At 29.7% G+C, this 72,089-nt stretch overlaps 1 protein-coding gene across 1 annotated transcript; it reads right to left on the bottom strand.

Annotated features, from left to right (window-relative positions):
- Window positions 1-10,251: 10,251 nt before the first annotated feature.
- On the bottom strand, window positions 10,252-35,091 carry LOC129987453 (adenylate kinase 8-like). Its single transcript, XM_056095435.1, has 10 exons — window positions 34,964-35,091; window positions 32,807-32,894; window positions 30,605-30,741; window positions 25,754-25,913; window positions 25,607-25,648; window positions 23,593-23,754; window positions 20,621-20,752; window positions 16,220-16,309; window positions 14,648-14,795; window positions 10,252-10,609 (listed from the first exon to the last, which is right to left on the bottom strand). Exons 1-10 carry the CDS (start codon window positions 35,045-35,047, stop codon window positions 10,252-10,254), a joined length of 1,401 nt encoding a protein of 466 aa, XP_055951410.1. The 5' UTR covers window positions 35,048-35,091.
- Between the last annotated feature and the right edge of the window lie 36,998 nt (window positions 35,092-72,089).

A 72,089-nucleotide genomic window follows, 5' to 3' on the forward strand; every position in this document is an offset into this window, starting at 1 on the left:
AACTCTTATTGTAGAACAATAAACAAAAAGTTTTAAAAACGAAAAAAATAAATTCAATGAATAGGTACTGCAGCTCTGTAACTTTAATACGTTGACTGTCGCGTGACTGTGTTCACACTTACAATCTAACTGAAACCGAACGAGCTTTCAAATTAGATTACTTCTTTTTTATTATAATTACGAAAAAGTACAGAAGGAGACATCTAATTAGATAGATGGTCCGATTATCAAGCGAGAATCGTGATACTGAGTGTGTTAATAGAGGAGACATCACTATGTAGTTAAAACAGAAAGCAAAAAAATCATCCTTTTTCTCAGTTTTCAAAAAACAATGGACACCAACAAACCTATGTCACATTTCTATTAATCGAACATATAATACAGAAATATAGAACACTTTTATTATTTCTAAAGAAAAACTCGCGTTACATTAGAGATCTTAAGTTACCATTGTAAGTATGATGTATTTGTAATAAAATTAAACTTAAAAAACGGCAAGCGAACAAATAACAAAACTTTCTCAGTAGTCAACCATCATTTTCATTTTCATATTAAAATCAACAAGAATGTACGAACATGAATTCAAAGACACTTAATTCTGAACGAATATTAAAAACATCACGAACTAGAATATAAACAAAAATGTATAAGATGCTTGGACAATACTCAAAATTGTTGTTGAAAACCATTATTCGCAATGCAGATTATTTTTATTATCATTACTTTTGCCTGCATATTAATATAAAAATCAAGCACAACTCACAATTGGATTTAAAAATCATAATAACATAAAACAAATCTAAGAAAACAAAGTAAAAAAAAACAATGATTTTATTCGATTTTTATAATGATTACTTTATTTATTTTGGGATAATGATATCGTGTGGTAAACTACAACCGACAAAAATCGAAATAACTTTCTGAAAATGACGTCTTTCAGAAAAAGAGAGAGAAACATTAAAATTAGAATGATGCTATTAAATATCAAATCATATAAAAGTAATCTACATGATACTTAATTTTCGGATTTGGCTTCTTACCAAATTAGTGAAGAAGTAAAACTTTTCCCATAGATCTGCCACTGATAGAAAAGAAAATTTTTAAATTCATCAGGAAAACAATTAATTAAAAATAGATTTAAAAAGAAATTTTGAATTTTTTTAAATTTTAAATTAGGGCAAAGTGCTTCAAAAAATTTTAAGAATATAATAAAAATGGAATTTTATAATATATAGGAATTTAATTTCAATTCTTTAAATCTTTTGTTTAAATATTTTTCGCATTAGGGATTTAATTTTTAAAAATTTCTCAAAATTCTTTAAGGTTGTGGCGCAAAACAAATCATTTTAAAATAATGGTTGTTTGATCTTTCTGATAGTGTACAGATTTTTTCCTACATTCATTTTGGCTATTAAAAATAATGGCAAAAAAACTCAAATATGAAATTTTAAACCTACAACAGAGTCTTTTTATAGGTATAAAGATTTTTCTTTCGATACGTTGGTGTACATCTTTAATAATCAAAGTATAGCAAATCGTAAATAAGTTAATAATAATTTGAGTAAAATATAGTATGAATTAGAAAATATTGACTCAGATTAATTTTAATAAAATGAATGAACAAGAACGATTCTAGATTAAAAGAAAACGATATTTAAAAAAATTCTTCACATAAAGCGGGAAGGCAAGGGTAGATTCCTTATTATCAAAGTTAATAGTTTCAAATTGCTTTCAATTTTAGTCAAAAACATTGAAATAATATATATTGAAGCAATCATAGGTAAAAATACTACATAATTCAGTATTTGCTGTAAAATGAGCATTTAACATGACACGTATTGCTATATTTAAATAAATAAGTAATTATAACCAACACATTCAAAAAAATTAAAGCAAGCGCAGCTTAAAAAAATAAAGTTTATCCATTTTAAATAAAGTTGCTATCAAATATATATATAATATTTGTATTTTTTTTATTTGCTTAATTTTCTTCAAACAATTAAATTTTATGTCGGGCTTCCACTCGGCTAGTTATAAGACGGCCAGTAGGCAGAGCATGCGTAGAAAGGGACTGATTTATGTTTGCCACAATTTCATAAGATAGATTCAGGCAATCCATGCTTGGCTATAAATTGCCGTTTTGGCGTCCCTGAATTTCTATTGTTCACTAGGTATCGTATTAAAATGATAGATATTTATACAAAGAAACATGGTAAAATAAAAAAAAAGGCCAACATACTTAACTTTGGGAAATTATAGAAAAGAAATGGCAAATAAAATGAAAAAAAAAAAAAAAAAACAGCATCGTATCAGAAAGAACAAAGTGCAAAAAATGTCGGAATTAATCTACGATAAGTAATAAGTTTTTCACGCCAAAAATCCTGCCAAATTCTACAAACTCATGCGCAGTAAGAAAAAAAAAAAAAAAAAAAATAACACAGCGGCATGCTATTCCCCTTCAGGAAAATTACTTGCCATCCACAGAACAGCGTTTTTCAGCTTTTCTACGCATGCGCTGCCTCTTGTAATATAATTATTTATGAAGTTAATCGATTTGACAAGCGCGCGACACGTAATAAGGAATCAATTTCAAAACTTCATTTTCACTCCAGAAGATTGCATTCAAAATATTGGGGATTAGTGTGAAATATTGAAGACGAATGTGTTTGATAAAATAATAATAATAATAATAATTTTTAAAAATTATATTCCTTTTATGTTTTATATTTCTTAATCTCAAGCAACTAGGAAGTCACTTACCTTTCTTAGAAGTCCTTATATATTCTATAATCTTTCTAAACTTTTTAAATTATACGTACTAAATACACTTGAATAATAATATTAAAATATAATCAAACATTTCTTAAAAATATTTTACATACATTTAAGTATTAATAGATTTATTTTCATAATAATTTAAAACTTTCTGATTGACGAAATATGAATAAATATATTTCTGAAACACAATAACTAAGAATTCAATTTCTTATGGTTTGATATAACAAAGCAAAGATGTCATTATAGTACTTTAAAATAACACAATGCAAACATCTTAGAATAAAAAACATTAAACAGCAAAAATTACATCTGATTAAATTTTGGCAACTTCTCAGTTCAAATCTAACTGGCAAAGGAATTAAAATTAAATGATTCAATGGGAACTTTGCAACACAATAAAAAATGAAGTGAATTTTAAAATAGCTGTCAGTTTTATTTTAAAAAGAGAGAAAAAGAAATTTAATTTCTGCTATAACGGGTAGATCTTCAGAAATAGAGATTTGTTTGGAAATGGGATATTAAAAATAATAATAACTCATTAAATAAATCATAAATAATAATAACTCATTAAATTAACTCATTAAATATTAATAATAACTCATTAAATATTAACTCGTGATCCGAAGGATAGTTAAGCCTGATAAAAAAAGATTTCAATTCAAAATACACAAACTGAAAATAAATTTCAAAAAAATAAATAATAAAGCATTAGACATTTTCAAACAGCAAATATTTACTGTTTTATATAAATAAAGATGAAAATTGCTCTTATCTTATATAGTGAGCATTCAAAATTTTTAGCATTCAATTAAACAAATCAATGAGTTGAACATTTTTTTCTAACTGCGAATTTAATCATTACCTATGATTATTATTATAGATTAAATAAATTTCAAAGCACTTAAAGTAAAATTATGATGTAGAAATATTTTTTATTTATTTATACAGCTACAAAAAAAATATTTAATTTCTGGTTTTCTGAAACAAAATGAAAAAAAAAAAAATTTACAATCTAAGAGATGGCAAGACTAAAAAAAAAAAATTCATTTAAGGATGATTCTTTATTCTTGACTCTGGAAAGTAGGAGACTGCCATTATGTTTTTAATATTTTTTTCCTGTTTGTTAATGGTTACTAATAAAAAGAATTATTTTTACCAAAAAAAAAAAAATGATGATGATGTTGACAAAGTCGTTAGTTACATTCAAAGTTACATTCTTTCTCGGAATGTTTTTTAAATAGATTCTTTCGTTTTTAAACATTTTTTGTCAGTTTTTGTAAGTTATATGTCCTTGCTTTTAGAAGAGCAAAAAGAAGTATTAATTCGTGTTATTAACACAAAAAAAAAGCATTTTTTTTAAACTTAAAAGAATTGTTGTTTCCTGTTGAAATTTCAACTCTGTATAAGTGGAAATGATCTGTATTGTTTTTTGTTTGCCTTTAAATCACGAAACCATTTTTTATGCTTAAAGAACATGGTGGTTCTTTAAGCATGAAAAAATATTCTAGAAATACAACATCCGGTTTTATAATCCTATAACAGTATTTTAACACTTCATTTTCGTCCGACTTAAGCATTTACTTGTTAAAATCTTCCAAAATGTAAAAGGAAGAAGTTCGTCAGCCTCTGTTTAATTTATTTAAATAAGCGTATTTATATATTTGCATTTATACAAAAATTAGTTCTTTTAAATAGACTATCCGCTGCCCCAGTCTGGCTAATTTAGTTTTTCCGCTACTCCGAATTTTATTTCACACTTTTTTTGTGAGATTTTTTAATTTTTTTTATCTTATTTGTTCCAGCTCCTCTGCTGAGCTGATTACACCACAATTGTGAGCTATAAAATTAAGAATGCTGATGAAAAAAAATTCACCGCAGGAAAAACTAAATTAGTTGCCACCGCATGGGGGTAAAATTGCGGAATAGAAATCGTTCTTTGAAATGTTAATCGACGTGAGGTTGCAGTTTAATTTGATTTACATACTAGGTAGGAGGGATAATTTTTTTCCTAATTTTTTCTAGCATGTGGGAAATATAAAAAAAAAAAAACAATGGATGGGTTTTCTCAACTCTGATTATAATTCCATCTCGTTCGAAGTAAATAAAGAATCTCGGATGAGAAGATGGGGAAAAATAATAATTCACCTTGTAACTTTTTCTACATTTAATCTCGCTCTAACATGAACTAAGAAATTAAAAACATTACCATTATGGCGTGGAAGACGCAAATCAGATTCTTTTGATGGGAAAAAAAGAGCAAAAGAAAGTTGATTATACAAGAATTTGCAGGTTTTAAAATATATTTCCACGCAACTTATTAAAGACAAATGAATTTTTTATAAAGTATGTTCTTTCGTTGAAAAGAAATTACATTTAATTCTTAAAAAGCCGACGGAATACGATAGAATATACTTTTTATTTGATTGGAAGTAGAAAAAGTGTTTTATAAAGGACTTTTTAATCAATTCGTTAGCGGAATTTCGCTTTCGGATTTTGGCAACATCAATGGATTAAACAATGGAAATGAACTGAACCTTAATTAATATGCACCGAATAAAAAACATTCTTCGTCGTAAAAACAAATAAGCTTTTCGTAGAATGTTTTTTTTTTATTATTTTTATTATTATTCTCCGCTTTTATTTATTTTATTTTTTAAGTCATCAATGAAATTTTTTTTATTTATTTAGACTTTTAGTTTTTTTTGCTTTCTCTCTTTTTGTTCCATCATGTTTGTTTTGAAAATTGGCGCTGGAAATGAAGGAAAAGGAAGAAATTGATTGAGGGTTAATTTCGGAGACTGCGTAATTATGAGATGTCTGTTGTTAAAGAAAGGGAATCTTGTGCTTTGTTCCTGGGAAAAGTTCGAAATGAATTCCTTTATAACAATATATAGAATCTCTTGGATTAATTGTATGCGATTGAGAATTCTCGGTAGAAAATTCCACTTATTAGCGGATTTGCTTTCATTAAAATTGGACTAGCGACGAAAGATATGTGTACACTTAATACGAGTTTCATTTATTTTAAGTTTTGATAGAAGTATACGAGGCGAAACTTACGTCCACGGTTCAGAATAGGATTAATTAAGTTTGTACAACTAAGGGTCTTTCAGAATGAGTCTGTAAATTCCTGGTGGAATATAAAATAATACTATTTTTATTAATAAGCCCAGTTGCGTTCTTCAAAAAATAATTAACAATTAAAATTTCTATTTTCTGGAATCTTACTTAATAAAATAATTCTATTATGTTTATAATGCACCAAATTTATTTTTTCTATTAATTAAGCAAGAAGCCTCGAAGAGTAAAATTCGTAAATAATCATTGCAAAACCAAATTTGTTCTTCTACGTTATTAAACAACAGAGTAAAGCGAAGAATTCAATTTTTCCAGGATTAAATTCTAATGACACTCAAAATTTGCTAATTAAATAAAAAAAATCTATACATTGAATCTTATGTTTTCGCAAAGGACTAAGTCATAGAACCAAAATGACAAAAAAAACCCCACCAAAATTACTTTTATCCTAAAATTGCAGACTCCATTTTCGGTTTCTGAATCACAAATAATTTATTTTACTAGATGAATTTATAATTAATTTTAAATAGATATATTCTAATTATAGAATATATCTATTGAAAAATCATGCATTACATTGTCAGTTAGATTAAAAAACCCTAAGTTTCAGGATATAGATGAAAAATGGAGGTTTATGCAGCGTCACAAACGGATACGTAGTGGTATTCTAAATTCAATAAAAACTCACCTTTTTTGAATATGTCGTTAATAAGAGTGATTTTATTTAGTCTATTTTACTAAGAGTTTTAGTTTGGCGAAGCATGATCATGTATTAGCCCTTGTGCAGAAAAAACAACCCTACATCAATTTAATTATTTAGCTATTTTAAATTCAGTTTATTTTATTCATATTTTAGCTATTTTAAATTCAGTTTACTAAACAAATCACAAGCACTGCTATTTTATTGACCAGAATTTTTTGCTCTATTTTCAGTTAATAATAAATTAACTATTTTATTATTTACCATGAAACTTTTATCAAGACCTTTTCACAGCTTCATATATGTACACTAAAATTTGACGGAACTACATACGGTAGTTTAGATTTCTACAAAAAATAAATCAGAAGAAATAGTCTCTTGAAAACTTTCTTGTATATTTTCAAATAAATTTGCCATGCCGGAGAATCCGTAACATGGTATTCGCGTACGATAGTTATGAAATATTAGCTTTTGGTGTGAATTTATCATTTTTGCAGAATCTATCGTGTCAGCCTTGGCGACTTATTTGGCGATTAACCCCTGGTGTAAATTAATAATAATCGAAAAAATCGAATTTGGTTTCAGACACGTTGTTCTCAAAAGATTAAAACAAACATTTGACATAAAACTGCATTTTTTAGTCACGATTCCATACCAAATTTGATACGTTTTAGTCATTGCGTTTTTTAGCAATCGCGTTCGCATGTTTCTTACAGTACAAATCGTCAGAAGGCCCACCCATCATTGGATTTAACTCAAAATTTAAAAGAAACTAGGCTATAGATATTTAATAAGTGTAGCCAATTTTACGCATCTAGGTTTTTTCCTTTTGTAGTTACTTGTGTGATCTTATGTTCAAACAGCCGGATGGACGGACTTTCTCTGAGCGGATATACAGTTTGGAGAGTGGGATGTACAACCCATAGCGCATTTTGTGAAATTTTAATTAAAAATTAAATTAATTAAAAAATAAGCAAGGTTGTGGTCTCTTTTCTCTTGGTAACTTCCGAATATCTTCTCACACAAAAATGATTTTTATATCATTTAAAATTAAAAGAAAAAAAAATCTTCTACGATGCTAATTTAGTTGCTGTAAAATTCTTTAATTTAGAATTAATTAACTTTTAAATATACTTTTGAGTATATTTCATAACAACATTTTCATTGTTTTGAATGAAACCGAAATCGTTTTCATTGTTTCACCAAATATTTGATCAAGTGATTTTCACCCACTATTGAAAACTAAAGAAATGTTCTGTTTAATATCTTCGTAGTCTACAGGACAAATAAAAAAGTTAAGGTACATTACTTATAAATTTAAAAAGTATATAAAATGGACATAATAGTGCTATGATATAATGAAACTGGTCTTCATTAGAAAAAATCATATGTACAATGAACAGAACATATTAAGACTATTAAAATAACAGGGCTTTAATAACCACCAATTTGATGGAATTATGGACATGAAGTTTTATCTAAATGATTTTCTTGAAATTAAATACAGCCAATATCTCCAGCGAACCAGCTGGTTGGTAAAGGCAACTAATGAATTATATACATAAAAGACAGAAAGGTAGAAAATAAATTTTAAAATTCCCTCCTTTCGATACCTTAATGGAAGAGTGTTTTTAAGAATTATTTTTGTTAATTGAATATCTTTTATTTATTCATGTTTACAAAGTAAAGATTTTGTTATAGATTCTTCATTCACTTCCTAACACTCTTGGACTTCAAAAAATTTTATATATTTGTGTATCATAGATAGCATTTTTTAAACCTAGTAATAAGTTAACTTATTAATTTAATTATATTTTGGTTCAAGCATAAGGTGCCTTCTAGCTATGCATTAAAAAAAATTTCTTAAATTTCATAATGTTTATGATAATATTATACAATAATGAATTATAAATCTATACTTATAATAAAGCTCAATGTGTGTGTGTGTGTTGGCGCTCTACAGGCCAGGTCATTTGACATACAACTACCAAATTTGGTACATGTATACCTTAGAGGTCGGGAATGTGCACCTGGGGTCCCTTTTTTTGAAATTTTAATTAGAATTTTAATTATTAATTAAAAACTAACTTTCCCGCCAAAAAAATCTTCCATTTTCCCCACCGCCAACTTTTCCGCCAAAAAAAATCTTCCATTTTCCCCACCGCCAAATGAATAAGGATTCCGTTTCTTTTTTCTCCCAACAGTAATGAGGCTAGGGTTAATATTTTTCGGCGGATTATTTTAAACGATTCTGTTTATTTTCTTAATGTTTTATGCATTTAAAATTAAACATTGTTAATGAATCCATGTTTCAGATTCATTCTGAAGTACTTTTGAATTAAAATAACGCAGAATAAAGGAAAAAGAAAATATATAATCTGCATAGCGTTACCCCAACTGGCGTAGAAAAATTCACGCATTTGCGTTACCTAACTGGCGAAGAAAATTCACGCATGCGCATTGTTCTGATTGTTGTCATGACAACCACTTTCGACGGATGATTTAAATTATTTTTAGGTTAGTTGCATGCTTTTGAAAGTAAATTGTATTTATGTTAGTTATATATTTTTTTGTATATGCTTATAGTTTTAAGTACATCGTTTTTTAAGTAGTTTTTTTAAACCTGTTTTAGACCGATTATTTTAAACGATTCATTTTATTTTCTTAGTGTTTGATGCATTTAAAATTAAATTTTGTTAATGAATCGATCTGTTCATGATGAATCTGAGAAATTTTGTTGACAAACTCTTGAGATATTACATAAATTAAGAAAGATATTCTTTAGTGACCATAAAGTTTAAACGCTCAGTGACTTTATTATCAGTAATCATATTATTAAAAAAAATGCTTTGTTTCAGTAAAAAATATTATTATATTAATTGCAGATTAATCATTTATACTTTAATTTAAAGCATAAATTCTACGAGGTGTAACAGAAAATTAGAGAGATACATATCACGTTATGACAGAAGGCCTTTATAATATTATGAATGAATTATATGACTATCAAAATTTGAAGTTTTAAAATATTTTGCTGAAGAATCTATTAAAGTTGGAATTGCATAAAATATTTAATTATTAAAATTTTAACAAACATTAAGATTGGCGAACCGGCTGGTCGCCAAAGGCGGCTAGTTAATGAATAAAACATAGAAAAAATAAAATAAAATAAATAAAAAATAAAATATATACTCTACTTAAATAAATATACTATATATAATAATAAATATACTATATATAAATAAATATACTATATATAATAATAAATATACTATATATAAATAAATATACTAAAATAAAAAATATACTCTTTAATATATTTTTTTATCCAAACGATTTACTCTTTAGTACACCAATAAAAATATATGTTTTTAAATTCAATTTCTATGGCCACACACTCACTCTATCGTGATAAAGATATTTCTAGTCTTACATGATAAATATGACGATCAAAGAATTAATTAAATTAAAAAATATTAGATCTTATCAAACCTTCATAAAATATCGGCTTTGTATTATATATAGTTCATTCCTTCAACTGAAGCACCTTTTTCAGTTCTTATTCATTCCGACAAATTTCCAATGAAATATTAATGCCAAAAAAAGCAGTTTTTACTATCAAATAAGTGAGAAACAAAGATGAACTAAAATTTAATAATATTTAACTAAATATGACTAGTAATAAACTGATAATATCATTCTTTATTCTCATCAGCAACCGGAATTTTCATCTTGGCCGACTTTAGAACAGCTGCTTGCACAGATTCGAATACTTCCTCCTCTGGCCAGTTTGAATCCACTTCGAACGCAATATCATCGACTAAATCGTTCTTAAAGATATCTTTCAAATCTTCAGCATTCGAGGAATACAATTCGTGCTCCGCCCTCACAGATTCTGCAGCGTCCTGGGGCAATTGAAGAAGACGGACCTGGGCCATGCGATCTGTGCAGGGGCGAAGCTTCAGATGGTAGATCTCTCCGGTGGCGGGATCCCATCGTCGTGGTTCCACTCTCTCCAAGCAAGTTTGCAAGGTGGCATTGAGAAAAACGGCCCTGGAAATGACGAACAAATATATAGTAAAGATATGGTGTATAATATGCAGAGCGTCGTGAAAGTCCTCTCTCCCATCTTTATCTGTTGAATACTGCGGTTATAGCCATGAAAGTGATGTTTGGGTGCGTTAAAAGAGGCCTGATTATCCAATTAAATCTTGCAGTACCTGTTGATGGTCGTTAGGAGTTTGATTTGGAAACCTATTTGAGATACTGGAAAGTTGCATAGAGAATATAGTATGCAAATAAACTTTATTCACATGACTGCTAGTTTGGTTGTTCGTGATTTCTACGTTCGTAATATGGTTACGTTGTGGAAGTTTTCAAAATGTGTAAACAACGTTCGATACTGTTACGAATTTATAATGTTGCTTCCTAACGCAGTTAAGTTCCATTGCGAGGAAGACAATTTTACAGAAAACTATGATTGATGCAGAACGGATGGCGGATCAATAACCCCCTAGCTTGGTGACAAATTTGACGACCACTTGACGACAGATTTGATTTCAAAATGGAAGATTCTACAATCAACAGATATTCTGGCGACTGGATCATTAGGGCGCGAATAATAAGGATCTTTCTAGAAGTTTCTGTACCTTGCTTAAGAAGCAATTAAAAACCCCCGAAAGATTGAGTTGGAGTCAGTCAGTAGAACTCAAACTGATTATTGAGTTGAGAAATGAGTCATGTGCAGAATTTTGGAATGAAGTATTGACGCAACATCGAGCCGCGTGTTGTGTAGGCAGTCGCAGTCAGTAGTGAGCCGGCAGTCAAATTCAGCTAAGCCGAGTAGAGAATGGAGAAGAGCAGACATTTTGTAGACATAAATAGTTGCGTGAAGTCTCTGTTCCCGCTGAGTTCTGCCTGAACGCTTTGCGCGATTACTGTTGTTCACTACCGATTTGCTGTTTGTGAGCCGATGCATACTGTAAGTTCGGTTCTTTTGGAAGTCTAGGCTGTGTTTTTGCTGTCTATTTGTTTGTGTCCTTGTGTTCAATAGGCGCCTTTATTTGTTATCGAGTCTATTGGACTACTTCACCAAACACTCACAATATCGGATCCATTAATTGTCGTTGATCTCAAGGATCTTAGGGAGAATTTTTAGTAACAATACTTCAATTGTCAGTGCTTAATCTGTTTTCCTTTAATCACAATACATGTCTCGATTCTCATACTGCATATTCTGTAGAAGATATGGGGAAATGCTGACGTAATTATCATGTATAATTCTTTGGAGGGCCTACAAACGTTATCGGAGGAGTCTTATGCACCTGCTATTTGGAGTAGCTTTATAAAGCAAAGTCTAGGAGGGGCTGGGGTCAGATTTATACATCTGTCATCATGGCCGAAGATTTGATGATTGAATAGCTTAACTAGCTTCACTGTTACACAGAGTGATTCATATTGAATAAGACAAGAAAGATTAGCGTAGTACTAATTCTGTAATTCATTTATTTAATCAAAACAAATTTTAATTCTGAAACTACAATTATAACATTTTTATCTGACAATAATGAAGATTCGTCCAGTAAAGAAATAGCTGCTAAGAGAAAGCGCTCGATGCAGTCATAATCAAAATAGCATCATTCATGCAGGAGAAAGCATTCTTTGTTTTTGAATGTACCGAAACATTTTCATTAATCATCGCTCAAGGACAGTTTCGCATGGCATTTTTAAAATACTATATCTTCATAGATTCGAACGGTAGATGAAAAAGTTTCAGGACACTGAGTCTTATGTAAGAAAACTAATGCAGGAAAACACCCCTCGCCCAAACCGAAGTTTTTGAAAAAATTCGTGAAACATTTTCATGAAATCCCGATTAATCAACGCATCATGGAAGTATAAAATCGCACATGCCTTAAACAACGATATGGTGTGTGTTATGGAGAAGTGGCGTGTGCTAATTGACGTGCTGAACTCATTCATAGGGGATATTCTATCACGCGTGTGTTAGGAATTGGAATACCGCATAGATATTTGCCATGTTACCATAGGCGCATATATTGGATAATTGTAGTTTCATAGTAATTTTGATTCATTAAAATAAATTAATTATGGCATTCATTGGAACGCTTTATTTTTGCCCCATTCAATATGAATCATCATATACTTGCATGATGGCTTGCATTAGGTAACATCATGATGAAACCATTTCCCTTATCACTATTGAAGCCAAATACCTCTATCGAAAACGAACAATATTATTTTCATATTGACACGCTGTTAGACATAACATTAATGCTGCTCTATAACTTTATAATTAATTATCCCTCCTCACTTCATTGCATTCTTCGATAGAAGCGAGATCTTTGTTGCTAGAGAACCCTGGAAGTAGTTTCACTGATTCGCTCATATGTTCTAAAATATACCAGGTTTATTAACACCATATCAAAAGTTATTATGTGGGAAATGATTCATGCATAAGTACGCAATGATAATTAATTGCTTAAGCTTTTAGAAAGTAACAGACCTTTTATTTAGAAAATTGAACAGCTGACAAAAACGCTTCGAGAACCAACATAATTTTAAAAGAATATATTTCATAGCATTTGACGGAACGAATAAATAAAATATGTTCTCTTTTAAACTAAACAAAAACATTGTAGGTATGGAGGCAAATTCTCACTAGCATTTCCCAAGCAGTCACAGAAGTCACTTTCATGGCTAAAGTTGCCGGTGTTCAAAAGTTGAATGAATGAAGAAAGAATTTTAATGGGGATTTTGTATTATTTAAGACTTTAATTTGATACTGAATAGCAGATGTGAAAGTTGTGAAGCAATCATTAAATTTATTAATCATTCTGAATATAATCAATTTTGCTAAATGTTCCCAATAGATATTTAAAAGTTCAACTTTTCATTCAGATGTTATTTTTATTTTTTTAGTTAAACTTTTTGTACAATTTTTTAAGATTTTTAGAATGTCTTTTTATTTTTAAGAAATCACCTTTGGTGACCAGCTGGTTCACCAGGGACATGGACTATTTTTAATTGAAGTTAAATTCTTTAGATATAACTTCATGTACATGCTTCTGTCAAATTATCAGGCATTAAAGTCGTCTTATTTTAATTGTCTCTTATATATGCTCTGTTAATTACGGACATGAACCTTTCTAAGGAAGATCATTTCAATGCCACTATTAAGAAGGTAAATGTAGGGTTCATTTCTCTTATAAATTTCGCGGTATTGTAATTTTACTTTTTATTCTTTTGTAAACTTTACAGATATTGAACAGAATATTTCTTCATTTAGTTTTAAACAGTGGAAGAAAATGAAGAAATTAGGCATTCGATGAAGTAATGCCGATTTTTTGAATCTCAGAGCAATAATGAAATCAATTTATTGTTAAAAATTAGATAAAAAACATACTTTTAAAAAAATTGCCAAAATGAAAAAAAAAAAAATATTGGTACTTATATGGAATTAGAATCATTAAAAAATAATTTTTTAAATTTTAAAATAACATAATAATATGTTTTTTCTGAAATTTTTGTTTTATAAATATAGCAAAATAAAAACAGCAAAATTTCGTAGAATTTTTAATTGATTAAAATTTTAACGTGTGGCAAGTTTGTATTCGGTTTAGGTCAAACGGTATGGTCTCTAGGATTTCAACATACAGATACAGATATATTCATCTTCATTATTAGTAGAAATTGTATCTTTTCATTTTTATCCCAGCAAAGAATTAAATAAAAAAATAAACAAAAGTTATATAATTTGTGATTTTAACCAATAGATTATAATTATTAAGAAGTTCTGAAGCTGTCTATATAGTTAGGAATTTTTAACTCATTTAATTTGAAAAAGTTAACTTTTAAAATTAAAATTCTTATTTTTTTATTGCATGATAAAATGTAAAAATAAATCGACAAAATCAGTATTTTACAAAACATGAAATATTCGCATAAAAATCTGGTGGTAAAATAAAAAAAATAAAAAAATTTAAAAAAATTTAGAAGCATTAATCATTAATCGAAAATTAACATTTAGAAAAGAGAGGTAGTGTTTAGCAAAGAGGTTTAAATAATCACCGGTTTACTTGAAATCCTTCGAGCGCCTTTACAAGTAATTGGGCTTGTTTCTTGGTATCCGGGAAGTGGTACATGATCCATCCGCTTTTCAAACAATCCTCTTTTAGAAGTCTCTCAGATGCCACCTCTACAAGAAGCTCGTCGGGCACTTAACCGAAAAATAAAAACAGATTATGTATCTTATTGCAACAGAAGAGAACTTATACAACTAAATATAACATTCAAAGAAAGTTAATTTTAAAGCAAAATCCTGATTGTGAATTCGATATTGCGTAGATTGTAATTTAATTATATATATTTATATATATGAAATTTTAATTTAATTTATTATAAAGATAATTTTTATATAATCAGAAAATTCAAAAAAAAATTTTTAATGCTACTGATTTTCTTACAATATAAATGTTTTTCTATATTTAAGGAATTAAAAAATATTTAAACATACTTTCAAACAAGAAGCGAAAGAATTCTAGACGAACATTAAACGTATCACAAACAACAACACAAAAAAAAATCAAATATTTCTGGGTGAAGGCCAAAGTTGTTGATAAAAATCACTATATTTAGTTTTTGTTTTACAATCCGAATTTATATCTTATTCTTAATGAAAATCATTATTGGTAAAGCAGTTTTCATGAAATTAAGCGATTATTTAAATCCTTCAAGAATCTGTAAAAGATTTATATTAATTTTTAAAATGTTATTAATATGATGAAAAACTGCCAAATTTTACATTGTTTTAGGTGAAAAATTAGATAACAGTGTTAAAATGTATCGAGGAGTAAATGAAAAATTAGGGAAATATAAAATAAACAAAGTGATGAAAGGTTTTTAAATATGTATTATATGTCTGACAGTTAAAAATATCTTGTTGGAGGAGCCATTAGGACCAAATTACATAAAATAGTATTAATTAATAAAAAATAAAAATTTTAGCGATCATCAATTCAGGCGAATTGGTTGTTCGTCAAAAGTAGCTAATAAAATAGATGTTTAAAAAGTTATAACTTAAAATTAGCATTAATAGTAATTACGGAGGCTATGAAATACTGAGAAAATGTATTATTTCAAAAACTAGATCCATTTATGCAACAAAAAGATCCGTTTTCAAATTTGGATACTCAAGATGCCCTATAAAACGTTACAATTTGCTAAGAAACAAAAAGAAATCGCTGTGATCGGCGACTTTTTCAGTGCTTACACATAAATTTGCTGTACAGATCAAATATATTCATGTCGACGATTGGAAAATTGGTTGAGGGCCTAGATAATGTCCACGTCCTCTGATAGTAGTTTACAGATACAAATACACTTTTTTATGGTTCTTAAATAATTTAAAAACTAAATGTTAATATATCAAATTAAAGCAATCGCTACTCAAGTCCGTTTCCCAAATTATTCCAATTTAAAATTATCAAACATTTTCAGTATTAAACAGAAAATCATTTTTAATCTAGTTCAAATAGCAAATATAATTTTTTTTATCTAGTTGAAACTTTGTCCATTATTCAAAATATTACAGCAGTCATCAAAATAAAATAATTGAAAATCTGGCTACTGAATGAATCTCACCTGGTTCGGTTGTTTCCATGATCTCGTAAAGTCGGTCCTTCAATGGAGAATCTTTCAAAGTTGCACTCCTCAGTTCCCGTCGAAAATCCACTAAAAACAAGGAATATCGTGAGCTTCATACTTAGTGAATAAAAGGGTTTGTCAAATACTTTTTAATTGTGTAGACTATTTCAAAACTTTCGGTATAAAATACAAGAAATGATAGAAATCATCTTACAGTACATGGTCGCAATTTAAGCGGTGAAGTACTAAGAGCGCTCGCTTAATTTATTTTAGTTTAACCATGTTACTGATGATGAAGTCGTGTCCGCGTTACCACGGAAAGGGGGTGCAGTAGCTTTTGAGAGTAAACACTCCTGAGCACCCGAGGGCAGAAGTCCGACTTCTAGCTCATATGAAGATGAAACTCGCACATTCGCTTGCACAACCCTTATTTACAGGGAGGCACATTCACACATCTCACAGATAGAACACAGACGAAGAACAACCATGCCCGAACCAGGATTCGAACAAGGGACGCCCAGATCACGGGGAAGATGCGCTACCCCTATGCAAGGACGCCAGCTAACCATGTTACTGTCCCTTATGAAAGCAACACCAGGGCTATTTTGGAACAGATTTCATAATTTAGAATTTCGGTTGAATGACAAGAATGACACCTGTGCCGTTCTTGTCATCAACAGGAGGTCGTTTGGTCCATGAACACTAGAGGGCGCTCATCCTATGACGGGATTAGCCATGGTCGTACGGGCATAAAAACTTGTAATTGCTAGAATCCACCTATACGGTGTTTCTAAAAGATTGGAACAAGCTTTAAGGGAACATTAGGCTAACAAAAACAAGTCATAACAGAAAATGTGTCCCAAATTCTGAGTAAGATAGTAAAAAAAGGGCTCTTTTCTTGTGAATTACAGGATGATTAAACAAGAATGTCGCCAATTTATAAATCTTCAGCGATCAAACCGTTCAAGGAAATGAAATAAATTTTAAATGCAGGCGTTTTATATGACAAAAAATGATATGAAAAACAACGATTCAGCTGTACAATTAACAGCGACAAAATGACGAAAATTTTAAATAAAAACACCTATTTACTGAAACGTAATAGTCACCATAAAAAAAATCATAGATGGGTGTTGGAACAGCAACTTTAGCATAATTAGCGCCTGCGCTATACAGATACTAATGAAAAAGGGCAAAAGTAACCCATCAAGATACAAGAGTAACCGAAAATCTTAAACTTTTTTTTCCCCAGAAATTATCGAGATTTCCCCGATTGTCGAAATGTTACCATGTATGAAGGCAAGTTTTTTCGTATAGTCTGTTTTTGATTTTCATATAATTGAATTCCTTAAAGCAACATCCTTTAGTATTATAATTCCATGTACTGTTGAGTACAATGACTTGTTTTTGTGCACATGATTTACTCTTAAAATGTGTTCTATAATTTTAGAACACCCCTACATGCATTCTAATAGAATAAACCCATTTCTGTCATCAACACATTCACTACTTTCAATGTTTTTATGTTCTCTTAACTTCTTAAAGCACGGTCGTCTCCATTTTTCTATTGTCTTTAACCTTTTTGATCTGAACTTTTTTAACGCACCCTGAAGTCTATTACTTACTGCGAAAACAAGCTTTCATAACAGTTTGTTTCAACAGTTCATTTCAGTTTGGTAACCCATTGTTGATAGGAATTCCGGTTCGAAATCTCAAAAGCAGTTTTTATCCTACACCATATCTTTGAAACAGCATCATGAAATATGGTTTTTATTCTTTTAAACGAAATTTAACCGTGTCCTTAGTGACAGTAAATGGTATTAATTGAAAAAATATATATACTGCTCTAAAATAGATCAATCAATTGATAATTTCTTTTTTCAAGAACAATCACCGATAGAGCTGTATTAATCATTTGGTTATTTGCTTTTAATCCTTTGTGGTCTCCTCTCAGGCACCATTCAAGACGGTGCATCAGTTTGACATTTTATTTTATTTTTTAAATTGTGATTGTCAAAAATATCTACAGAGCGGTGAGGAAATATAGATTAATTTTTCGGGGAATTCAACTTAAAACTGTTAGTATAGGTATAATATAAACATATATTTTATTTTATTTTTTAAATTGTGATTGTCAAAAATATCTACAGAGCGGTAAGGAAATATAGATTAATTTTTCGGGGAATTCAACTTAAAACTGTTAGTATAGGTATAATATAAACATATATTTTATTTTATTTTTTAAATTGTGATTGTCAAAAATATCTACAGAGCGGTAAGGAAATATAGATTAATTTTTCGGGGAATTCAACTTAAAACTGTTAGTATAGGTATAATATAAACATATATTTTATTTTATTTTTTAAATTGTGATTGTCAAAAATATCTACAGAGCGGTAAGGAAATATAGATTAATTTTTCGGGGAATTCAACTTAAAACTGTTAGTATAGGTATAATATAAACATATATTTTATTTTATTTTTTAAATTGTGATTGTCAAAAATATCTACAGAGCGGTAAGGAAATATAGATTAATTTTTCGGGGAATTCAACTTAAAACTGTTAGTATAGGTATAATATAAACATATATTTTATTTTATTTTTTAAATTGTGATTGTCAAAAATATCTACAGAGCGGTAAGGAAATATAGATTAATTTTTCGGGGAATTCAACTTAAAACTGTTAGTATAGGTATAATATAAACATATATTTTATTTTATTTTTTAAATTGTGATTGTCAAAAATATCTACAGAGCGGTAAGGAAATATAGATTAATTTTTCGGGGAATTCAACTTAAAACTGTTAGTATAGGTATAATATAAACATATATTTTATTTTATTTTTTAAATTGTGATTGTCAAAAATATCTACAGAGCGGTAAGGAAATATAGATTAATTTTTCGGGGAATTCAACTTAAAACTGTTAGTATAGGTATAATATAAACATATATTTTATTTTATTTTTTAAATTGTGATTGTCAAAAATATCTACAGAGCGGTAAGGAAATATAGATTAATTTTTCGGGGAATTCAACTTAAAACTGTTAGTATAGGTATAATATAAACATATATTTTATTTTATTTTTTAAATTGTGATTGTCAAAAATATCTACAGAGCGGTAAGGAAATATAGATTAATTTTTCGGGGAATTCAACTTAAAACTGTTAGTATAGGTATAATATAAACATATATTTTATTTTATTTTTTAAATTGTGATTGTCAAAAATATCTACAGAGCGGTAAGGAAATATAGATTAATTTTTCGGGGAATTCAACTTAAAACTGTTAGTATAGGTATAATATAAACATATATTCGTGGCCGAAGAGAGAGAAGACTTTGAATTTTTAAAATAAATTTCGCTTTTATTCCCTCCCGGGAGGCATCATTTACGTACAAGCAAGAAGCGACGAGGTACGTCAATCTACATCACAACACAAGAGCGAAAAGAGAAAAGAGGGAAAGAGTGTGAGAAATATTTTTCCCGGTGTTTTTATACTATAAGATTCCGATAGAGATTTCTTTACACGTGTCGATTTAGGCAAGGGAATGATAGGTATCTTTTAACCCTTTAAAAGGCCATTTTTTTTCTAGTCACAATATATTAAAATATTCCTATGATTGAGATTAGCTTAAGAAAAGTGATTCATTTAACTTATTAAATAAATTTAATTTGATTAATTAGTTAATTTGTTTAATTAATAATTAAGTAACAAATCAAGACACATCATTTTGTGTCACATAAGGAACTGAAGCATCTAAGTTTCTGTCTTATTGAAAAATTTGTCAGAACTAATGCCAACCTACCTAACTTCATACAAAGATTGATTAATTTGGTGGGAAGCATACTTCCCATGGCCTTAGAAAGGGTTAAAAGAACTTGTTTAGATAGACAAATTTTTATCCCTTCGCTCGGAGTATGGGAACTTGTCGATTTCAGCAATTTTACAAAGTTCGGGTTGAATTAATTAAGTAAATAAGGTGAAATTGGATCAGGAAATAAGAGAATATTTTAGAGAGAATATGGGAAAAATGGAGAAAAAACTTTGTAAATTAATTAGTATTTAATTTAGATTTTTAAAATATCATATATATATATTTATATAAGTGAATAATTATGCTTGTTACTTTTCATAGTCCAAAGGGTTTAAACATTAAACAAGCTAATTGATTGATTCTGAAAGAATCAAAACTTCATGTCCGACTCTTTGAAATCAGGTATTGAGACCAGATTACGGAATATTTGTAAAAGAAATGAGCCAATCAACAACTGCCGTGTAGCTCCAAAGTATTTCATTCATATTACCCGAGGCAAATGTTTTATTCCATTTCAGATTGATCTACTTTATATATTTATATTCGAAAAAAGATTTATATTCGAAAAAAGATTCCCCACCTTCGATCAGTCGAAACCTTTGGGCCAGTCGCTTGGCCATTGTCCGGCGCCCGGAACCATACGGACCCAGCAGTAGAACTCTAGGCAAATAGGCACCTATAGGTCGCTGCCTGCTTCTGACGAAGTCTATCACTAATGGGTCCAAAAATAATAATGACAAAGAATAAAATTACAAATTATTTTGCTAACGTAACTTCTAATTTTTAAAGCAAATTAGATGTTACATAAATCACCACTGAAAACAAAAATGATAAATAATCAATCGGCCAATATATATGTGATGATTTTTTTTATTTCATAGTCACTTTTTCCCAATAATTTTTGCTGAGTTTTTCTTTCATCCGCCATGAAATTCATAGTATAACACGTTGACTCACCGTGAATCGCATGTGATTCACACCTGCTACTTTCTAATTAAATAAACTTATTTTACAGTTAAGATTAGAAAAGGAGCATCTAAACAGATAAATCATCCGAAATATAGGTGTTCGTCGTGGCAGCCAAAATTAATTCCTTAATATCAAAACAGTTTTTGTGTTACATTTATTAATTTCGTATAAAATGGAGAAAAAGGAGGAGGGGAAAGAACTTACTATTAATTATATACCAAGCCAGTGGGAGTGGTCTCCTCAAAACTTTCTAGCATATTGCCTAATAAAACTGAATTTGAGTTTAAGGCGCATTTTTTTCAGCCGATTGGAATCATAATTTGACAGAGAATCGCAGTTTTAGCCATAAAAAAAATCACATACCAAATTTCATGTTTTAGACATTGAGTTTTTGAATTATGGAGTTTGTTTCAAAAAATACAGGTCAACAGACGGTCAACCCTTTGTTGATGTGGCTAAAAATACAATAGATGCTTGTAATATAAATGCTAATAGGTATACTAAATTTTATTCATCTAGATCTAATACCTGCTAAGTTACCTTCCGGCAGCCGGACAGATGTAGTTTCTGTGAAAAGATTTTGCTCAGAAGTTGATAGAAATCTACAAATTTGGTGTAAAGACTGCATACCAAATTTCACCAGTCAAGTTCAAAACTACATACTGTATATAACTACAAATTGGTGTAAAGACTGCATACCAAATTTCACCAGTCTAGTACAAAACTACATACTGTATATAACTAAAAATTGATGTAAAGACTGCATACCAAATTTCACCAGTCTAGTTCAAAACTACATACTGTATATAACTACAAATTGGTGTAAAGACTGCATACCAAATTTCACCAGTCTAGTTCAAAACTACATACTGTATATAACTACATTAGAGAGTGGCATTTTATTATTAGATTGATTCGTTATACGGAACTCATTTTCCTTTTATTTAAATTTCTATGTTTAATTATTTTGAATTCTTAGTTATCTCGAGGCTTTTTTTCAAATTATGCTTAACTTATTTACATTAACGCTCGGTTTGGACACAACACGAGGTCTATTTTGGATGGATCTAGTAATGCACTTAATTTTGATCAGATAACAAGGAGTAACCTGCGTTGGCAGCCCACTCTTCAAGTTTCAACCTTATATGAACGTTAGGACGTTTGTTCCACGATGTCCATATTTAGAGTGCGTTAAGTATGCATTCGCGACGCGTCTTTAGTCGTCGAATCTCGAATTTGAAGTTCTCCGGTCATGAAGTCAGGACATTACTACTATGCCAATAGGGTCGTGTCTCAGACAACGCATTTCACAGCTTTAGAAACACTGCTTCTGTGTATAAGAAGAATGACATAAATGTTATTTAAATTAAAAATGTAAAGTCTTTTTAAAAGTCTATATAAAATTAGATACAGAATTTTAGCATTGAAATGAATTAAAAAAATGTGTGGCATCTAGTTCATGCACCTTAAGTTGTAAAACATCTAATTGTTAACACACCTTGACTTTCACCTGCATTACAACGAAATTTAAAATTTAATTTTTAGGTAGTGAAAAGAATTGACTATGCATTTTAGGAAATTTCAACATTGGGATGCCAAAATTGAGACAGATGTAATATATTAATGTAAAAATTTCAAGCCAAATTCATTTATCTTGGTCTTGAGGACATACTCATGGACAAACAAATAGGCAGATTGTAAAAAAAATGAAAAAAAAAATCTTTCAAAATTCTTTACCAATTTGGAATTTTGGTGTAAAGACTAAATGTCCATTTTAATTGATCTTATTTGGTGCGTTCTTAAATTATTACCTTAGCAAAGTCCGAATACAGATAGACATTCATCCTAGTGATGATTATGATACAAAATTTAACATTATCAAATTTTGGGTCAAATCCATCAGTAGGTTGAATTTATAATTCAGTATCCATTTGTAATTCAGCCGAAAAATCTTATGCAATTATATATATATATAATGCTTATTTTGGTTGAAGCAGAATGCAGGTTTGAAGCAGTGAGGAGACATTTTACATGTTTAAATTAATTTTAATATTCATTTCGGGAAAGCAATTTAATTTCAAGCAGGCGCGGACAAGGCACGTCCACAACAGCGGGAAACAAAAAGCAGAAGTAAGGAAGGGAAGAAACAAATGATTACTAGTCTTATATAACACGGGACTTTCGGCCAACTTGACGATTGAATACATGTGTTGACCTTTGACAAGGACACCGAAGGGATCACTTTCACTTGATACATAGACTGATGGCGCAATAATTTTTACACAGCTTCATACGTGGAATGAGATAAGGAAATCAGAGAATATTTTACTATGGGCTAAATTAAACTCCCTTGACAGACCTCGCCCCAATTGTGGTAAAATAGTGTCGAAACAGCATACAAAATATCATCATTTTATCTTGTTTTGTTTGCAGGTATACTGGAAATTCTGGAACTGATTTTTTTGGACTCGGAAAGATCTACAGTGTGGATATTCATCACAATATTAAGATTTTTTCTTACAATTATATAACTGTTTTTTCTATATTTCGTAGATGAGAACATGAAAAATAATCTGTAGTGACCTTTGTCAATGGATTTTTCAACTTCCTCTCTATAACCGATCCGAAATTTCTTCCAATAACTTTTGGAATGTAAGTCCAGGATGAGGTCAACTTGTCCCAGATAATCCAGCATTTCTTGCAATCCCTCTTTAGACAAAATATCTGATACTTCTGGGCAACTTCCTGCAGCAAATAGTATTGATTAGAAATTTTAAAAATATAACATAAATAAGCAAATAAAAATACCTTAATGCTACTTACTTCGTCCAAATTTTAACTTAGTAACATTTCAGCTTTATAAAATGAAAGATTATAAATAATAATATTAAACGTAAGTTTAAAAAACAATATAATCGGTATCTGATAACTTTAAAGAAAGCTAATTATTATTTTTATTATAATATTTTAAAATTTTCCATTTGACAAATGTCTTTTTGACATTCCAAAAAGACATTTGACTGTGCTCGGTGACTTTTTCTTTTGAAAAATAACCTATATATTTTATTTAATGTTTTTATTGCATATGTTTCAAAACTATGAAAACATTGTAGTATTACGGTTTAAAATATTTTTTTTTTTAAAAAATAGGAAATTTTACAAAAATAACTAAAAATTAGCCTTACTCCAAAAGCCATAGTCCAAATTATTTTGTAAAATCAAAAGAATTTTTAGAAATAGCTGCACAAAGTTATTAAACTAATAATTTTCTATAACAAATGTTTTTTATTAACACTTAAACACTTAAAGATGTTAGTTATATTCAATATTGACCTTAGTTTTTAGAGTAAAACATAAAACAATCTCAGAAAATTGCACATGAATACTTGAATAACATTTTAGAAATCATTGCTATAATCTACTGTTTTCTTCAAAAATATTGTTTCTCAGAAAGCGTATTTAAACTTAAACGTCTACACTATAGATGTTAAATCTGGGTACCAACTTTTATTTATCTAGCGGTCTTCATATTGTACATACCATGTTAACTTATATTCAAACTGCCTGGCCGACAGATTTCCTCTGAACGGATTTTGCTCAAAATTTTACAGATATCTGCAAATTTAGTTTTATATAAAATATATGTTTATAAAATTTCAACAGTCTAGCTCAAAGCGCTTTTGAGTATCTTTGTCACAGACAGACAGACATTTGCAAAAAATGTGTTTTTCTAACTACAAGAGGTCTAAAACATGTCGATTTGTTAAAATCTCGAGTTCGAATTTTTTGACGATTAACAGACACCAATTCTTCTAGCTTAAAGCAAGAGGAATTAGTGTCTGTTTTTCGCATGTCCGAGGTCATTCTGGCATTTTAGGGAATGAAACAGCCGATTGGCTTGCAAAGCAAGCTACAAAGCTAAACATCATTGATCCTGTGAGCATCCCCAAATCTCACATTCGCAATGAGAATAACAAAAAGACCATTCTCTTATGGAACGAGCTGTACCAGAATTCGTCAACTGCCTCTTTAACTAAATTATTTTTCCCCACAATTTCTCAAAGGTTAAATAACAAGCATTTCTTCAGTGATTTTCACTTAACAAAATTTCTTACTGGCCACGGCAATTTCAAATACTACCTCAAGAAATTTGGATTATCGGACACTGATTTGTGCTCTTGCAGCGTGGGTGGAGTTCAAAACGTCGAACATTTGCTTTTTGACTGCTGCAAACTTACTGAAGGGAAAAGGAATTTTATTGCGGATCTCGATGCCTGTAATATTAAGTTTCCACCGCCGCTTCATATTTTGGTCGACCACAAAATGGCTTTTTTCTCATTCTGTAAATTCATTGCCTTTGCTGCTTCAATTTTTAATTAGTCTTATTGTTATTTTTTTTCTTTTGTTTTTGTCCTTGTTTTTATCTGTTTTTTTCTATGTATGTAGTTGTTTTTAATTATTTCTGTAAGCCTTGCGCTGTACTTTGTGGTGCACAAGGATTGACTTATTATTAAAAAAAACACACACACAGAAAAAAAAACAGTACTTCATATAGGAGAAAGTAAAAATAAACAAAAACTGTTCTGATTATACTTACTCAGAGTAACACGTTGACTTATGACTGGGTCATCAACGACGACTATAAAAAGATTAGAAAAAAAAAGCAAATTAGCAATACTAAATTAACTGTTTAGTCCAGGCCCATAAAAGGAAAATATCGTTAAGCGAGTCGAATCTTACTTACCAATGTGCGTGGGAAAAACCCCTAACTTCCGTAGCGCCATCGCATGCCTTCTGGTTTTCGGAAAAGCTTCTATTAACCATCCATTTTTGACACAGTCGGGCTGTTCGACACGTTCTTTCATTAATTTGGGCAATTCTGAACAGAAACTCTGCGAACGTTCCTGTGAAGATAAAAGGCCTCTGTGAGCAAAACTTCTATGTTTTTAATGCCATTATCTTTTAATCAATGTACTCGATAAAAGTAAAAAAAAAACATATTGAAATATTTAATTAAGAGAATAAATGATATTCGCAATTTGTATTTTTCAAAAATCAATAAGCAGGAAAATATAAATCATATACGGTTATACGAAAGCTTCAGTGGGATTGACTTTTTTAAAGTTTAATTAATATGAAAGTCTTAGTTAATTAAAAGTAAGAAATCAAACGATACATTAGTAGCGCCATCTGAAGGTGACGTGACTGCACAGAAACGCCGAACACACACAGTGCATTATTATTTATAGAATGCAAGTGACCTTCATAACCATTGAATGTCAGATGAAAAAAAACTATCTATACAGTTTTTGCATCTAAAGTATACATCATATTTTGAATATTTTGAACGAAATCCGATGAGTAGATGATCGATGACCATTTATCATTTTATATTTTTGCGTGCATAATGAAAGTGGTAGCACAAAAACATAACGACTGAGCTAAATGAAATTTCTTATATGATCCTCTTACTAAAATTGCTGATTGGTTGTCTCGGGTTTTGTGGCGCAAAAGCCATGTTTGGTCATGCTGCGTCAAGCAAATCTTACTAAAATTGCAGTTCTGTGCCAAATTTTGGTCTTGTATAAGTCGGTAAGAGGACGCCCAAAGTGTAAAATCAGTTTCCTTGTATATATTACGATGCACAAATGCGCTTGTGCAAAATTCATGGCGTTCATGGTTTTAATGATATGGTTCTACAATTTATATGCGAGGACAACACCTTTAAAATGGAGTATGCGAGAAAGTATTGAGGAGACCAGTTCTGTTGTTATATTGTATTTCTATTTATTTCAAGTTGTATATTATTTTATTTATATTAACCCCTTTCCGTACAAAGACGAGTCTAACTCATGCATCGAATCATAATGTATAATTACGATCGGAAAATAGTATTGCAAGACACATTATTCCAAAATAAATAAACGTTTGAGCGAAATGCTTCTTCGCAGTGAAGCGACAGATGGCGCTAGCTGCTCCACGATCCATTCATTGGTACTGTCTACTAGGAAATAAGACGGGCTTTTTATCATGAGCCAAAAGATACTGATTTTTTTCAAAACAAATGGAAGAAAATATATTTATTTATATTAACGAAACAATAAATTCCCATTATCAACAGAATTCGATGTCTTAGCAACCGCGGATAATGATGAAATTGAATAGTCATATGAACAATAAATATACAAGTTCCGAATTAAAATTAAAAATTTTGTTTCAGAATAACAAGCAAGAAAAATTATTACAAGACACAAAGAACAAAATGTATCGAACATGACAAAAGGCAGGGCCTAAAAAAACTGAAATAAGTACATTTTATGACGTAGTCGTTCAAGTCTCTATTTTCTGAAACGAACAGTATAATATCGTTTGTATCCAATTACGTTTTATGCACCCGTTAATTTGTAATTTTTTTAATTCGAATAGTAAATTTTTTCTAATCAATTTACAAATTATTAATTTACAAGTGACATGGCAAAAATAAAATTTAGCAGCGTAGAAAAATAATTGTAAAATGAAATTTAAAAAAAAAAAGGCGGAATTCTTCTTCCCTTGATTTTTTTCGTATTCTGACACAATACATTGCATTTTTTTTCCGTCATAGTGCATTGAATATGTTCCAAATTGAAGATTTTAATCCAAAATCTGATGCATATTTACAATGTTACTGAATTAGACCGCTATCGATTATGTTGCATTGCGGCAGTTGAAAGTAAGAAATAAGTAGTGTCAAGTAAATCTGCTTACAAATTCGCTATTACTGGATTATTCTGGAAACTATTTATATTAAACATGCATATCGGCTTGTGCATTGCACCCATTTTAAATCTAGTATTAAATTCTCATTCGATACTAAATTCGATTCGATACTGGCCGTTCTTTGATTATCTTACCAGTCTTTTTTCAGTAAACCTGACGCGATGTTAGACGTGCTTGCACAGTAAAACCAAAATGCGACATATTGTTTTAATGTTTGAATTCACTATGCCTTTAATAAGAGAACCAAGATAGCGAAGTTAAAGAGTTATATAATGTGCAATTAGTTGTCAGATAATATGGGAAAGGACGTTTGCATGCAAATTTTAAATAATTTCTCTTGACTCTTTCAGACAAGTTCATGTACTTAATTAATAGAACAGACGAAAGAGTACAAAAATTATTCAAATTTTCTACAAAATTTAAGTATAAAAGTACCAAACTATGTAAACCATATAGTGAAATTTGGTGTAAATATGTTTTGCGTCTCTCAGCTACTTCTAGAAATTTTTATAATTAAAAATGAAGCAAAAATTTGACATTTTCCTCGATAGCTTCGGGAATATTATAGCACAAAAATCACTTTCAAACCGTCTGAAAACATATAAAAAAAAATTTCAGTCCTTCTTAATTAAAAACAATTAAATTCTTTGAACATATTTTACAAAAATGATTTTCATTATTGTTATAAAATTGAAATAGTTTTATTGTTCATATACATATTCTATTTTGCTTTTCTTCTTCCACTGTTAAGATAATTTTTTTTAAATTTTATTTTGAGCATTCTTTTTGAAGCATACTTTAAAATTTTTACTTTCAATTTTGTAATAATTATAAATAAAGTATATCTTTAACCGTAATAAATTATTAATTTCTTATAATTTGAACATTTCTAAATACAACCGTTCTTAAACTGTACAAAATGAATGTCTGCCCTAATTTAAAATTACTTTTTTCTGGGAAACGCTAGGACCAAGTTCCGCATAAAAATATCTGAACATTTTCTCATTTAATAATCCTGGCGAACAAGCGGGTCGCCAAAGACGACTAATCAAATAAGCTAATAACTAAAATAAAACTTAGCACTGTATCACAAAATTCAAACTACATGGAAATTCTTTATATAGTTTTCAGTTTTTAATCTTCCAATCTATGCAACTTTCAATTCATTCGACTTGAAAAATTGTCTGTTTCATTTTTCAGTGTATTTTTTATTACAGTATTTATTTTATGCAAAGTTTTCTAAAATTGATCTTATATTATTATAACATTGGAGTATATTCCACAGCTGATTTTTATTGATTTGGAGATAATGGAAATACAAAATGGAATAATGTTGATGGTACTACTAAAAATATGATTTATTCAAAAATTAAATTAATAAAATTAGATTTAAAAAAGAACGTAGCAAGAAAAACGGCAATCTTTTAAATGAAAATGACGCTAAAGACTTGTTTTTTAATATTTAAGTTTTAATAAAAATACATTATAAATAAACAGAATTTTATAAAATAATTAGTAATTACTATTAAAGCATTATGTTGACAGGAAATTGAAGGATCCAACGAATTCAAAAAAATTAGACTTAACCAAATACTACTGTACTTTTACAGCATCGAATTTTAAAAAAATTGCTTATTTATTAGAGTGCAGTTATATTAACAGCTCATTTGGAAACAGCATCAAAGCTATCTTGCATCTCCGTTAGGTGAAGAGGTGAAAGTTGGAGCTGCCTTTCACCAAACTTCCAAACCGCACTGATAAAAGTATATTTGAACTATGGCATCATATTTAATGTTCATCTGAGAGAGAGTTAAATGGCATTTGTGCCCTTCTGTTCAAAATTAATTATACTTAATGGCATTTGATGAACACGGCGTATACATATATTTCTAGATCAATGAAGTATATAAGTATATACATTAAATATAAAGATATATTAAATGTAGTTTACATTTTTGTATCAAAAAATTACCGTTTTTCAATTAATTTATTTTTCAATAAAGCGATTCACGTAAAAGATTGTTAAAGAAAGTATTCCCAAACGAAATTCCACATAGTAAAATGAAATGTAACAGAATATTCTAGAAGAATGGAACAATGCCAAATATACAGTGTGAAATCATAGATAACTTATTATGTATTAAGGAAATTTACACACATGCATTGCCCAGCTTCAAGAGCTTAATCCTATAATTATACAGACAGTATTTCATCAGAAACAGGTGCGGCTTATATTTCTACCCACTTACTTATAAATCTGCTTTCTTCAGATATTCTACACATACCATTCTCTCCTTTGCGGGCCATTTTAAAGAATTCATCACGATTTCTTACTGCCATGCGTGACATTAACAGCGTACACGATTAGCGAATGTAAGAATTATATGATAATTTTGGTCCCCCTCCCCTTTATTCATTTTACCTCACTGATTAAATTAAGATGTATATGACGAATGATAAATTGAATTTAAATTTAAAAGAAAGAAATTCACAATAGACATAAATCAATGTGGATATTTATAATGAATGTTTTCATCTCAACATGAGTGGCAGTTATTTCGAAAAGTAATAAAATGGCGATATTTTTATTTCTTTTTTATATGGTCTTTTATAGCATTTTATATTATTGTATTCAAAATTAGGAAGTAAATAACTAGGAGGAGTCGTTACTTATTCATTCTTCTTTGAAAATTATGCTTATTTTGACATTCGAATATCCTAATCAAAGAGTACGCCTTAAACGTCATTTAGTCTAGATTATTAATATTTTATATATGTTCATATGCTCAACCTCTCCCAATGTTATAAGCAGATTTTTAATATTTTGCTATATTACCTCAGATTGGCCTGCTGCTTCATCTTGCGGGTTTAATGATTGTTGATTTAAATAAACCAGATTCAACTTGCTGGCTAAAGCAGCGCACACCAACTTCCTGTCGATAGTAGGCGGTCCAAGAACATATACTCTTGGGACTATAACATAAAATTTTTTAAAAATTAAGCTCATATAAACATAGTTAAGACATTTTGATGATCATATATGTTATATTTGGAGCGAGTGAAGGGTTATCAATTTGAGGTTGGTGTCTACGCACCTAAAGCAATCAGTTATTTTCTCTAAATATTTCCTTTAATTTATCCTTTTAGTTTTAGTTGCATGTACAGTAACATGGTGAATAAATATTAAACAATCAAGGGATTATATGACAAGATATACTAAGTATCGGCAGCAATCACATTTATAACCCCATCTGCTTTTTGACACTCGACTTCTCAGTTACTAAAATTTCTAATTGCACACGAATACCAAAATTTCTAATTCCAATCGATAAGAAGTTCCAAAGAGAATCATATATATATATATATATATATATATATAATCACAAAGATATTTCCCACGTTAGCCTAGTTTTCCTAAAAGGTGCAAAAAGCTTAAGAGAAGTCAATAAAAAGAAAAATTATATATCTATCTTGGGCAGGAAATTTGCATAATGATATATGCTAAGAAGGTAAATGCAACGCAATAATAAACATAGATTTGATTTGTTTAAAAAATTATACTGTTAAAATCAGATTATTTTAAAAACTGAATCTTACTTAGAAAATTAAAAAGATTGACATTAGGATATCCCCCAATGATATCAATTAAAGCAGCGATATGTGAACCAAAACAAACATAGAAAGACAAATCATATTAGACACAGCATTAATGATATAGAAACTTAATAGATAAATAAATAAACAAATTTGAAAGTAATATTACTTATAAAGCATGCGGCATCATTCCAACAAGGGCAAGGAACAAATGTTTACAACAACAACAAAAAAAACAAAAAAACTCGAAGGCTTTGGTACATTTTAATGACGGTGAAAGAATAGAAAAGAATATTTTCAATACGACTGAGTAATGATAAAAAAAATAATAAAATTAAAAAAAAAGAGTTTTTAAAAAATGGGAATTAAATCTGTCAAACACTTGGACAGTCAGAATCATACGATTTATTAACTGTTAGTTCGTAGCGCCATCTATCAGGAAGAAAATACATGAAATAATGCATACCTAATCTTGTATATATATTAAGAGAATAAGTAAGAACTGATTTTGAAATATCAAAAATTTACTATGATTTAAATATTTTTGCCAGCTGTGATTTATTCTTTTATAATATTGTAATAAATTAAATTATTTAATATACTTAACTTTTTAAACTGGAAAAGACAAGTCTTAAGGTTTGTTAATTATTTAAGTATATAAATTAATTTGGCTATTGAATCACAGTTATCCAATTCTCCAACCATCGGAACAAATGGACAATTCCATCTTTTATAAAATTTTAAAGGAATAATTAAAAGAATAAAGAAAAAATTATATAATTTCAGTAGTCCTTTTTAGTCTCTTTTTTTATTTAATAGTATTTAAGTGCTGGTTTCATAATTAATAAATATTAAAAATAAATATTTTTATTACAATTGCAATTGAGGGTAATTCTGATCTCATCATAACGAGTAATTTTTTTTTTTCTAAACTTCCCTTGATTAGGTCAGTCTCTTAAAAAATTTATTCGAAAAGTTATTTCAACTTTTCCTAACTTGGACTGTCTTATAATTTAAGCATGTGATTCTTCGTTGGAAGCTTTCATCAACTGCATTCTCTTTTCTCCTTCTAATTACAAAATTAAAGTTAGAAATGAGAGAAGGGATTTTTTTTCTTTGTATTTTTGAAACAAAAGTGTCAGACTTCGCTTTTTGACTTACAGATGAGAAAGAACTTTTACCTATAGTTTAAGTTTAATTTAATTCTACATCCAGGAGGACATTTAACATGATCTATATTTATCAGAATTCCCCAAGTCTATCGAATTCAATTTATTTACAATAAATCGTTGTTTACAAATTTATATTAGCTGCCATTATTTAGATTTATCACGTCAACGAGAAAAATAAGCTTTACGCTGTGAACAACTGATCATTCAGGAATTCTACAAAAAGAAACTTATTAAATATGAAAAAAAAAATGCATTTCATTAAATTACAGTACCGTCATAAACAGCAGATTTAGTAACCAAATCATAGAGAAAGTCAACTGGCTTCTCGGGTCGATCTATAACAAGACGCTCTAGCAGAGTCTAAAAAATGAATTATGAAATCATAAATTTACATATTAAGCAAAAAAAAAAAAAAAAAAAAAAAAAAAACCTACACAAAAATTATAGGAATAACAAACATATTTGCACAGATAAGAGAACACAACAATGCTAATCTAAATACAAGAATTACAGAAAGAACAAACACACTTGCACAGATAAGATAATATAAAAAGCGAATCTAAATACAAAAATTATAGGAATAACAAACACATTTGCACAGATACGAGAACACAACAATACTAATCTAATTTGTATGTTCATCTCATTTATTCAATTATTAAAGATATCGAGGGAGATGTTATTGAGATATTAACAGTTTAGTCGGAAAATAAACTTCTTTAGGCTTCCATGAGATCTGTTATTAACCCCCTGAATGTGAATTTAGTTCACTTCCCATTTACTGTTCATTCTCGGATTTGGAACATTCCACGCTTTTGCGATGCTTCAAAAAGCCTTTATTAAGTCAAAAAAGGGGTGAGAGGTAAGATGAAAGAAGGGAATGTTAGCATTTAGCAATAGAAACAATTCAGATTATTTGTGAAATTATAGATGTAATAACTGATCATCTATCTGCCTACCACCCCTTAGAGAAATACAATCTTCGAAAAGTGCTAATCACAGGATCGTGAAACAAATAGTAGGTGACAAGTTTTATGTCAGATATTTGTTGTTATTTCTATCAATAGAAAAAAGGGAAGGGTAATTTTTTTCCTTAAATTAATTGTAAATTTAATTTAAATACATATTTAAATATCAGACATTCTGCTATTCGATGTACGAATCTGATTCATCACTTCCGGCAGAAAATCAGGAATAAATAGATCTGATTTAAAATTAATACCCTTTCGCCATAGTTGATTTTTTAAGGCTGACTTTTCGCCAACTATAATCTTGACAAGTTTTTATTTCAACCCAAAAAAACCGTTTGTTATCATATGTTATAGCTAACCAAGATGGCATAACATTTGGCGAATTTTAATAAGCTTTGCAGGATTTTGTCGCACTTAGCGAAAACTCAAGAACTCATTTTAAATTTTAGCGGATAGATTAAAAAAAACATTGAATATAAATAAAAATTCTAAATAAAAAAAAATTAAAAAAAAGAAATTAAAGTAACAATAGATTGGAATCTACTTTAATGCGCCTTTTCAATTTGTCGCCAATATGGTAGCCCAACCAATCAAGCAGAGTAGTTTTTCTAACGACCTTATTTATAGTATTGTTTACTTTGTCAGCCATCTTAATTTTTGACTTGGGCGATTTAAAAGGTACAATAAAGTAGATTTCAACAGATCATTAGCCCTTTATAAATCTGCTATGTTCTTTTCGCCATCAATTCCTTAACAAAAATTACTCTTCTTTTTTTTTTTAATTTATAGCAATCATTGACATGCTAACCTATGAAAGACATCGTAAAATTAAGGACAAAAAAAAAAGAAAGAAAGAAAAGAAAGCTTTAAGAATTCCATTAGAATAAAGACTTTATATTAAAATGGAGGCATAAAGACAAAAAATTTCAAAAAGTTAGAGGCCAGACATTTTTTTTTATTAAAATATAAAATTCAGTAATCCGTTCATTAAAAAGTAAAAATAATAATAATTTTTTCGCAATTATTATTAAAACTAGAACTAAAACATTATTAGCATTTAAAATAACTTTACTTAAAAGAAATTGGGTTCATATTTTACTTTTATTTTTAAATCAATATGTAAGCATCAAAAATTATTTCAAATTTTCTATTCTCTTAAAATTTATCTGGTAAATGTATAAATCAACTTCAAAAAGATTAGCTAAAAGATTACTGACGGAAAGATTCGCTCGATTTTTTGGATAACTATATTGGCGACAAACTGAAGGGGCCCATTAAAGTAGATTTGGATTAAATCTTTTAGTTCACTTTCAATACAATTTCTACCATAAATAATCAAGAACTATTTTATACCATAATTATTAAATTAGCCTATAATTCCCATGATTGTGAGAAAAAATATCTCGAAATGATGAAGGAATATTGATAAACAATAAAAAAAAAATTTCAAAGACATACCTGAAATATTTGAAAAACTTTCTTGTTTTCTGCATAAGCGAAAAGTTCTTTTGGAAATTCATGAGGTCTGTGAGTTGCGTCCATTTTTTAACATCAATTGTTTACTAGGAAACCAAAATAACTTGAAAAATGCCACACAGCGTGCTTTGGTTAAAGTAACGCAAGAAAATATCATTGGATTTATAAAGATAACAATTCTCATTAGTATTTTTAGGGACAAATGAAATTTGGCATCAACTTACCTTAATACTGTCACGTAGTTTGATATCTAAGAAGATACAGTTTTCATAGTTGTATTATTATAGTACTAGCACATTTATATTACTATAGTCTTAGTGCTGTAGTAACGCTGATCACTCCAAGCACGTGCTTAGCTTTGAGCATGCGCCAGCAATTCGGCCACGATGAGGGGGGCAAAAAAAAAGAGCAGGAGTGGTCTTTCTAAAACTTTCTCGCATACTTACTAAAAAACTCGGCATGCCAAAGAACGCCTTTCATAGCTTTGGCGTACAATAATGGCGAAATATTAACCTTTGGCATGAATTTAATACTTTTACTGAATCTATCGTACAACCCTTAACGGGTTTTTGGGTGATTAATCCTTGGCATTCGGTTAATATCCGAAAATTGAATTTATGTTTTAGTTGCGGTTCTCTTCACCGACTGACACAAAACAAAACTTGTAGTCACAAAATCACGGGTCAAATTCAACATATTTAACTCATTAGGTTCTTGAGCTATCGCAATTGCATGTTTCTGAAAGTGGAGACTCTTAACTTCTTGTTGGATTTGACTCAAAATTTGGTATGTATATGCACTATAGATATTAAATACACTTATCAAATTTTGTTTACCTAGCTCTTCTAATTTTGTAATAATCGTGTTAATTTTTATCCAAACAGACTTCCTCAGAAAAAAAAAACTGCTTAAAATTTCATAGAAATCAGCAAATTTGGTGTGAAAAATTTCATCCATCTAGATAAGAGTTTTTGAGTTATTTCATCACAAACAGTGAGACATTTTCCAAAAAAAAAGGGGGGGGGGGTTCCTACTCAGAAAGGTTGAAAACTTGGGAGATTCGTCAAAATTTCGAGTTCGAATTTTTTCGTGATCGCAATACTTTCTCTACAATTCGTATAAGAGAAAATAAAATTCGTCGTTTCTTAAATGACAGCTATTACATTCCAAAATGCAAATCGAAAAATAGCCACTAACCAGGATACATACAGTCGGCACCTACGAACCTTTTGCGCTGTCTCCTTTTACACTTCAAAAATTTTACCGGAAGTTAATCAGTCGATATAAGGAAACATCAATCGCATATTTAGCATTGCAAATATTCTCGCATTTTTCGTACGATTATAAAAACTGGAAAAAAAATTGAACATATACTTCATGAAAATCAATTTTGAAATAAATTCACGACTTTTTAAGCTTTTATTTCTATAAATCAATTCGGATTTATTTTTAATTTCATTAATAAACAGAGCCTGCGAAGCTTTGGATAATATCCCTAATAGATAGAAAACTGATGGAGATACTTCATAGAAATTTACTTACAGTAAAAATCTTCATGACAATTTTTAATGTTTAAAATTAACCTTTTACTAGCAATTTCTAGCTCTAAAACTATACAGCAGTGCAATTGAAATCCTCCAAGGCATTTTTTTTAAAATCAAAAGAGTATCGAAAATAATTGTTTTATTAGTATAAACTTATTGAGGAACAAAATTTTACTGAAATTCTGATGAACAATTTTCCCTCAATCTTTTAGAAGTGGATCATTACTTTTTTTTTTTATCGAATTCCTTAAAATCATACCATTGTTTCAAAATTCGAGTTAAACTTTAAAAACTAGTGCATTAACAGTATTAAAGATTAAATTAACTTTTCTTAAAAACTGGCATTAATAAAAAGAGAATTTATATTAATGCTAGAGAGTACTTGAATGTTTCGAACTTCATTACCAAATTTTAAACAAACCACCATTTCCAAATCATCACAAATAGATTCGCCCTTTAGATTAAAAACAAATTTTTACTTTGTATTTTAAAAAGTGCACTCAAGGGGGGAAACGCATTGAAATGTTAAAGAATTTAATACCTTATATATTCAATCAAACCCTATAAAAGCATTTTGAAATTATCGCGCGCATACAGATGCGTGGATTAAGAAAAAAACCGCGAGGGAAAAGTTAATAAAAAGCTTTCACAAAAAAAAAGTTTCAAAGTTGAAAATCTCGGACGTTTACAATTGATATCTGATCACTTCATGAGCACGAGAGCGCAATAATTCTAAAATGCTATAAGTTACTCATATTAAATTTAGAACGTCTGCAAAAGAAAATCGAAAAAAAAGAATTTTCAACAGTACAGTAATAAGCATAATAAATCAATAATGCAAACAACTCGATATTTGGAAAGATTCTCTCTAACCGATCTTAAAATTCAGACTGGAATTTAGTCTTTATACTACCACCAAGTACTAAGGAATTTCTTCAAATTTCTTTGAATTCATAATATATGAAATTCAAACCTTCCAACAATTTTTTTTCATATATTACAAATATAACCATTATCTTATAATGAAGGAAAATTTATAAATTTGTTTCTTGCGCGATTTCACTCGTATTCATTACTTATTAATCTTAAGACATTTATTTCAACTGATACCCAAAGTACGAGCAGCAATCTCGATTACAATTAATAATTTCCGCTCGATTCCCCCAACCTTTCGCTTTACTAGACACAAAGATGCTCATGCCCACCTTGAATATTAAACATATAGAAAAAAAGTTTTCAAATAAATAATGAGCAAAAGTTTGGAAAGGATAAAACACCACAGAGATGATACAGTAGGAGAAATATACCATAAGAGAACCAGTGGAAGTAATCTCAAAACTTTCCCTCATGCTCTCCAATATATGTGAATTTGTTTTGGACGCGTTTTTTTGCACCGAAGATTGAACCAAAATTTGACATAGCACTACACTTGTAGTTACAAAATTACTTACTAAATTTAATATTTAATCATTGTGTTTTTGAACTATCAAGTTTGCATGTTTATGAAATAGACCGATAGACGTTCAATCCCTTATTACATTAGATTTGGCTCAGAATTTGATGTCTACAATACAGATATTAAATCTGTGTACCGAATTCTATTCATTTAGCTCTCTTCGCTTTGCAATTATCGTGTTAATTTATATTCGAACAAACAAAATCGTCCTCAGAAATGATTTTACTCAAAATTCTATAGAAACACTTGATGCAAATACCATTTACCAAATTTCATTCGTCTAGCTCAAAGCGCTGTTGAATTACATTTGCCACTGACAGACATTTTCCAAAATTATGCTTCTGGAACTGCCACAGATCTAAAACTTGGAGGCCCGTCAATATCTCGCAAAGATTTTTTTACGATTATATTTTGTTTATGATCCATATAAGATGAAGTAAAAACTCTAAAATCAACCGCCCTATAGTTCAAGTTAAAAAAGAGCATCGAAGCACACAAATGATATCCATATAATTAAAAAACTTAATCCAATAACTTCGAGAAATACCCATTTTTCTTTCTAATCGAAATTTACGTTGAAAACTATTTAAACATAGTAATTGGTTTTACAAAAAATCCTAGACGTTATTCCAATTATAATAGAAATGTGAAATTTTAATTAATATAATGAATTATTTAGGCGCGATAAGCTTTCATGAATCGTCTAGTTGCGCTGCTTTAATAGAGCAAGCTGCCGATCGGAATTCCAATTCGCATTAAATAAACAACGCTGAAGCATAACAAATCATTCCATTCAGCGATCGAAATTTTCATCTTGTGTAAAGTCTACAGATATTATTGTGGATAAATTAATATTATAAAACTCCCCTTAACCAATTCTAAGAATTTCTCTGTATATCATTAAAATGATTACAAACTGATCCGACATGTGAACTTTACCTTCGCATACCTCTAAAACCTACACAAAAGTCGTATCACTTATAACTGAACCTTCCGTCCACCAAATAGTATGCCGAGATTTTCTCCTTTTTATTACTGCAATGGCTTTTAAGAAAACAGGCGTGATAAATTTCTATGATAATCAAACTAAGTTTGAAATGAGAAACTTCCTACACAAATGTATCCAACATAATTCAGCACTTAAGCGTAGAAACCTTACTTTGGAAGATCTAAATCGTAAAATATACATTAAATCAGGGCCTAAGTAATTTTAAAACTTCTTATGCTGCGAAAAGGTTTCTTTATTAATGTGGTGGGGGTGGGACCACAGATCGCTTCGGAATTAGCTTATTGCACATCATAAATCACATAGCTAAAACGGACGTTTTTATCATTCTTTTCGATCTATCAAAAGAACTGAGCCCACTTCTTAACATCTTCAATTCCCGCAACACGCATATTCGGGCAGTATATAGCCAAAGTTTTCGTTAACAGTTTGGTGCGAGTAGACCACGCCTACGTTTATGTATCTTTGTTTTAATGCATTATTCACCGCCTGCTCTTCACACCTACTATCCATTTACATTAATTATCTTTGCTTACTCCAGTTAAGAGATGACAAAGTAAGCATCTCATTATAGAATACTTCGAATTGCAATGAAAGTATTAAATTTATCCCATGTTCTCTGAATACTTAAAGTTGGGGAATGAGTGGGATTGCTTCCGCCTCGGTACATTTTTTTACTTTTTAAAGGCTATTGGTTTTTTATCATTTTATATACATATTTTTCGATATTGCACTTGCTTCACCTAAATTGCATCGTAAGCATAAATTACTGCTATTATTTTTTTAATGTACTTTCTCTATTTAAACTTTTAAGTACTCACGTGGTATCATCTTAAATCATATGATTGTTACAGTATAGCCTATTTAGGGCTCTTTCCCCCCCCCTAAACTTAAATAATCCAACCTATATTCTCTGGAGAGACTTCAAAGCCGCGCCTAAGCCACAATACTTCATGAAAATTTCACTTTATTCCAACGTCCTAGTAAAAGTTCGCCATCTTCTTCACGAAATTCTAAAATCTACAATTCCATGTGGGAGTAATGCTTATTTTGTTTGCTGTGTGTAGCAGCTTGCGATTAAAACCCAAATAGATTTAGTATGGGTGGTGGAGAGAAGAGTTGCATTTTCAGTATTTACCCAGAACTCCTCTTAAAAATCATTTTTTTTTAAATATTCGACAATCGAATTAAAAATACACCCCTACCTCACAGATGTTCCGATAGATCAATTTTAAATTATTCTATATTAGATTTATCCCCATTTTTTAATTATAATTTATTAAAAGCCTTCAATCCAAATTTATTCCTGCTATTAAGTCGCTTATTATTTCAAGGCACTCAAAGTTATTATCAAGAGCATTGTTTCTATTTCTAACATAAGGTAATCATTTTTCCAATTTTTCTTCAACATAAAATTCAAGAGTACAATAAATTTAATTTCGAAGAGCGCCAGCATCTGAATGCGTATTAAAAAAATGACGAATGCTGATTCACCCGCTCCTTCCGTTTTGACCGAGAATGTGTTAATAAAATGCACGTTATTTTTATATCTATCACCACATCAGCGGGATAACGATTTAATACTTTTAAATAGTTAATAAATTTGAGCATTATTTTAATTTGTCATTTAATAAAATTTTTAAAATATAGGCATTTTAAATTATTATCTTTAAAAGTACTATTGTTAACAATACGAAATTGCGATTACTGCGTTGTTTAGCATTATCCATCCATTCAGGAGCAAACCATATAATTTAAGTTCTAGTTTACAAAAACATTTCGTTTATAAGACAAGCGAAGTCGGCAAGGATGGAAGCAACCACGTAAGCGCAAAAAATTTGTATTAAAATCGTTAAATATGAAAATCAATAGAACTAATCCCTGCCTTTTTAACTAGAATGGTTTAATTTTGAAATTCTTACTATTCCTTCTTACTAATATAATTTCTTATTGATTCCTACTTGCTAATTTAATTTTGAATATCTTACTATTCCGAAGTATCCTTTGAATTAAACGGAAAAGCATCGGGCTACTTAATGCTGAAATGAATTTTAATTCTAGTATTTTTCTTTCGCTGTTATAAAGTTTTTCATTTCTACGTACTAAGAAAAAAAAGACACTCGCACTTCGCTACTGACCACAAAGCACTCGCATGCCAGCTCATAAAATTTTTGCAGGTGTCTGAATGCGAGTAATGAGGGTTCAATAAACATTTCGGGACACCTGAAAATCTCCCTTTTCTTTTGTGGGAGGACAATATTAATATTATCCAAGTATTACCTGAAGATGCGTTTCGGATGGCAAAATAAAAATATCAGAAATTACAACACTCAATAAGGATAATAAAAGTTACAATAACAATATTTTCCGAATCTTGAACTAATTTTAAAAGTCAACTGAGTTCATAACAGTCATTTATAAAGTTCATAAAAATAGCAAGTCTGATTTTTTTTGTAACTTGATTCTAAAATAAGGAGTCTGAAAGATCTGATGTAACAGAAATCTAAATAATACTAATTAAGAACCGATTGTCCCGCGTTAATAGTGAAAATTGATAATTAGTTCGACGGTTTTAGGATGCAGTTAGAGAATTATTTTTTCCAATGTTTTTCAATAAGAGGATGTATTAGCAAATTTAAAATCATCAGCTATGACAAATTAGTTCACAAAAAAGCGACATATTGGTGAAATGAAAACGTATCAGGTGAATCATCGTGAAAATTATTTGCAGAAAATGCCCAATACTTGATTTGTAGCTGTTCAGAAAATCGGTTGTAGTTTGAAGCAGATTCAGTTTTCTGCATTTCCGATTCTTTTTCTTCTTGGAAATATTATCTTTTCCTTAGATGTTGGCTGAATGTTGCATGGATAAACTTCTACAAGTTTTGAAAAAAAAAATAAGGCAGAGACCACATTTCAATCACAAATGCGGAATCTTTACCAGAACTAAACGTTGCTGGCATAGTAGCAACGTGTTTCTTCCAGACGTAGCATCTTTACACTCTTTTATGTAACATGTTATTTATATGTTTTCATAACCGTCCGCCACGGTGTTAGACCAACGCCCATTGAAAGTGCAGCAAGAGATTTACGATGTCTGTTGGATTGTTTAATGTCAATCATGAAAGGCATGCTGATGTACTCCTTGAAAAAAAGTTGAAAGACAGAGAAGTTGAAACTCTCTAAAAAATCATCAAAATCCTGAAACTACTGTTCTTCGTGATGGATGGAATGGCAATCTGACGAACAAGCGCTTGTACTCCGTGCAGACATCATCCAAGGACAAATAAGAAGCTTCCTAGATGTTGATATAAACAGAATTTTGTGTCAGCAACATGTATTAATGTTAAACTAAAACATGTAAAAAAAAAATCAAAAATGCATTATAAAATTTTAATTAAAATTAAAATTTCTGAAAATAAATTAAAAATTATTTCTGAATCAAACTAAAAAAGATACAGTTGCATTTAGAGAGCGCTAATGCTGCTACTATTAAAACTCAGATGAACTTAACTAAATTAGTAAAAATACCACGTTAATATTAGCAAAAATAATAAAAATAGAATCAAAAAAGGAAATTAAAAATCCGGCCTGAAGATTTTCTCAAGGGTCACCTTCAGGCAGGGATTCAAACGAGGGATATTTTCTGTGAGGGGTCTGATCTTTATCCAACAATATTGACTCCCCGTGACCCGAAAAACTCCCGAAATTGGGACCTTAGAGATCAACGTTTTTTACAGAAAAAAAAACCAATAAATTACAATCTCCAATTTAAGCGAAAATTATAATAACTTAACATAAGCTATAAAAGAACATTCACAGCCAATTATAGAAACAAAAAGGAAAGACCATACCAGTAGCAGGTAAAATTTCTGCAAAAAAGGCTTTCATCACGTTTTCCGCGTCTTTACAGCATAAAAACGCTTCGTCATTCAAAGTAATAAATAATCAGGATCTCAGTTCCATCTATTGAGTTAGTTGACATGCAACCAAAAGTCTATTTTTAGTTGTGCCAAAAGATTAGTAAGATTGTCAATCCTTCTCTTATTAAAACTTCTATATTGCAATAGTTTCTGAGAAACTCATTAGTAGTTAAATTCTTAATGAAATTATTTCTTGCTTCAATTTAAAAAATATTGTTATTAAACACTCTTTTAATCCTATTAAATTGTGAGAAAATTAAATTTTAGAAAATTTTAGAGTTTAGATTAGAATGGTAATTACTAAGTTTAATTATTTTAAAGTCGAACTCATCGATTTTATTGTAGATACCAACTATTGTTTTATCAATAGTTATTTCGATTTTTATATGAAGATAGGTAGCTTCAAGTTGATTTTTGTTTACTTCAGTTAACACTAAATTATTTTAAAGTAATATCTAATATCAATTTCAGGGGATTTTCGGGTCACGAGGAATCAATATTGTTGGACAAAGGTGAGACCCCTCACAGAAAAAAATCCCTTGTTTTAATCCCTGCCTGAGGGTGACCCTTGAGAAAGTCTTCAGGTCGGATTCTTCATTTCTTCCTTTTTGATTCTATTTTTATTCTTTTTGCTGATATTAACTTGGTATTTTTACTAATATAGTCATGTAACAAAAAGATGCAACTCTTTATGTCAAAGGAATCAATAACGGAAGGATATTTGGTTATAAAAATAATGAAAATAAATACCATAAACAAATACAAGAATTTTTATTAACACGTTGATTTCAGCGCTGAATTTCTCACGATGTAATTCATATGACCAGTGAACCCCAAAGCAATCAACGTGTTAATAAGTCGCAAGACCACTTTTGGCATGCAGTACAGATTAGATTCATTCGCCTGGGAATTGAATCATACAAGTACTAAATAGTGTTTAGAGGACTCTATGCCATTCTGCAAGGAGATATTGTGAAAGTGCCATGAGGAATGCAAATGGAGAACATTGATTCCAGATTGAACGCTTTAAAATAGACCATAACAGTTCGATTATATTGAGGGATGGAAACTGTCCGGCCCAAAATAGATGCTTCACTTCATCCTCGTGTTTATCAAGTCATGATTGGACTATAGGGTAGAACGAAAATGGCTTTAAATTTATTTATTTATTTATTTTTTTGGTAATAGTGCGGGAAAGCTGCCTTTTAGGATCAAAAACAATTTTTAAAAATTTGGTTGAAATATTTTGTTACCTTAAAATGCCGCAAAAAAACCTGAAATTTGTAAAAAAAATTTTAAAAAAATTGAAATTTTTAAAATGGGCTTTTAAAACTTTTTTTATTAGATTTTAGTTTGGTAACAGTGCAGAAAAGTTACCTTTTAGGTTTAAAAACAGTATTTAAAAATTTGGTTGCAATATTACATTATCTTAAGGTGCCGCAAAAAACTCGAAATTTGTAAAAAAATTTAAATTTTTAAAAAGAGCCTTTAAATATTTTTCTTAGATTTTAGTTTGGTAATAGTGGTGAAAAATTAGCTTTTAGATTCAAGAAGAATTTTTTTTAAAAATCTGGTTGCAATACAATATTTCGAAGTACCGAAAAGAGCTTAAACTTGGTAAAAAAATTGAAAAATTATAAACTTTGATAAAATATTTATGAATTTTTAGCTCATGTTACAAAAGATGATTTTAAATACATATATAAACATTACAACTGGGGAAAATTATTAATTCAAAGTATAATAAAAAAAATATTTTTATGTCAAATTTTGCGTTTCTTACTTCTCTATCCTTAATAATTACAAATGTTACAGCTGCAAAATGTTTTTTATTTAATTGCCACATTAAACTGTTTTTTTTTTAAATTAAATTTGGGCCTATTTACACGTGAGTCAATTTTTGCTCTTTTATATCCTTCTCTTACGATTAAACGACAGATATTTTGAGTCGATTAGGCCATCAGTTTCACAGCTTTTTCCCTCTGCTTGCACGAGACAAGGAAGCTGGGGAAAATCAATAACCGAGTCTACTATTTGGTTGCGTTTCAGATGCCTTTTGTATAAAGTCTTTCAGAGAGTCATTGGAAAAATGTTTTAACAAGCTGGGTTTAATTACGTCATTTTCAAGCCATGAGATCATGTCGAGGTAATCTTTTGCACCGAAGTCTATCTTTGGAGCATAAGATTTCCTGGCTTTACTTTCTGTTCTTGCTTTTAAAACACGTCGTAAACCAAGCTGACTTTGAATTTTAAGTTCACCACTTAGCATGGATAAAAGAATATTTTCTGAAGCAACAAAGTACCCATTTTTTTTTAAATAATATAGTCTATAACGTTCTTGAGATCATCAGAGATATAGAGTGAACATGAGATAAGGTTAAAAAGATGTTTGGAACAATAACTGCAAGAAAGTTTTAACTTAATATTAAACCACACAGGCACCTGGAGGTTTTTATCTCTTCTTGTCTGTTTGATGGATCTGGTTGGTTTGTCTCTTTTTGTAAAGAAACTGTTGTTCTACAGCGTTTGCCATTGTCGCCAATAATCGTTTCTGATGCACTAGTATCCTTTCTTCATTAAACATAACTATTCTCTATACTTTTTCTTGCTTCTTTCTTCCTCAAAGCGCTTGTGGTAGCAATATCAATATTAGCTATAACCATTTTTTTGTTAGAGCGTTGATCGTTTAGAAACTTTTGTTCCAAACTGACACTTTTTTTTCTTTTATACACGTCAGCAATATTAAATAAACGTTTAGCTTCTCTAAATTCTGTGGGTTGGAATCAAACTTATGAACATTTTCTGTCATTAGACTTAAATAAATTCCTGATTTTAGCATGATAAGATTTTGTCATTGGCAATTTTTTTTTTTTGCTAGAAGCAACGGGAATAGAAACTCTTGGCCATATTTTTTCTATTACGGAAACTAAAGTGTCACATATTTCTCTTACAGGAGAATCCTTCTCTGAAGCAATTTTGAGATTATGCCTAATATAGTTCGTCAACGGATTCTGAGACAACCACATTTCGACGACTCCATCTCATTAAGAAGGGGTGAGACGCGGAACGAAGAGTGCATTTCCGGTATTCCCTTTGACCTTGGATTTCGCCTATTAGATACCAGTAAATGTAAACATCTCCTCCTTTCATCTTCCCTTTCACCCCTATTTTGAAGAATTAAACCCATCCTAACGCATGCACAAAAACGCGGAAGGTTTTACAATCTGTTGCTGAACTATATAACAGTAGCACTTCATAACAGATTCGTAATTAGGATGTTCAAACAAATCACTAGATTTCCCACAGTTAGAACGATTCAACATTTGTCTCGTCTTCACTAATTTAGACTGAGCCATTTTTACTCACAGCAAAGCACACAGGCGCACAAACTAACAAATCAATTACGTTAATCAGTTACACAATAGAACAATAAACGGAGCGGAGACGCCAACTCAGATGAACCTGACAAAGCCATTGATTTGAAACCAGGCCTGTGCTTGCCACCGGACGTAGACAAATCTCCGACTTACCTCAATAACAACCGCTCCGGCGTCGACTCATTGCCATTCCAGTGCAATAGTAAAATTGTTTTTATATTTCTATTCTTATAACAACATCTATTTAAAGCTTTTTATTTCATAATCAAAGCACACAAAAATCCTTAAAAAGTTGCAAAAAGTGTGTTTTTAAGCAACTTTGACGTCCTTGCGGCCCCTCAAGATGTACTCCAGTATTTTTAAAAAATTTTATTTATCTTATCTATACCAAAAGACAATTTTTTAAATGTTCTTACAAATCAAAAATCAAAAGCTGATATTTTCGTTCCACCATATTGGACCGCATGAAAAAGAACATCATTCTGGAGAATTCCATCTCCTGGAGGACGCGAAGTTTACAACATAGAATGAACCTGGGCAGCTAAAGCTTCTCTATACTTCTCCCCAGAGATCATTCGTTTAGAAAATCAGTATTGGGTCAGCAGAAAACCAAGATACGTCTGCCCATAAAATCCATCAATTCTGACTGTTGAAATGATACAATCATGATCATACGCTTGTTCAGGTATCCGTCAAACGTGTACTCGTCCTAATCGTGGGGAAATGTTTTACTTATAAAGGTGTACCTTAAATGTAATTGTTGACACTAGAGAATCCAGATGCTGATTGAGCTCTGCGGTCACTTTGGTTGCCGTTGTTTTCTTTTCAGACACTACAATCCGCTTCAATACTCGTCGGTCTCTTTCATTCAACTTCTTCTGTTCACTATTTTGCTTTACCGAGCTTGTCTTGCTGTACTATGTGTATGCTATCGTGATTTCAGACACCGTTATCAACAGAAACACCTAAAAGCTGGGAAGTTTCGGTCAGAGTTGTTCCAAACAGTCGGGTTCCTACAGTTTGACCTCTTTGAAAGCCAAAAATCTGATATTTTATGCTTTTAACAAAAATACATGACGTTTACAACTTTACTGAAGTTATCGTATACTACTATGTCATATACTTTTCATATTTAAAATAATTAATAGCTTGAATTACACTTGAATGCTTAAGAAGCAAATTCTTAAATGTCACTTTTATTCGCAGGAATTTCCATTATTTTGATAACCTAATGTACTCGTTTTACTAAGCAAAACGATGAAAAATTTACATTCGTTTTAAGCTTAATATGTGACTATTTATTATGCACAATATTAAGAGTCTCAATTTTTTCATATTTTAAAAGAATTTACATTTTACGAGGACCCTTTATAAAACAGCTACAATCTAAATTTACAGAATTAAAAACAAAAGAAAAAAAATTTAGAAATAGCATATGAAGTTCCTTTCCTTTACACCTTCTTTCATTTCATTCGCAGATGCAGAAAATTTATCCAATAAACAAGCAAAACGGAAGTTGAGGATAAAAGCGACATCAACAAGTATTTTGTAATATAATTACCTTAAGGAAATTAATACTGCCGGACGACTTCCACCTTGATGAAACCCTCGAGGAATGGAATCATCTTTCCTGGGCAAATTATGGTTAACTTGACTATTCTCGGTCGATGACAACTTCCAGCACACGCACCTCCAAAGTTTCACATTTTGGAATGTGAAAAGAAAAGAAAACAGAATCACTTTATTAACATTGCATATTTGCGCAAGTATTTGCTATACAAGTTCAAAATTTATATATATAATATATAACTATGTATGTTATATATGCTATATATATCTTGAATAATCTAATTATTAATAAATACCAAGATAAAAGGAAAAATAGAATCAAAATTAAACCAAATAAAATAAGAGTCCGGCCTGAAGACTTTCTCAAAGGTCACCCTCAGGGCGGGATTTAAAAAAAAATGATTTTTTTTTTCTGTGAGGTATTTAATTTTAGTCCAACAGTCTTGACCCCTCGTGACCCGAAAATCCCTTGAAATTGAGGCCTAAGAGATGCATAATTTTTTACAGAAAAGAAACAAAACAATCAATTAAAAGAATACGACCACCGTTTAAGCAAAAATACAATAATATAAAATAAACTATATAAGAACTCTCATAACTAATTATTAAAACAAAAAGAAAAGATCATACCAACAGCAGGTAAAATTTTTTTTACAAAAAGTGTCCCATCTTGTTCATTCCTAATCACCGCGCCTTATACTATACTGTTTCTGCTAACGCCATTCAAGGTAAAAATAATTGGAGGGTCTCAGCGCCATCTATTGAGTTAGTTAATATGCAATGGAAAATCTATTTTTATTTTAGCCAAAGGATTAATCCCAAATCATTTTATCTCTTAATTAATCCTTTTTTTTATTAAAATATCAATATTGCAGTAGTTACTGGGAAATTCATTATTAATCAAATTTTTAATGAGATTATTTGTTGCTTTAATATAGGAAATTTTGTTATTACAAACTCTTTTAATCCTGTTGAATTGTGAGAAAATTAAATTTTTGAAAATTTTAGAGTTTAGATTAGAATGATAATTACAAAGTTTCGTTATTTTAAAGTTGAATTCATCCCTTTTAACGAAGATACCAACTATTGTTTTATCATTAGCAATTTCGATTTTTAAATCCAGAAAGGTAGCTTCAAGTTGATTGTTATTTGTTTCTGTTAGAATTAAATCTTTTGGATAGCAATTAGTCACAATATTGATATTAACCAAGTTTATCAAAAGTAAGTCATTAATATACCTCCAACCGTTTATTAGATTATAGATAATTATTTTTTTTTCTCATAGTAATGTAGGAAAATATTGGCTAAAGCGCTTGAGAAAGCTGTTCGCATTGGAATGCCCTTTTATAAAAATTTCATTAAAAACGTCATTTTCGGTAATATTAAAATTACATAATTCTAGCCAGTTATTTTTAGTAATAAAACCTTCATTTAAATATTCGTACAGACATTTATTAATTTTTCATGATGTAGATTGGTGTATAAATTTTCGAAATCATAAGTATTAAGTTTATTAATGTTATCTTTAAGAAAATCCAAAACTTCTTTGTTACTATCAATTCCTCCATCTTAGAAATTATCCTGGGCAAAATCAAAGTATTTAAAGAAATGTTTTCCCGTATAGTAATTATAACTGCCAGTGCTACAAGTCACGAATCTGAATTTTAATGGTTTTTTTTTTTTTTTTTTTTTTTTTTTATGAAATCTAACTGCTTGGAATAAATAAGGATAGTTTAAAGAGAGCAAGTCTTAATTTTGGTTTTCTTCGCGAAAGCTAGCATTCTTTTATCTAATTCCTTTTTTTCCCCGTGTTCTTTAAAATATAAGTTGCATTACAGTTATATTCATTAATTAATAGTTCTTTATAATAATATTTACAAATTAAACAGAAATTATTTGTTGATTTATCTATTACTGTAATAAAAAATCTTTCTTTAAAATTTTTTTGAAATGTTTTGCTGAAATAAATCCCGCGTTCTTTAGATCTGCCAATATCTGTATTCATTTTTGTTTCAATTTCCTCTCAAATTCTCACTTCCCATTCTCCGAAATCTGCAGCAGGCCAAAGGTATTTTCTAGATAATTTAGCAATAAAAATATCCAAATCTTTTCAAATAAAAATTAAGATTTTATTATGGTTTATTTTTTCTCTTAATCTAAATTTAGTTCCTCTTTTCATTAACTCTCCTAAAGAGCTGGATTCAATAATTTTTAAATTCCCTGTAATAATATGACCTTTATCCACATTTATAAAATATTTATAGCTTTCTTTGTTACAATTATAAGCTGTTTTATTTATTTTATCTAAATTTTTGCTATAGTAATTATAATTACAAATTTGTTTCCTTAAAGTTGATGTTTAACTAAACGCTATTGAAACAGTTGCTTTATCCGTTAAAGGAAAAATATATTGTTATGTACAATTTTAGATAATTTTAGTTTTTCGAAGTTAATATCCAAAAATTTTATCACACAGAATTCTTTGTTTATATTATTTTTATTATTAAATAATAAGTCGTCTTTCCCAATATTAAGCTTACAATTAATTAGATCAAGAATTATACATTTAATGTACGAATTTTTAAACTTGAAGTCTCCGAATTTGTTATTTATTTACCATTTAATTTTATTATTTCTAAGACCAAAAATATATTTCCTAATTTTGTGAATGTTTTCACTATTGTGTTTCAGATTATAATAATTCTTTCTGAAATTCCTCAAATATCCTTTGGAAATTGCCACCTTTTCCTTTACCTCTCTTAAATCTTTAACTATAGTTTTCTTTATTTAGAAAATCTTTAAAAATATTAAATTTGTAATAAATGCAGTTATTGTTTAAATCTCCGTAACCTTAACCATTTAATTTACTATTAAATTCATAGGGAAATAAAGTTTTTAAATTACAAATATAAATATTTTCTAGGTTAAATCTTTTGTTTAAGTCATTAACATTATCTTTTAGAATGTAAATATTAATATTATTAAAGTTATGGCTTTGAAAGAGTTCTAGTTCAAAGTCAGAAGTCTTATTTTTTATAAAGATTTTAATATCGGATCTATGGCTATTATTCTTAAATTGAGTTCAGTGCTAGTTTGGCCTATATAATTTAAATTACCTTCTAAACAATTTATAAGATAAATCAGGTTTTTGCTTTTACAGAATACTTGCAAACTTGAAATTTCATTACTGATTTGTTCTTTACCTATCAATGGTCAGGTCTTACACCTTTTATTTCCACATATTCGATATTTTTTTATATTTTAAAGATTTTTATAACATAACAATTGTGCCAGTAACTTTTTGTTCGTGAATGCTCCTGACACAAAGCTATTCACAGTGCCCCTTAGTAGAGCGCGCGACGGGCCATACGCTATGATAAATTACTTATATAAGTTTCTTGCATAATTTTATTTATTTAATACTAGCAGCCTTTGGCGACCAGCTGGTTCGCCAATCTTAATGTTCGTTAAAATTTTAATAATTAAATATTTTACGCAATTCCTACTTTAATAGCTTCTTCATTAAAATATTTTAAAACTTCAAATTTTGATAGTCATATAATTCACTCATAATATTATAAAGGCCTTCCGCCATAACTTTATATGTATCTCTCTCATTTTCTGTTATCTCCCGTAGAATTTATGCTTTAAATTAAAGTGGAAAGGATTAATCTGCAATTAATATAATAATATTTTTTACTGAAACAAAGCACTTTTTTATAATATGATTACTGATAACAGAGTCACTGAGCGTTTAAACTTTATGGGCACTAAAGAATATCTTTCATAATTTATGTAATATCTCAAGAATTTGTCAACAAAATTTTCACAGATTCATCATGAGCAGGTCGATTTATTAAAAATGTTTAATTTTAAATGCATCAAACACTAAGAAAGTAAAACGAATCGTTTAAAATAATCGGTTGAAAACAGGTTTTAAAAAAACTACTTAAAAAGCGATGTACTTAAAACTATATGCATATACAAAAAATATATAACTAACATAAATACAATTTAATTACAAAAGCATACACCTAAAAATAATTTAAATCAAGTCCGCATGCTTTCATAATATTTATGAACAATCAGAACTCAATGCGCATGCGTGAATTTTTCTACACCAGTTGAGGTAACGCTATGCAGATTAGAAATTTTTAATTTCCTTTATTCTGTTTTATTTTAATTCAAAAGTACTTCAGAATGAATCTGAAGGTTCGATTCATTAATAATGTTTAATTTTAAATGCATCAAACATTAAGAAAATAAACAGAATCGTTTGAAATAATCGGCCGAAAAATGTTAACCCTAGCCTCATTAGTGTTGGAAAAAAAAACTGAAGCCTTACTCATTTGGTGGTGGGGAAAATTAAAAGATTTTTTTGGAGGGAAAAATAGTTTTTAATCAATAATTATAATTGTAATTAAAAATTCAAAAAAAAGGAACCCCAAGTGCACATTCCCGACTTCCAAGGTATACACGTACCAAATTTGGTAGCTGTAGGTCAAATGGCCTTTTCTGTAGAGCGCCAACACACACACACATTGAGCTTTATATATAAGTATAGTTATAGATAATGAAGATATATCTCCGTAACCCCCAAAACATGGAATTCTAGAAAATAAATCCAGCTGAATAATCCCAAAATATTTTAAAATTTTTGAATCCCTGCCTGAGGGTGACCCTTGAAAAATTCTCCAGGCCGGATGCTTATTTTATTTGGTTTAATTTCGATTCTATTTTTCCTTTTAACTTAGTATTTATTACTAATTAGTCTAGATTCATCAGTGTTTTAATAGTAGCTGCATTTGCGCTCTCTAAATACAATGGTGCTTATCAGTTTTTCACTTTTATTAGTTTCATTCCGAAATAATTTGTTTCATTTCCGAAATTTTTTTTAAATTTTAGATTATTTCAGAAATAGGTTTTAATTTCATAATGCTTATATTTTTGGTTACTAATCTTGAATAAAAATATCTTGATATGCTATTTAATACATCTTTTTGTTTAATCTTACATTAAACATTACATGAAGCATTAAAGAAGTTATGTGATTATTGAAGACAGGTATTGCGGTTAACGGCACAAGAGCCATATATCGTTATGTTGCGCCAATAATGCGGCACAGAAGTGGCAACCCGTTTACTCTTTCGTATACTTACAGTAATCGTGAAAAATGTTGAACTCGAGAGATTTTGACAAATCTCATCATTTTAGACCTCCCTGAGTTCCAAAAACACATTTTTTGGAAAATGTCAGTCTGTCTGCGTGTTACAAACAACTCAAAAACGCTTTGACCTAGACGGATGAAATTTTGTATACGGTCTTTGCAACCAATTCGCAGATTTTTCATCAACATTTTGAGCTAAATCCATTCTGAAATCAGTTTGTCCGTCTGTTTCAATATAAGTTGTCACGAACTCGAACTCGAGAGATTTTGACAAATCTCATCATTTTAGACCTCCCTGAGTTCCAAAAACACATTTTTTTGGAAAATGTCAGTCTGTCTGCGTGTAACAAACAACTCAAAAACGCTTTGACCTAGACGGATGAAATTTTGTATACGGTCTTTGCAACCAATTCGCAGATTTTTTCATCAACATTTTGAGCTAAATCCATTCTGAAATCAGTTTGTCCGTCTGTTTCAATATAAGTTGTCACGATAATTACAAAACGAAGAGAGCTAGATGGATAAGATTCGGTACACAGATTTAACATTTATAGTGTAGACACCTGTCAAAGTTCGATCCAAAACCGATAAAGGGTAGAATGTCTGTAGGTCCGTACTTTCAGCAACATATAAACGTGATAAATCAAAAACTGAATGGCTTAAAATATCAAACTGATGAAGAGACCTATCACAGAGACTGCAAGTGCATTTCGGACTTGGGGATTCTAAAAATGTTTTTATGAAATTTAAACGATTGCAATGCATCATTCTCGCAAGCTCAATGGATACGAAATTAAATTCACTTGAAAACCCAACGAAAAATTCTGAAATTTTCGGCCCCAAGTAATAGTTTATTTTGCCATTTAATAATCCATCCCTGATTGTCGGCATTCTTTCTCTTTCTAGGAGCTTGCATCTGATACGATGATTGATGTGAGAATATGTGGTTAATGGAGTCATAATTACGCAAAATTAGAAATTTAGAAATTAAATATTCGAAATAATTATGGAAAATTTTTGGACTTCCATTCTATATTACGGGAGTCACATATTCTTTCAAAATGCCACACTTACAAGCTTATATATTTTAGTTTAATCAAATACCTGCTAATAAAAAATCATTGAAGAATACCAATTGATCACACTCGTACTCACCCATTCAGTTATTCTCCATTGTTGTTATTCGTTAAATGAAGTAAGTAATACTTTTAATAATGAACATTACGTCGTTTCTGAATTTGTTGCAGTAGCTTTCATCGCAATAAAAATTACGAAAAATTATAAATAAAAAGGCACCAATTAGTTATTTATCAAATTATTCCAATTTAAATAAAGTTTATCAATTAAATGCAATAATTTTTTTTAAACTAAACAATGTTTTAACCTGATTTTTGTTACGAATGAAAAGGAAAACAAAAAGAAGAGGCTATGAGAAGTTTTATAAAAGGAGAATAAGATGAAGTTGAAAAAGTCTTCGATTTCACTTACCTCGATAAATTTTCGAATATTTTCCCCACTGCAATACTAAATCTATCTAAAACAATTATGCAATTAGGAACTAATTACAAAATGCAGTTTTAAAGCTCTTTTCACAAATCATTGACCAAAATATAATGCTATATCTACTCTTGAAAAACGAAGCATTGTAATTAGTATACTTATAATGAAATTGTATTCAAAATATACATATGCAAAGGTGAATTTTTAACGCAGTTACCGAACTGTACATGTACAATGCTGAGAAAGTCCACCCTTCTGATCAACATCCCGATTCGACTTCTGGCACCGCCCCATCACTTTCCTTCTTCGCGCGTTTCGAAGGATTCACTCTTTACGACATTCTTCGTGACAGGGAACGACTCCCACAGTGTTCGGCAGACCATGGTGTCAGTTCTCGCTTCTCCACTTGACAAATGGAATGCGATGAATGTTTATTGCGCACAAATGGATTTATATTCGAACGATATGCTCTAAGGTCAGTGGCATAGAGAGGGGAAGGGTTGACCGCTGTATCTGCCTCTGGTGTTAGTTTTGAAAAGCATCGTGAAGACAAAATAAGAGTCAATGGCAAGAACTGAAGACTATATAATTAAATAATTTGTTTTAATTTATCACATTTTTCAAAAGGATTAAACTATAAATATATTTCTCCTATATAGATTGTCCTGAAAATTTGTGACTCAGTCTCAAAAATTCAGAACCTCAAAGTTTAATATTTTATACCTTTTAGTCCACATTATTTTAATTATTTCCTGCTGTTTCAAATGATTGAAATTACAATCGACTTTATATTAATTTCAAATAGAGAGGGCAACTAATGCAGAAGTGGTTATTTTATATTCCATTGTTTACAAAATGGCGTCATAGAAGAAAACAGTTCAATGTGTGTTCTCTGTTTTTACGAATTTAAATCGGCAATGACTGTTCAGTCTCCATTTTGGGGTTACATAAAGGACGAAATATTTGTAACTCGAGATGAAGATGCGGATTCACTCAAAGTAGGGATCACAGAGGTTTTGCCTATGTTACATTCGAAAGACTGCGCATTACTTGACAATGACTGGAATATCATTCTCGATATTCTTTTATCTATCAAAGGTGCTCACACTGACATTTCTTGATGTAAGTGATAAATTTAATGGGCCATCGGAAAACTGTTTAAATCGAGGGAACGAAATTGGGTGCGAAACCTATTTTTATTATCAGGCCACTGCGACCCTTATTTGAATGGTGGGGACAAAATAAGCAAGGATATAAGCAATTTTACCATCGTTAATAATAGAATGTATGCGGTGCAGAGACTCTTCCTGATTTTGAGTATTACACTTTGGTTTTAGTCATTTTTGTGCAAATATGTAACTTCTCAAAAGCCACTTAAGAGAAACTAACGAAGATTTTTTCTGAACTTCTGATCCCTAAGTAAATAAATAAAAGGATCATATGCGGAACCAATTAGCAGAGCGAAAATGAAACACTATGCCGTTTTTCATCACATAGCGCACTTGGAATTGCCATCATCTATACAATTGTATGTTTATGAAGCCATTTTCACCACAAACTTGAGTATGTTCCGAACCTTATTCGAAGATATATCTAGCTAGCATTGCTGCACGACGGTCCTTTTTATATTCTTTGTTAATGATTTTATAAATTCTGTATAACGATTGGGTAAAAGACCAGATTTAACATACAAACGATAAATAAAAAGAAATATTTCTCCAATCTATTTCATTAATCACCTCTCTTTAATCGTCTTCGAGTCCTGGTGTATTTTTTGTAATATACAAGAGGAATGTTTTATCGCTGTTGACATTTTTCTACGTCTGGCGACGGTTAACATTCCTGATGGAATGTGCAGATTATTCATTTTGTAGATAAATCGACAAGGGCAAATAAGACGAGGGGGGAGGGGAGGGGTCGTAATGATAAGATTATTTTCAAGGTACTCATTACTCTCTCTACGCCACTGACCAATGCGCATGCTTACCTTAGAATTGTTTGATAATGTGGCTCAGTTTAGTGCTTGATAAAGTTCCATATACTGAATAAACAGTAAAGATAGTGATTGCTATTCCTCGATGTAGAATGCCGCTCCAACAGAGGTGATTTTTGATCGGATACTGAACCATTTCCCTCCATTTGAAATTATTGCACAGAACTTTTCTGCTACTATTGCGATAGTAATGCAAAACTTTGGCGCACAGAATATAACGAGGATATTTACTACGCTTTATATAAATAGGAATTGAGAAGCGAAATTATGCTTAAGAATTTCCCATGTCTTCCGAATTTAGTTTCGTTTTAAGTATTCCAACTCATATGAAACAAAGCCATTATGCACTTTGGATGAGGCGATCCTTTTATTCATGAACATTCAATTGGATTGTAACAAGTCCTGTTTCTTGCAAGTCTATCTGACGTGCGACGTTCCTGTATAAATAAAATATAACTTTTGCTTAAAAGTGATGTTGGAATGTTCATATTTTTAAAAGCAGGCGTCTTCTTTTAATATAAACAAAGTTAGAAATATTCCTTTCATTTATAAATCTTTAACTAGAGTAATAAAAAAAGAACAAGAGACATTATTTTATTGTCATCGCATGTATACTAGTAACGATTCAATGAGCTGTTTAGTGTAATTAGACATTTGAAAGTCAGATATTCAACAAGCGAAAATTGAGCTACTGTTACAAAACTAAGCATCAGTTTCTTGTACTAATATATTAGACTGATATCCCTCAGAAATTGTGAAGTAGCATTTCTAAATTGATGGCAGAAAAAATAATTTTTTCCTTACAGACAGTATCAATATCGTACAAGGTATGGAATGGCACAGATCCTGTATCACTAAATGGTAAGGAGCTCTTTCCCACACACATTTCCATTTCATTCAGAAATAAAGTCTGTAAATGAATGGGTTATTAGAACGTCTTATTAATGCTTTCCTATAGTGCTTCTCAAGTGAGACGAAGGAAGATGAAATATCTGCCGTTTCTAGTCCACCCTTATCTTCAAGTTAAGTTTAGCTTAGTTATATTAACATCCCGTTTTAAAACAATAAGGACTATTTTGGGAATGACCTCGAAATTTGAAACCGCGGCCAGATGACGAGGACGACACCTCATCTAGCATCCCCCTCCTCTCCAAACTTCCACACCACACCACACCATTAGGAGGAAGTTTGGCGCCGACGTATTTATCGTGCACCAGACCCACTTACACGGTTCTTTGGTAGAAACGGGTCCAGAACTTCAAAACCTCCAGCTCCGAAGCCAACCAGCAAGACACCTCAGCACTGCCCTTATGTTCAAGGATATAAAAAGGGGAGAAGATTCTCGTTTAAAGCGTTAAAAAAAATTTGAAATTTTTATTTCCTAATTATTTATAACATCGAAAGAATAAGATAAAATGGTTTTAAAAAAGATTCATATGGGACTTCAAAATCTCGACTACAAAAAATTTTAAAAACATTATTGAGGGTGAATCATTCTACCAATTTTTTCAATCTCATTTACTTTAAAAAATAATGCAAACATTTTTATTCATACAAAAAAAATTCCGATTTTACTTGGTATATTGGTACTTAAGTATACTGGTTTTTACAACAAATGACTAAATCGTTCCCTACTTTACAAACGAGATATATTGCCAAGATTACATAAGTAAATATCATGCATATATTAAAATATACATACTATAATAATAGGGAATAAAAGCGTGTCCTTAAATAGGGCAATTATTCTTTAGTTAAGTTTCCACAGAAATTGTTTTAAAATATCAGGAGGCATTCCACTGTCGATACCAAAGAGAAGCCAGCTGATTTTTTTTTTATTATTCATTACATTTTATTCTCCCCATTTTGAATTAAAACAATAATTTTAATAAATTTTGTTCAATAATTCAATAATTTGTCAACAATAATTTTTGAAAATGTTTTTCAATTGGAATACATTTAAATTTTGGGACAGGTAAAAGTATTAGATTTTATCCAAGAATTCATTTATTTCATATTATTCCTAATATAAATTTGTATGTAATACAGAAATAATTTAAGGCAATTAGCACTACAAAAGAATGAAACAAATGCATGACTTTCTGTTATGCCAAATGTGCTCAAAAAATTAAGCATGGAAATTTTCTTAATAGATTGCAATTGGAAACAAAAGAAATGCACTTGCAGCTAGTTATTTTTCCCTCGAAGCATGTTGTATAAAATTAACTATATGGCGCAATTTTTAGTAGTTCTTTTTCTTCAATTTATTCCTCATACTCCAAAACTCTTTTTTCAAAAATAAATGTTAAGGTTTTCAAACTTCAAAAAGAGTTATTTATGAGAAGTCAAATTCACAATAAAATGTACTTACGTTGTTTAATGGGACATAGTTGATGACGGTCAACACAGTTGCAAACTGTCAGTAAAATTCATAATAGACGATCTTGCACTCAAGCAATATAATTAATAATACGAGTTGTCCAAATGTTCAGAAACAATTAAAAAGATAAACATATCAATAGGAAGGCCCCAATAATTTTCAATATTTGAAAAACACATTTGGCTCTTCGAAAATATTTCATAAACCTGCCTTTGTCAACATATATGTTAGATCCTGGGTAAAATGAGATTGTAACCCCATAAATCTTCCATCTTAGCGAAATGTTGACAGAGACGAAAAAAATATTTCTGTGAAATTGACACTTAGTTTTCGTAACCTTATAGGAAATGAAATACTATTTAATTTACAGTATTATCTGTTCGAGATGAAATATGTTCATTTTTATCTCAAAATTAAAGCAATTATCCGTTTAAGATGGTTCTAATTAAGTAACACATTTTACGGGGAGATTATACATTACCTGAAAACAGAGGAATTCTTTTTAATTTTAATGCAAAAATGTGACGGAACAGTAATAGACACTCGTAAATATCCACAATGGAGCAGAAGTTTCCAAATCATGAAAAATTTTAGAGTTCAAAAAGATGTAGTTACCCATAAGCACTGAACTACAAAGTAAATATTCCTTTTGAAATTCGACAATATGAAAAACATGTGATAGCCAAATAAATGAATCAAGTAATCAAAAAATGATATTCGATCCCTACAACGAACATAGAAAGTTCGCCAACAAAACTTTTGTGAACAAGAATTATTTTTATCTCTAACAAGGTGGAAAAAATAGTGGAAAGGTCTAAACTAAAAACGGAAACAAGGCAAAAATAATCAAATTACATAAGAGTGAGCTCGGAAGCAGTCATAATTGACAACATATATTTTTAAAATCTACCCTGAAAAACGGAATTCTTTTTCATATAGATTTTTTTTTGTTTAATTTCAAGCAATGATGAATATACGTAATACTTTGTTCGTTGTATAAAAAAGCAGTTTATGATGCAGAAAATATTAAATAATGTATAAATCTACACATCAAGAGATGGGCAGTTTTTTAATTCAAATGCTGTATTAAGAATCTCAGAAACGTTTATTGAAATATTATACGTATCATTTTTGAATGAAATTTTAATTTTGAGCATAAGATGGCAACTTTCAAGCTTTAAAAATTTCTTCTTAAACTTAAATGCTTTGGAAAAGTTTTTTTTATATATTTTGTAAAGTGACATTTATTTAGATAATATTTAATTAAAAAAAGTGGCAAATTTTTTTTAAAATTGATATGACAATATAAATCAATATAAAACTTCAATTACCTAACCACCGTTAACTTAAAAAATTTAAATCATAAAATTTTAATATTCTCTTCTCTAATGCCAAAAGATGGAGAGCATATTTCGAATTTTCAAATTTTTCTGTTACATCAATTCAATGTTTTTATTTAATATTATTTTCTCAAATTATAAAAGAAAACTGTTTTACTAAAAAAGCCCAAGCTGAAATTATTGGATCAATGCTTTCGAAGAACGGTTAAACAAACAATACTTTATCAAATACTTAGAAGTAAATAATTCCGATTAATAATTTTTCTTTTATCTTCTTTTTCAAACTGAACAATCCATCCAAATAACCAAATTACTTTTGTTTTAGCTTTCTAAATGAAATCGTAAACCCTTGCATTTGCTGTACAAAATTACGCAAAGAAGTCCAAAAGCTACAATTTAGACCTACAGATTTTATAGAAAATCCAAAATGAGAAAAATGGGTTTTTTTCCTCATTTAATACATTTAAAAAGTGATTCTAAATAATCTAGAAAATTAACAACTTTTTTTAGAGTTCTTGTCTAGCAGTGGAACGTTTTTGATTTCCATATTCTTGGAATTTTATTTTAAGCATTCATTTAACAAGTTCCATCAAATTCGACAAAATTTATTATGAAGGTCATTTCAAACTTCTGGAAATCAAAAATAATAAATCTTTTTAAAATACATTTTTTTCCAAAAATCAGCAACTATTAATTTCGTATAAAGGAGAGAGGGTAATGAGTTCTTTTGAGTAAAATTTCTTCGAAATAAATGGAGGTGAAGTGAGACAAGGCATAAAAATATTTATTTTTGAAAATTTTCGGTAAATATCTTGATTTATTGATTTTGGATACAATTCATAACTTCTTTACGCGTCTCATATGCTCATACTTTGATTACATTTTTTTTGGAAGGAATATAAAAGAAATTAAAAACTTGTTGTAATTTTTCAAAAAATTAATGAAATATTTTTCCATGGCGGAAATTTTTAATTCTAGTAACTTAAAACATATTTCTACATAACATTAACTTTACTCTCTAGTTAATTAAAAATTGAACAATAAATTTAGTAAAATTCGAAAAATGATGTACGCAGGTTTTTTAAATGAAGTGTTTTAACTAGAATGCAATATTTCAATTAAGAAATCATTTTTTAAGTTTAAAATGAAATTTTTCAATTATTTCTCCTGCATTTCATACTTTTGAACCTGTACATATACAGAAGTGGGAAAGAACAATAAAAAAATCGAATGTGAAGCATTTTCAAATTTTTGATAAAAAATAAAATATGTCTACGGTGGAAAAAGAATTATAAATTTCGATTTCATTCTATTCAAAAGCATTTAGAACTATATGATTGAGAACAAACTTGCACACTGATAGCACTAGCAAAAGAAGATAAAAACTAGGATTATTTCAAAATACAGGTCCTTCGAAATAGTTTCTGTATTTAAAAAGGGACGAATTATTTTGTTCCTGCTTTTCCCACTATTGAATGATTTAAATATTATGCGTAAAAAATGAATTTACTATTAAATTTATGTACTGAAAGAGATCTGTACAGGTATTTCGGAATTGCAACACTCTGAACTTCCCGGCAGGTGCAATTTAAGTTCATATTTCGTTATTTTGCTCGATTCAAATTTCATGTTTGAGCAAATAAAGTTTAGCTACAAAATTATTTTAAAGAGAATGAATGGAATATAAATTATTATGTTACAAATTTTATTGAAATATGCATTTCTCTAAAATTTTTTATTTTGTATTTAAATTTATGCGAAACTTTCCTACATTTAAGATCTTACTAATGATAGGAAATAAAATTCCAAAATCCATGATTAAACTAGTTTTACATGCATTGAAAATATGAAAAATGAGTTATTTGATTCAATTTATTTAAGTCAGTAATAGAAAGCATTCGTTAAAAAAATTTATAAGAATTATTGTGTTAAATTTACCTACTATGAATCCTGAATGTTTATCGCGGATATCTGACCAAAGGATGATAACAGAATAATTTGGAATAATCGCGAAATTCTGCGAAGACTAAGAATACTAAATGCAGCCGCATTTTAAAATGCATTATTTTCTTCGATATTTTCCGCAAAATTACATACCGTGATATTCAAAGAACAGAAACATTTAAATACCAATAATTATCAATTCGCTGAAGCATTCCCCCAAATAAATATTTATTGCACTTTTAAATACTTCTTCTACAGAGCATTTAACAAATTTGTCGCAATTACCAATTTTTGGTTATTTTCCTGTCAAACTAAAGTGATTCATTTTAAAATTGAAATCTCAAATGTTTTAAGCACAGGTTTCAAGAGCAGCAGTTTCTATTAGTGAAAAATACTATTTATGTAAAATTAAAAAGAGTTTACAAATTTTGGTTAAATGCTAATTTGTCATTCAGTTTATACAAGGAAATTCAATCCAAACAAAATCGTCTGCCAATGGAAAATTAAATCGTTAACTGCAATTGAGTTGTGTTTTTCTTTTATTTTTAAATTGGCTCAATTTCGGACAGTGAAGATTTATGATAAAAAATTTTGCTGCAAATATTCCCAACAAAATTATTTAAACCAGAACAAAAAAAAAATATCTTAAATTTGGAAACAACTATTACAATAAACAAGATTTGCAAGCGAATAATATAAGTAAGCCATCAATTTAATTGGCTTCACCTTTTATATGATAAAATAATCATAGTTACATAGCTAATATGATGTACAATAAATACCATATTAAAACATCGAATGAATGTACAATTTTAGAATTATTCTCCGTATTACTCAGGATAATCTAAACATAAAATTTATCAGTAGACCATGAAAACATAAGAAATAGTAACTACAAACCATAAGTAATATAAATAGTATTGTTCTGATAGTTTAAGCTTTTAATTGTTAAAAAAGTGTTAAAAATCACTTTTCGGTCACTTGAATTGCAAAATTCATATCACTATCAGTTTTTATTTCTAACTATACATAATTAAATTATTTACAAAATTACAATTACAAAATAATCTTATAAGATTTGAGGCAAACTTCTCGCCCTTAAATTTTTTTTTTTTTTTTTTTAATTTTGAAGATTATTAAGAAGATATTGTTTGCCAACAGATTCCAAAACCTTCCGCGTTTTTGCACATGTGTTAGGATGGGCTTAATTCGATAAAATAGGGGTGAGAGGAACGATGAAAAGTGGAGATGTTTATATTTAGAAATAAAGTTAAATCCGGAAAGGCGCATATCCCTTCCTCGCCTCACCCGTCTGTGAGATGGAAACTTCGAAATGTGGTCGCCTGAGGACGCTGAAACGAACAGTAACAGTTGATCGAATTCACATTTAACCGCAAGTGATTCATTATATCAAAATAAATGAATGAATGAAAGATATTCTAATAAATTTTACTCATCAATATACACCGTAAAAGAACATAATTTTAATAAAAAGCATAAAGTAACTCCAAATGCTAAGAAGGGACTCAATTTACATGCTGCTGTGTCACTCCAATTTATCGGAAACACCAAAATAATATTTTATAATAAAATTTTCCTAAAATTATTAAACATTTCTGAAGAATTTTTTGAACTTAAGAGAAAGAAACGTTTCGTTGACGATTGTTGATAGTTTTATGCAAATGCCACACAGATCACACTTTTGCAGTGAACCGAATATCTAATGAATGAAATGCATAAAGTGAATTTCAAAAGACACTGAAATTATTATATTAAAACGTATGTGACGCTCTCAAGTATTTAATTTTTTTTTATTAAAAAGTAGATTTATTTAAACTTTACTTATTCAAATGTAACAAGGTTGAATATTTTTACATTTGTGCAAAATTTTTCCACAATTACGATCGAAAAATCCGCAATACTTTATCATACTCGCATCTAGTTGGTTTAAATTGGCCGTTTAATGCTCAGATTCATTATAAAACTAAAATGAATTTCAGCCCTTATCTTCCATCGACAGGTAAAAGTGAATCGGGTGGTTCCTTCATTACAGCACACTTTCGAACAAGAATAATTATTTAATTAATATTAATTAAATAAATATATAATTATTTGATAAATTCTGGTGATTTACAATACGCCCAGTTTGCTCAAAAAGTCCTGAAAATTAAGTAATATTCTGCAGAAAATTATAAAAGAAAAAATGAAACTTAGCAATTAAAATTTTCTAGCATTCTTAGCTTGATATTTCTGTAATATCAATAAATATAAAAGTTAAATTACCTCGTTTAATAAAATTTAGTATATCAATACATTTCTAATTTTAATTTATTTTTGTAAAATATTTGTTTACATTAAATTTTATTTATTTTAAGAGAGTGCACACACAGTACAACATATAAGAAATAATTGCATTTAAATAGATGCAAATAGAAAATACAATATCAACACATCAACTAATAAAGTATGTCGACAGTACTAGCATTAATATGAAACAAATAATAATCTTGATTTACATACATCAGATCACTTGGCAATATTAAGATCTGTAGTTTTTTTGATTCTAAGACATAATAGATGCAAATAAAATATTTGTTTAAATATCATTACGTGCATTTACTCAAAATTTTCATTCAATTCAATGAACATAAGTGTCATGAACATAAAATTTTAAACCTTACAATATCAGTACATACTATAGACAAAATTTGTGGTAGTGATAAAATATAAAAATATGCATTGGTTACATGTAAAAGCAATTTAAAAGAAGGGGGAAATTTCATAGGTTTCTTTCTTTTTTTTTTTTTTTGTGCAGTTTTAATTGCAATTTTTTTTAATTTCATATTTTTACAATTTTTTTTTCTTTTTAGCAATTTTTTTTTATTATTGTTTAACTGCTTTCTTTTTTTTATTTATTATTATTTTGTGATTTTTTTTTCTTTTTTCTTTTCTATCTCTTTATTATTATTTTTTTTCATTTCTTCTCTTTTTTTTCTGCAAACTTTTTTTTTAAAAATTGTGTATTTTATTTTTATTTCCCCCTTTAACAATATAAATGCAGGTGAGAAATGTGCAATAACAGCAAGAAAATATCTCAACGTCAGCAGATTTTTCTCTAAGGAAGTACAATTTAACTATACACTGCACAATTTTTTGTTTGTTTATAGATATTTTAATACATCTCGATTTACAAAATTCCTAAGAAAAAAATATGAAATTTCAGAATATACAGTAACATTACATATTTGAAATCAAAATGTTTCCTTTCCGACTGAAACGCCAAAAAATATTTTTCTTCGTTTAATATTTAATTTTATAAAGTTTAGTTCAGTTTAGTTGTATTAACGTCCCATTTTAAAACAAAACTAGAGCTATTTTGGGACGGACCTGGTAATTTAGAACCGCGATCAAACGACGAGGACGATACTTGAGCTAGCATTCCCTCTCCAAACTTCCACATTACACCAGCTGGAGGACGTTTGGCACCGGCGGATTTAACGTGCACCAGATAATTTTATAAAAGAATTAAATTTTAAAAAAAAGTTGATTCAAAATCTATGAATCGAACTCATAAATCCTTTTAAAAAATTCACTGATTATCTTTCTGCGAAATGTCAAAATAATTATTTTAACCAATATTCAATAAAGAATACTTCCATATTTCGTGCTGAATTTTTTTAAATGGTTAATAACAAGATCTCAAAAACTTTTTTTCAAAATAAAAAAAAGTACATTAAAATAAAACTTTTTTCAGTTTCAGGAAAATATTCACAGAAATTTTGCTATGTAAAGTTGCTGAACATTTTTTTTTTTGATCAAACATATGCGCGGAAGTTATTTCTTGCACCAATGCATTACAACTGTGTTTGTCAATGATAGGTTTTACGTCTTTAATTCAGAACAATTTTTTAAATGAACATTAATTGCATTTTCAATTTATGTTCAATTTCAATCTAAGAATATTTATTCAATAATTTGCAATAAATTTATGAAAATATAGTACTTTTTTTTTCAAAATTGCAACATCGTGAATACATGGAAAACGTGAAATTCATATCACACATAAATCAACAATATTAAGATAAAAAATACCTATATTTTGGAAGAGGCAACGCTTTGTATTCATCAGTTCACAAAAAACATCTTTTGAAAACTGTGATTTCACTGGCTGATCATCGCTGTGCCCAACTGAAAAGGAAGCTCTGCTTTACGAGACTGCTAGTGCACAAAGTCCATAAGCGTCGGAAAGTGAGTTTAGCATTTCGATTGCTTTCATGAGGAAGCTTGCGAATTGACTGAACAGTGAAACTTGCATACAGCATACAAGAAATTTTCGATGCAAGGATTTCATGTTGATAATGTCCAGAGTCTTCGCAAGTCTTTTGTGGTGAAGGAATGAAAGGAAAAGGTTATAACTGTAACATAGTTGATTATCATTATAATTGCTCATTGTCCCCTCATGTTCAAGAATAGTATTTTGTTCTTGTTTTCTTGCAATTCTAATGCACAACTTTATCAACAAGAATTCAGAAACTCGCATTTGTACTTTTAAGATGGATCATCATTTCTCCACCCAGTTCTTTCAAGAGATATGAATATTTATTGGCTTTAAGCATTTTTTCACCGGACGAAGTTGTCAGGAGTAGAAAACTTAGCTATGAAGAATCGGTACAGTAGCCACAGGGTTGTTGTTTTTTTTCCGTATAAGATGGTTTCTTTTTCATTAATATTTTTTCTATTTCAGCATTCATATAAAAGATTGTTTTTTTTTTAGTTCCTTCTTTGCAAGGTTTTTTCAATTATCCGTGAGTTGTTTCTTTTTTTTTTCGAACAATCATTTTTAGTGCGAGTTTCTTTTAGTTTTTTTTCTAGAGAAGTTTTTTTCTCGTGAGCGCTATTTCTTTTTTTACGCTAATTTCATTTTTTTACTTCTCGTCAGGTTTTTTTTTTCAGGTTCATCTTGCAAGAAGCTTTTTTTTTTCCTTTCAAGTTCATCTTGCAAGAAGCTTTTTTTTTCCTTTCAAGTTACTCTTGCAAGAGGGTTTTTTTTTCTTTCAAATTCATCTTGCAAGAGGGGTTTTTTTTCTTTCAAATTCATCTTGCAAGAGGGTTTTTTTTTCTTTCAAATTCATCTTGCAAGAGGGTTTTTTTTTTCTTTCAAGTTCATCTTGCAAGAAGGTTTTTTTTTTCTTTCAAGTTCATCTTGCAAGAAGGTTTTTTTTTCTTTCTTTCAAATTCATCTTGCAAGAGGGGTTTTTTTTTCTTTCAAATTCATCTTGCAAGAGGGTTTTTTTTCCTTTCAAGTTACTCTTGCAAGAGGGTTTTTTTTTCTTTCAAATTCATCTTGCAAGAGGGTTTTTTTTTTCTTTCAAATTCATCTTGCAAGAGGGTTTTTTTTTTCTTTCAAGTTCATCTTGCAAGAGGGTTTTTTTTTCTTACTTTCAAATTCATCTTGCAAGAGGGGTTTTTTTTTCTTTCAAATTCATCTTGCAAGAGGGTTTTTTTTCCTTTCAAGTTCATCTTGCAAGAAGCTTTTTTTTTTCCTTTCAAGTTACTCTTGCAAGAGGGTTTTTTTTTTCTTTCAAATTCATCTTGCAAGAGGGTTTTTTTTTTCTTTCAAGTTCATCTTGCAAGAAGGTTTTTTTTTCTTTCAAATTCATCTTGCAAGAGGGTTTTTTTTTCTTTCAAGTTCATCTTGCAAGAAGGTTTTTTTTTTCCTTTCAAGTTCATCTTGCAAGAAGCTTTTTTTTTCCTTTCAAGTTACTCTTGCAAGAGGGTTTTTTTTTTCTTTCAAATTCATCTTGCAAGAGGGTTTTTTTTTCTTTCAAATTCATCTTGCAAGAGGGTTTTTTTTTCTTTCAAATTCATCTTGCAAGAGGGTTTTTTTTTCTTTCAAATTCATCTTGCAAGAGGGTTTTTTTTTTCTTTCAAATTCATCTTGCAAGAGGGTTTTTTTTTTCTTTCAAATTCATCTTGCAAGAGGGTTTTTTTTTTCTTTCAAGTTCATCTTGCAAGAAGGTTTTTTTTTTCTTTCAAGTTCATCTTGCAAGAAGGTTTTTTTTTCTTTCTTTCAAATTCATCTTGCAAGAGGGTTTTTTTTTTCTTTCAAATTCATCTTGCAAGAGGGTTTTTTTTCCTTTCAAGTTACTCTTGCAAGAGGGTTTTTTTTTCTTTCAAATTCATCTTGCAAGAGGGTTTTTTTTTTCTTTCAAATTCATCTTGCAAGAGGGTTTTTTTTTTCTTTCAAATTCATCTTGCAAGAGGGTTTTTTTTTTCTTTCAAGTTCATCTTGCAAGAGGGGTTTTTTTTCTTACTTTCAAATTCATCTTGCAAGAGGGGTTTTTTTTCCTTTCAAGTTCATCTTGCAAGAAGCTTTTTTTTTTCCTTTCAAGTTACTCTTGCAAGAGGTTTTTTTTTTTCTTTCAAATTCATCTTGCAAGAGGGTTTTTTTTTTCTTTCAAGTTCATCTTGCAAGAAGGTTTTTTTTTCTTTCAAATTCATCTTGCAAGAGGGTTTTTTTTTCTTTCAAGTTCATCTTGCAAGAAGGTTTTTTTTTCTTTCTTTCAAATTCATCTTGCAAGAGGGGTTTTTTTTTCTTTCAAGTTCATCTTGCAAGAAGGTTTTTTTTTCTTTCAAGTTCATCTTGCAAGAGGGTTTTTTTTTCTTTCAAGTTCATCTTGCAAGAAGGTTATTTTTTCTTTTAAGTTCATCTTGCAAGAGGGTTTTTTTTTTCTTTCAAGTTCATCTTGCAAGAAGGTTATTTTTTCTTTCAAGTTCATCTTGCAAGAGGGTTTTTTTTTCTTTCAAGTTCATCTTGCAAGAGGGGTTTTTTTTTCTTTCAAGTTCATCGTGCAAGAAGGTTATTTTTTCTTTCAAGTTCATCTTGCAAGAAGGTTATTTTTTCTTTCTTTCAAATTCATCTTGCAAGAGGGTTTTTTTTTTCCTTTCCAGTTCATCTTGCAAGAGGGTTTTTTTTTCTTTCAAGTTCATCTTGCAAGAGGGTTTTTTTTTCTTTCGAGTTCATCTTGCAAGAGGGTTTTTTTTCTTTCGAGTTCATCTTGCAAGAAGGTTTTTTTTTCTTTCAAGTTCATCTTGCAAGAAGGTTTTTTTTTTCTTTCAAATTCATCTTGCAAGAAGGTTTTTTTTCTTTCAAATTCATCTTGCAAGAAGGTTTTTTTTCTTTCAAGTTCATCTTGCAAGAGGGTTTTTTTTCTTTCAAGTTCATCTTGCAAGAAGGTTATTTTTTCTTTCAAGTTCATCTTGCAAGAGGGTTTTTTTTTCTTTCAAGTTCATCTTGCAAGAAGGTTATTTTTTCTTTCAAGTTCATCTTGCAAGAGGGTTTTTTTTTCTTTCAAGTTCATCTTGCAAGAGGGGTTTTTTTTCTTTCAAGTTCATCGTGCAAGAAGGTTATTTTTTCTTTCAAGTTCATCTTGCAAGAAGGTTTTTTTTTCTTTCAAGTTCATCTTGCAAGAAGGTTTTTTTTTCTTTCAAATTCATCTTGCAAGAAGGTTTTTTTTTCTTTCAAGTTCATCTTGCAAGAAGGTTTTTTTTTCTTTCAAATTCATCTTGCAAGAAGGTTATTTTTTCTTTCAAGTTCATCTTGCAAGAGGGTTTTTTTTTTCTTTCAAGTTCATCTTGCAAGAAGGTTATTTTTTCTTTCAAGTTCATCATGCAAGAGGGTTTTTTTTTCTTTCAAGTTCATCTTGCAAGAAGGTTATTTTTTCTTTCAAGTTCATTTTGCAAGAGTTTTTTTTTTCTTTCAAGTTCATCTTGCAAGAGGTTTTTTTTTTCTTTCAAGTTCATCTTGCAAGAGGTTTTTTTTTTTCATATTCATCTCGCTACAGTTTTTTTTGTTGTTGTTGAAGAATCCTAGAAGAGTTCTCTTTCCTCTTCTGGCAAGGGTTTCTAATTACCATGCAAGAGTTTGTCACGAGTTTATCAAAAGTTTTTAAAGTCGCAGAAAGTTTCGTTTTCCTTCATTCCCTAGTGATGATTCTCGATATTAATTATGGAATAACTGTAAATCAATCGAAAAGGGCTCGTTTTTCACTTGATCACAGAATATTCGATATACAGTTTTATGACAATTACTCCAGTAGGCCATTACTCATTCATCATTCATAAGTCTGTATCCGCTGTTGTAAGAAAGCAAGTCCCGGAAATCACTGGCCGCCCCACATAGTTAAATCTTGCAGTTGCGGAGCAGCCGAAGTAGAAGTGGCTTAAGGTAGTGTAGGAAGTAGAATTTGTGGAACTGAAATAACATTCGGCATCGTAAATGTTTTTTATAGACTCTTTCTTCTCGTCATTGCATATTCTTTCGAGTTCAATCATCAATGAACTACGAATTTAGGAGCGTCATGTTCATGGCACATCACTCACTTTCATGTTTATATCGATACACAGTGCCAGTGGTATAAATTCAGTTCGTTAGTTTAGAATACAGCAGTGACCACAACAAACTGGCTTCCTTTATTGAATGTAAACAGTTTGAAAGGCACACAGATATAGTCAGTCAAATCGAATGTAAATTCTTTGAAAGGCACACAGATATAGTCAGTCAAATCGAATGTAAACAGTTTGAAAGGCACACAGATATAGTCAGTCAAATCGAATGTAAATTCTTTGAAAGGCACACAGATATAGTCAGTCAAATCGAATGTAAATTCTTTGAAAGGCACACAGATATAGTCAGTCAAATCGAATGTAAATTCTTTGAAAGGCACACAGATATAGTCAGTCAAATCGAATGTAAATTCTTTGAAAGGCACACAGATATAGTCATTCAAATCGAATGTAAATTCTTTGAAAGGCACACAGATATAGTCAGTCAAATCGAATGTAAATTCTTTGAAAGGCACACAGATACAGTCAGTCAAATCGAATGTAAATTCTTTGAAAGGCACACAGATATAGTCAGTCAAATCGAATGTAATATCTTTGAAAGGCACACAGATATAGTCAGTCAAATCGAATGTAATATCTTTGAAAGGCACACAGATATAGTCAGTCAAATCGAATGTAATATCTTTGAAAGGCACACAGATATAGTCCGTCAAATCGAATGTAAATTCTTTGAAAGGCACACTAATACAGTCAAATCGAATGCAAATTTTAGGAAGGCACACAAATGCAGTCAAAGCAGGGCTTTGCAATATTGCGACTTCTATGGCTGATACTACCTGAATGACGGCTGTATCTACTTTCAAAGAGTCACAGGTTTATAAAGTTTATATGTACAGTCGCAGAAAGGAAATTGATATTTGCATTTCATAGAAACATTTGACACAATTTTGATGTTGCAATTTTCAGAGAGCAAAAAGTACTATCTTTAATTCAATTGTAGGAAACTTTAAAATTTGGATACCTGCATTATTATATATACTGTTTCGATTTTTTTAATTATTTATCCTAAACACTTTTTCTAAAGTAAATAAAATCTTCGAAACATTCTTTTCTTTTCTAAAGTTATTCTTAAAGAACAGCATTTACATCTTATTAGCAAAACTATATACGAATGGGTTGTTAAATACATTAAAAGAAAAAGTTTGAGCATTTTAAATCCATCCATACAAATGAATGGAAATAAATTTAAGAGAACATGAAATTTAAATTCACTTTAATAATTAAACACATTTTTGAATAAAAATTCTAGTTAAAAGATTTCAGCGTTTAACTTTTACAATTATAATAGCTTTTATAAAAAAAATTGAATAGAAGAAAATTTTAAGTTAAAAAAGAAAGTTTTTCTGCAAAGTATTTACATACGATACAAATAATCAATATACCACAAGACAAAACTAGAGATGATGTTACGGATACTTCACAAAAATGCTTAATACATTGGTGCAAAAGAACTAAAATGTAAATTTAATTTTCTTCCTAAACTATATTTTTTGGAGTTTCAGT

This window comes from Argiope bruennichi, chromosome 10 (assembly GCF_947563725.1).
Source record: "Argiope bruennichi chromosome 10, qqArgBrue1.1, whole genome shotgun sequence".
Classification (NCBI taxonomy): domain Eukaryota; kingdom Metazoa; phylum Arthropoda; class Arachnida; order Araneae; family Araneidae; genus Argiope; species Argiope bruennichi.

Excerpts from the sequence above, each read along its gene's own strand:
- LOC129987453 (XM_056095435.1), bottom strand. The coding sequence starts at position 35,047 with ATGGACGCAACTCACAGACCTCATGAATTTCCAAAAGAACTTTTCGCT. Across the intron at positions 14,796-16,219 it reads CATGGAAACAACCGAACCAG|TGCCCGACGAGCTTCTTGTA; the intron begins GTGAGATTCATT and ends TTTTCGGTTAAG. Across the intron at positions 10,610-14,647 it reads GAAGGATTTCAAGTAAACCG|GGCCGTTTTTCTCAATGCCA; the intron begins GTGATTATTTAA and ends CGTCATTTCCAG.